This window comes from Neofelis nebulosa, chromosome 5, assembly GCF_028018385.1.
Source record: "Neofelis nebulosa isolate mNeoNeb1 chromosome 5, mNeoNeb1.pri, whole genome shotgun sequence".
Taxonomy (NCBI): Eukaryota; Metazoa; Chordata; class Mammalia; order Carnivora; family Felidae; genus Neofelis; species Neofelis nebulosa.
Window position 1 is genome coordinate 55359970 of NC_080786.1, and position 72089 is coordinate 55432058.

The 72089-nt window shown below is 40.3% G+C and overlaps 1 protein-coding gene across 1 annotated transcript; it reads right to left on the bottom strand.

The window, feature by feature from the left end:
- Positions 1–10764: 10764 nt before the first annotated feature.
- On the bottom strand, positions 10765–40286 carry SPTSSB (serine palmitoyltransferase small subunit B). Its single transcript, XM_058730405.1, has 3 exons — positions 39401–40286; positions 28821–28916; positions 10765–11757 (listed from the first exon to the last, which is right to left on the bottom strand). Exon 3 carries the CDS (start codon positions 11722–11724, stop codon positions 11494–11496), a length of 231 nt encoding a protein of 76 aa, XP_058586388.1. The 5' UTR covers positions 11725–11757; positions 28821–28916; positions 39401–40286; the 3' UTR covers positions 10765–11493.
- Positions 40287–72089: the final 31803 nt, after the last annotated feature.

Below are 72089 nucleotides of genomic sequence, written 5' to 3' on the forward strand. Positions count from 1 at the left end.
AAAAGAAACCTAAAAAATAGGGAGATAACCAGAAAGAGCACAAAGAGAGAGTGAAGTAAAAACTCCTCCGTTCATTCACTCCATTAAAAAAAAATGTTGATTTGGTTGCCAGGCACAGTGATGGGTGCTTCATATATATTTTCTCTTTTAGTCCTCACAACTTCTTGAGTGGGTAGTGTCTCTTCAGCAAACATTTATTGAGGGCTACTTGGTGCCAGTTAGTGTTTCCTGTGACAAGGATATAATAGTGGACAAAAATAGAGTTCCTGCCCCCTTGGCACTTACTGTCTAAGGGGGGAACTGACATTAAATAAATCATGTCACACGGTATGAAAACTTGAAAAAGAAACAAGGTGTACTTGCTATGGGACTTGTAATCAAACAGGGCTGTGTTCCAGTTCACCTTTGTACTGTGAACAAAAATTTTGCTAAACAAATTAATAAAGGAAAGGCCATGACACATCTTTATGAAAAATGCTCTAACTTGCAGAGAAGTGTGCAAATGAGCACACTGGGTTTGCTGTAACTCTGATTGTGGGCACTGATGTTAGGTGACTTCAAGTGGAAACTTGTTCTGCTGCCCTCCTGAATCTTCTGACTCATCTGAGGCAACGTATCAAAGTCAAGAATTATGCTCTGTGTGTGCTCTGAAAGAGTGGAGCTGGTGTTTAGCATTGAGCCTGGGAAGCGGGATCAGGTTGACCAAATGTCCCCTCCACCCCAGCCTCCCAGGGGCAGTGTGAAATTTAGAACCCCAGACATGCCTCACCAAGAGTGGAGACCATGGGGTTTCCAGACAGCATTCCCCCTCCAGCTTCTGGTGTTTCTCACTGGGTCTTGACACCCTATTTCTGTTCTCCTGGTTCCTGATTATTATTTGTTTTTGCCCAGATCTTGATCTTGGTTTTTCACTCTGGCCCAGTAGACTGAGGTCACCTCTGACTGATTTCTTGTCTTTTCTAAGTTGGTTTCTGTCTCTGGAAGAGTCAGGCTCCCACCACCCTGATAGATTGCATCCTTTTTTCTCCTGCTTCCCATCTGGGAATTTAGAGGATATATGACCATCTTTAAATCAACTTTTTAGCTCCGTTTGAGTGTCCCATTATGATAATTAACCCAGAGTCAACCCAGGCTTTGAAGAGGTGAGAAGCAACCATGTCCTCCTTGACATTTCTTCCCTGAGCTTCTTGATGCTTTCAGGTGCTACAGGTAAATGTATCTTATAAGGCTTGTATCTTTGTATGTCTGTGGAATAAAGTCACCGTCATGGTCAGGTTGAAAGTTATTCATTATTATAATTAATCTGAAAAATATGGCTGTTAAATAAAAGGCATGATCACTAAACCAGAAATAAGTAAAAACAGGATTCCAGTGAAGTCCCTTTTTATTCTCTCTGATCAGCGTGCTTTCCTATCGGCCCAACCATCTCTAAACTAGGGCTCAGAGTGTATACGTGGAACCAATCTTTATTTGTCTGAAACTCACCAAACTATAGCATCTTTTCCTTCACGTCTTCATGGAGTTACCGGCTCATTACCTTTGATTTATTGGAGATTCTGAAGCTCTTGGCTGTAAGCGGAACAATTTTCCTCACTTTCTGGTGCCCTGAAATATTTTCTCCTTTCTGAATCAAGAATTTTATTAAATCTTTCCCTCCCTCTCTACTCTAAGAACCCAGAACATCACCTGGAAATGACATTTTAAGCCTTTTGTGTGTAAAGCAAATTACCACAATTATGATAGGAATGCACTTTAGTCTTGCATGTAACTTAATGGTTTGGGTTTTCTTCTTTTTGAGTTTTGGGGAGGGGTGGTCACTCCATTTATAAAATAATGTATTTTGGGGTCCAAGCAATATAGCCAACTAGAGTGGAAGAATTTTTATATTAGAAAATAAGCTGATTTTAATTGCTGATTTTAATGTGGCCTGATTGCTATTTATTCTTTAATATGTAACTCAGATATGATCTCAGGTAGAAAGCCTCTGAATTTTCCCACCTCCACCCAAAGACATTGGCTGGACAAACCAGGATGTATGATTACCCTCTATAAAATTCTGTCTAAATCTCAAAGTGCTTACCACATTGATTGATCTCTGGTAATCACATGGAATCAATAAATAATAGAATGCAATATGGTGAATGGGGATGGTTGATACAGATGTTCAGAAGAAGACACCATTTCATCCAATGGTTAACCACATTTTCTCCGGTGCAGACTGCCTCAATTCAAATTCCAGCTCTCTCATTGACTGTGTAACCTTAAGCAAGTCACTTAAACAGCCTGTGCCCCAGTTTCATCCATCTGTAGAATGGGGATAATAATAATATCTACCTAAATGGATTGCTGGGAGGGGTAAGTGAATTAAGTGCCTGACACATAGTACATGCTACACAAAAGTTACCATTTATTATTATGGCATGCGGTTGACCTCTTCTAGTAGAAGAGATAGATTTGAACTGGAGCTGAAGGGTAAGTGTGACTGGGTAGAGACAACTATGTGCCAGTATGTGTGTACGCATTTTTATATGGCTATAAAGATTAGCAGTAAGGTGGTGTAAATAGCTGTTTTCATTTTATTTCCACTGGTTTCCATCCAGTGTATTTTTTTAATGTTTATTTATTTTTGACAGAGAAAGAGACAGAGTGTGAGTGGGAGAGGGGTAGAGAGAGACACACACACAGAATCTGAAGCAGGTGCCAGACTCTGAGCTGTCAGCACAGAGCCTGACGCGGGGCTTGAACTCAAGAACCGTGGGATCATGACCTGAGCTGAAGTCGAATGTTTAATCGACTGAGCCACCCAGGCGCCCCTCCATCCATTGTAGAGTTGGGAAAGTAATTCTCTTGTGTTTGGCCCAGTGGAACTTTAGCTTCATTTTCCTTCTTCTGACCTCGTGATAGACACTGATATGTTGATAATGGATTTCTTTCCAGTGAGCTGATACAGCCTCAGAATGCTTCTCAACGCCCTCTCTAGGAAGGCCTTGCCAGTGCCTGAAGAACCAAAAAAGACAAAAACATATATGCCATCCCCAGGTGAGTCCCTCATTTCACAGCAGAGAAACCTGGAGCATAGAGGAAAGTGACCTGCCTAAGGTGACACACAGCTACCAGAGCAAGGACTAGAACTTGGGCTTTTCTACTCTTTGGTTGGTATTTATCCTTTCACCATCCACGACTCGTATTTATTTTTCAATTACACATTTTCACTTGGTTAACTTAGTTTCTAATTAAAATGGCTTCTGTTACCACCCACACTGCTATAGCTTTAGGTGGCTTAAAAATGTGTGTGTGTATAATTGTCAAGAGCTCGTAAATAGCAGAAGTAAAACCAGGAATCACCTAAGTAGTAACCAGTAAAAGTTTATTGTGCACACACCAGAAAGACAGTCCTCAAACTGAGAACCCTCAAACCAAAATATGGAATGGGACTCAGACGTGTATCGTTATAAAGCAATTTATATCGTAGAAAGGCAGTGACTATTCTTCACAGTGATTGGTTTATAATATTATAATTTTCTTAAATGATAAGGAATTGGTTAGTGGTTACCTCATATCAACTTTGGGAAACTTGTTTATGATTTCCACAGGCATAAGCAAGAAATGACCTGGTCAAGTTAGTCTTGCCAAAAAAAAAGCTAAACTAAGCTTTGCTTACATTACTCAACTGGTTTTGTCTGCTCAGAATTTTCAAGGCTGGTCTCTGTTTGTTTTTGATGTTTAACAACATCTTATATTATGTGTATATTACATGAAAGACGGGTAACTACAAGTAATTGAAAACAAAAGGAAGCCAAGGTACCATCATTCATCTACATGATGCCTTGATGCCTTCCAATGTTCTGGTGAAATGTCTAAGCCTTGCTCCACCCTCTGCTGCAGTGTTGATGGCACTATCTATCTGGCTTAACCAAATTCTTGTGACATGATCTTGTACTCAGGTTGCAAATGAAAAAGCTCCACCAAGCCCATCAGCGGCAGATTGAGTGTACTTAGAGCTTCAAGCCTCTAAGCATAAATTGTGATCTTTTACTGCTTCTAAATTATGCATGATGAAATGATTGAAGACATCATTATGTGGAACCAAACCCGGTGGGGAGTGTGATGTTCTTAACTATTTCGCACTTCCAGCTCTAAAGGGAGTGTTAAGTACTTTTACAGAAAAACTGTAGGGAAGTAGTATTTGTTGCGATTCAAGCCGTATCTAGAGAAACAGTGGAGCCTTGACCGTATCACAGACATATTCAGGAACCCGGCAAGTGGGAGAGAGTAATGGAGAATCCGGCTCTAAATTGGATTTTAGTGACTTAATTAGCACTTCATGATGACCTGGTAAAGTGGTCCTTAGTCTGGGCTGAATATGAGAATCACCTGGGGAGCTTTTTAAACTACCAGGCTGGGGCTCCTTCCGGGGATTTTGATTTAATTTTGGGGGTGGGCCCAGACACCGGTGGTTTTTAGAGCTCCCAAATGATTCTAATGTATAGCCACAGATGAGAACCAATGGTGTAGTACTTGAGGAGGAAATTCATCAATTAACCTTTAAAAACCCTCTATCTTTTAGCAATGCGCATGCGGGGATTGCCACGAAAGGAAATGTAGGAGCAGAAGATGAGCAACAGGTAGGAGAATATAAGGAAGGGTCAGTAATTTCTCAAAATTTTCACCTCCTTATTCAGAGTTTAAAACTCTCCCTTATAGGGGCACCTGGGGTGGTTCAGTCGGTTGAGCATCCGACTCTTGATTTCTGCTGGGGACATGATCCCCCAGGTCATGGGATCTAGCTGGAGTCATGGGATCCAGCCCGGGATGGGGCCTGTCTGGGATTCTTTCTTTCTCTCCCTCTGCCCTTCTCTCCTGCTCAAGTGCACATGCATGTTTTCTCTCTCTCAAAAAAATTTTTTTTAAAAAAGAAACTCTCCTTATATGTGAATCACTCAATACAAACTCTAATGACAAATCATATCTGGAATATTACTCTATGCCTTTCAACCTGGAATTGTAAAAAGGACTTAATTTATTCATCAGTTCATTCAATGAGCTTTTACAAAATTACATGAGGAAAACCACAACAACAACAACAACAAAAACCAAACACACACGCAAAACACGTGGTCTGTGCTCTCCAGAAGCAACACCCACATACCTCTGTGGGAACTGACATAGGAGAGGCATGGAATATGCATGTGTGAGTAATGGACTTTCCTTTTTCCCCTCTCCTTTGGAGCCATTTACTTTCTCTGGCTCGAAGAAATACAATTCAGGGCTAGGAGGTTGGTAGTGCCTTTGCATAATAAGGTGCACAAGATAAGCTACCAGAGGTTACACTGACAGCTGATTTTTTGGACACTTTGTCTATTGGCTAGACCAATAGACACGAACCACTTCTCTCTTTTTGGATTCTCCTCAGAGCCGCCCTGCCTATCCCCAGTCCGTTGTGTTCATCCAGTGGTGAAAACGGAGGTTGCTGAGAATGACAGTAAACCTTCCTGGGGCTCCAAGTAGGTGTAGGCAGGAGGACCTTGAGAAGGTCTGGGAGGTGATGGGGAAGGTCTCTGCAGTAGGGGTGGCTACTGAAATGCAAGATGCAAGCTGAATCCCCCAGGAAGGCCTCTCCTATAAACCCACCATCCATTCAATGAACTAGATTTTCTCAATTGAATCTAAGGTAAAGGACTGACCGATTGCTCTTTGGGATTTTGTGTGTTTGTTTGCTTGTTTGTTTTTATGTATGGATTATATTACCTTTCTCCCACAACAATGATGGTCAGTGCTAAGGTTACAGAGACCATAGAATTTCAGAGAAATTCTGAATTTCCTATCAACAACCAGGGGATGGGGTGCCTGGGCGGCTCAGTCAGTTAAGTGTCCGACTTTGGCTCAGGCCGTGATCTCACAGTTTGTGGGTTCAAGCCCCACATTGGGCTCTGTGCTGACAACTTGGGGCATGGAGCCTGCTTTCGATTCTGTGTCTCTCCCTTTCTATGCCCCTCCCCTGCTTGTATTCTGTCTCTGTCTCTCTCAAAAAAAAATTTAAAAAATAACCAGGGGAAGCTTCAAGAAGCTGAAATATCGAGAGTCACTAGAATTTCATGGACTGTAGACTTTAATTTGAAGAATCCCTGGAGAGACCCAAGTCCATTGTCTAATTTTCTAAGGAGGTTATTGAACTTTGAAAAATAGTGACACAATAGGCCTGGGATAGGGTGAGGCAGAGTGAAACCTAGAAGCCAGGCGATAGAGGAGGGAAGACATAAGACCCACTGGAGGATGGAGAGAGGATCGATTGCCTGATTATTCAGAAGACTTATTTTAACTGAGGGAAAAGGAGAATTATTGTGACAAAAGAAACAAATATTAATATGGATAAGATGTAAAACATTTGGATATTGCTCATGTTAGGAAAAAATATGAGATCAGGGAAGTTCTTTGAGGAATGAGGACAGAGAAGGATTGCACTTTGCTTGGAAGTGAGACTTCCCCAGTATAAACTTAAAGAACAAAAGGATAAACCTTCTTCCCTCCCCTTCCCTCCCCCCAATCTCTCTCTCTGTCTCTCCTTCCTCTTTGTCCGTTTTGATCAGGTCGGTGCCATCCAGGGACTTTACTGGCTGCTCGGTGTGGGTGTGGCTTTGGCAGGTGGAGGCTGGGAGGGTGGAACCTGGGGTGCTCTCCTCTATTTTGCAATCTCCCCTCCCCCATAATCAGACATCTGGGTTAAATGCTGCCTCTTTTAGGAACAAAAGTACAATATTAAAAGCAGCAATTTGAATTTTGAATTCCATCTGGAAATGATGAGAGGTGTGAATATTGTTAATGGAATACATCATCATTTTGTTCACAAAAAAGCTACTGAAATAGGCTTTGCCATAATAGTAAAGGCAACTGTCACTTTATTTTGGAACTCCTTCTGTACCCTATTTCTTTATAATTTCCAACCAAATAGCTAAAATTAAAAATTGGTCAGCCCAGTATGATAAGACCGCCATTAAATCTTCTCAGTACTATTACTTTCACTGTTGTCAGCATAATAATTCAGGAATGAATCAAAGAGACCCCAAGCCCTGAAGTTTTCTTTCAAAGCCTTTTCAAGCTCTAGAATTAGTGTTGGGATAATTTAATCCCTTGGAAGAACCATGCTACTGATTTTTTGGTTTTAGTCTGATGATGCAAAGTACCTAGAGAATAACATTCTGTTTCATGGTGGAAAATAGGAGTCCTTTCTTCCAATCAGAAGTATAGACTCTTGGTGTGCCTGGGTCGCTCAGTTGGTTAAGCATCTGACTCTTGGCTTCGGCGGACGTCATGATCTCATGGCTTGTGTGATTGAGCCCCGTGTTGGGCTCCATGCCAACAGCGTGGAGCCTGCTTGAGATTCTCTGTGCCTCTCTCTGCCCCTCTCCCCCGTTCATGGTCTCTCTCTCTGTCTCAAAATAAACTTAAAAATAAAAAGGATAAGGATTCTTGATGAGATATAGTGAAACTTTAAAAGCTGGAAAAAATAGTAAAAATACATGAACTTGGTTTCCTTCAGTCTCTCTTAGGACAGTTTATCATTTCCGGAAATTACCAAAATGAGAAGGAAGTTTCTTTTGGGTAGGTTAGATGTTTAAAGAAAAAGGTCTTGAGGGGCACCTGGGTGGCTCAGGTTGGTTGAGCGTCCAACTTTGGCTCAGGTCATGATCTCACATTGGTGGGTTCAAGCCCTGTAAGGGGCTCTGTGCTGACAGCTCAGATCCTGGAGACTGCTTCGGATTCTGTGTCTCTGTATCTCTGCCCCTCCCCTGCTCATGCTCTGTCTCTGTCTCTCAAAAAATAAAATTAAACATTTAAAAAATTTCTAAAAAAAGGAAGAAAAAGGTCGTATTTCATGGAATTACTCCTTTGATCCAACCTATAATCAAGGCGTGTTGGCTTTTTAGCTACAAAATACATGTGAAATCAGACCATCTGTCTCTCTGCTTCTGATGCTTCCACCTTAGTCCAGCTCTCTCCTGCATGGGGTATCCCGGCTCTGACCCCTGCCCATCCCATCTTCCCTCACACAGCAGCCAGGTGTCCCCATCTTACAAGGTAAGATCACCTCTTTCCCACATCGTCCCCCTGCTTAACCTCCTACAGTAAGAGAAGTTTGGATTTAAGTCTCACTGGGTCCCCCAATTGCTCTACCTGCCTCGACCCTCTGTTTTCTTCCTCTCTAGCACTCTGCTGTTCCTTTCATAAGACCTTACCACAACTCGTAAATATTTTGTTTGCTTATTTTTTTCCTTTGTGTCATCTTGCCTACCAGATTGTATGATTCATGAGTTGGGGAATGTTACTGTTTCTGTCTCATTTATCTTTGTTTCCTAGTGGCAAGCTCAACAACTAGCACATGGTAGACTTGTCCTCCAATGTTTTCTCAATAAAAACTTTCAAACGTGCAGTAAAGTTGAGAGAATTTTACAACAAACATGTGAATACCTACCACCTAGTTTCTACGATGCTTTCTTCATAGAATATCTATCCATCTTGCCATTCCTCTATCAGTACATGGTTGGCTTTTCATACACTTGTTGAATGAAGAAATAAACGAATGAGTGTTACTCTTTTGGTTGATAGATGGAAATTTTCCATTCTGAGGTTGGCCCAATACAAATACTGAGTTTCCTTGTTTCTATGTGGATACAGGATATGGGAAACTATGTAATGTTCTCTAGGAGGTGTATCTGCTAAGCTCTGTATTACACACTGGGCATTCAGAAAGAATAAATTTCCTGCCTTCCAGGGGACACATGCTCTACTAGTGAGATAATCTAAATATGGTAATGATGGAAGAAGAAAAAAGTAGAAAATGTGAACTAGAGATTTTTTTTTTTGTACACACAACTTATTAACAAAGACTGACCAGTATTATCTTGCTGTTAAAACTGCCTGATTTCTTAGCATTTCATATTTTTTTTGTTGCTCAAGTAGGTAAAAGCAATTGTCGACTTGGCCAATATCAGTGCAGGAACATTTTATGATTCCAAGTTTAGTGAGTGACAAACATAAGCCCATTTTAACCATGAAGCTTTTGGCTATTTTTTTTTTTTTTTTTTTTACAGTTCTGTGACCACCATTGAAATATACATATAAAAGAAATAAAGAAAAAGCATATAAACAGTGCTTGTAAACTAGGTGAACTGTAGTCATGGTAAAGAGCATCTCTGCCTAGTCTAGAAAATTGACAAAGCAGACACGGCAGGTAGGGCTTTCTTGCCTTCTGCATGCAGATAGGTTTTTATCCAAACTGTTTGATTGTATTTGTTGGACTCTGTGTTTATCATTTTGATTGCTCAGAGGAAATGCTTACCTTCAAAGTGACATCCTGGGGCAGTGCTTTGCAATATCTTTTATTAAGCTTTGCTGTGTCTATTCACATTTGTTTTAACTCTTATTTTTAGAAGGAGGATTTTAAGAAGGTCAATGCAGTATCTTTGTAATTGAATTCCAAGAGTACTTAGTAGGGGTCCATGTATGTAAGGGTGTTAAATCATTGTGAACTGGGAATGTGTCCAAGTTCATGCTTAACTGAGAATCCTCTGTTAAATATTTAAAAGTGAAAGCAATCTTTCAAAATAGGCAGATGGGCCTGGACAGCATAGAGATGGGTGAACACAGCACTTGGGTAACAGCAAAGGTGGAAGCTGGGACTTGGGCCTGTTGTTCCTCTGACCTCAGCTGTCTCCTCATACCCTTGCCCCTTTAAATTGATGTGGTTTTGCTTTCTGACATGTTGGTGACCCTATCCCATCAACTTTCATTTGCTCACATTATCCTCCCATGGGCTTGCATGTGGCAAATATTTCAGGGCCCTGTGTGGTCCTGGATTTGCTTTCTTGCTTTGCCACTAGTAGATAAAGGATCTTAAACATGAATCTCATCTTTGCCAAGTTCTACTTTCCTTACCTGTAACTGGGAGACCTTAATACCTACTTCAACATGTAAAATGTGTTCACTATGGAGAAGGCCCTTGATAGATGTTAGTTTTATCCTACTGTTTTAAGATCAGTTGCCACAATGGATTAGTAAGAAACAGGAAGTCTGGGGACAAATGAGGACAGAAGCACCTGGATATTTAGTGTAATATGAGGAAAAAGCAAATCTGGAGGTGAATATTTTATTTACAAAATTAAACCTAATTTTATTTTGCAAAAATCAACAGTACATGTTCAGATCTGGTTTATCTTCAAAACACGTTTTTGTTTTTTAACAAACATGCATGTTAATTTGGCATGCCAAACATCTTTCTCTCTGGGCTTCCTGGGAATGTTTGCTTTTTTTTTTCCCCCATAATACAAACATAGGTGCAAATATTGTCCAAAAACTATTTCCATTTTTACCCTCCAGAATTACTAACCTTACTAGTTATTGGAAGGAAAGACAAACTATAAGGTTTGGTCTTTGGCATTCACATCTGATTCAGCAGTATACTTAAAAACTTGTATTTGTTTTTGAGATAAACACTTTGAAGGAAATTGAATAAATCTTGTTTTTGCTCTGCAAAGGAGTCACTATATCAAAGCATTTAACTGGAGCTGTCGAGTTCCTGCTGGTAGAATATTACTTCCAGTCTACTTATTAGCGTTTCTTCCTGTAGCCCAATACGTGCTTCCCCCCAACCCTCCACTGAGTGAAATCACAGAAAGAAAGCAGTTTCTTTTCCCTCCCCCTTCTCCCCCTGGCTCCCCAGCATCACGCAAGGCTCCCCAGCATCACGCAATGCTGTATTAGGCAGCATCGCAAGTCACAATATCTAAATTTACTTTGATTATGTTTTGTTCCTTACACTTAACATTTTTGTATCATAATACTTACTGGGTTATCTAAAATCAACATTGTTGATTTTAACCTGTTATAAATCCAGACTTTTAGAAGGCATTTGAAATAATTCATGAACCGTGTCTGAAAAGAGATAATTGCCTCCAGCCTATTCTTTTGCACTTGAACTAAAAGAATTTTAGGTATCAGCAGTTTACTAGAAAATAAGACTTTAGGGGGCCCATATAATTTATTCATATCTTTTCATATGTTGTAAACAAGGATAGGATACTTTTGACAGGAGCTTATGAACAGATTTTAAAAAATAGACCCTTTAGTACAGAACAAGTATCAAGGGAGCATTTTAAATATGATTCTGGTATGTCTCTTAGGAGCCAACTTCCCAGAAAAATTTTATATGAAATTTCTGATTAAAAAAAAAAAATCTGAAGTTGTAGATTTAAGTTGAGAGAATACGGCTGGTATGTGAGGTAAGGTCTTTGTGTTATCCATGGTCCGATGCACAATGCAGAATGTACAAAAGAACCTAAAGAGACACCTATCTCACATTTCAGGCAAGATACAAGAGTGCATAGAGAAGGGAGCTTTTCAGATCAGAGAGTGGAAGAAGACACAGTATTCATGTAAGTTGGTAAGTTGTAAGCAACATTTACAGAGGCAATGCCGATTCACAGAATGCAACTAAGATCAATTAGAAATTGTACTGTGATAGCCACACATTTTGGAGAAAAATTCCCAAGCCAGACGAATGTGGATTGGGATAAAAACATAGGCGGTGTATACCACCATAGCAAAAATGGTTAGTAAGATCGTATTGAACATGGATCGCTCCCAGGGTTCCAAGACAGCACAGCAGCTAATGATTTGGTACTGATAGTAGAGCCAGGAGAAATAGTCCTTCACACGTCTGAAATCCATGGTCGGCTCCTTTCAAGCTGCAGAAAGTCTGTCCTGTTAACAGATGAGAAGAGAAATAAAATAAGGAACCAAACACAGAAGCTCCTTAGGTTTTCATGGTCTCCGCACGTTAGCACCTTTAAAAACATGTTAATGATCACTGAATGGATTAATGTGAGTATTATATAGAAATAATACCCAATATGTTAATCATAGGAATTCATAATATTGCCATTATGAATAATAATTAGCACTAGGATTAATGGCAACAATATTAGCAATGATAATATTTATCTAAAAATGATAATTGCTAGTAATAGTCTAGTGAAAATATCTAAAAATTGAGGCTAACCACATTTTCTTTAGCCATGTGTACAAAGAGTGAGAAGTGTGAACTTTCTATTTCCTACAATATGTATTCTGGAAGAATATTTAAAGAATGGTGTGCAGAAAAGAGTTCATATAGCAAGCCTGAGGCTGCTATCTTTAGAAGGATCTGCTTGCAAGTTTGGCCCTGGGCTGGCATCTGGGAACTTGGCTTTTGGAATGTTCTCTCCATTCCCTAATGGATAAGGATGATTCACTACGCCTAAACTGTGCAAATGACATAATTCATGGTGAACACCTACTTTATTCTGGAAGTCTGGAGTTTTGGTAATTGTCAGGCAAAGATGTCCATGGAACAAGCCCCAGTGAAGACTTCAGTGCTGTGTCTCTGATGGGCTCCTCTGGGCAGAAATATTGCATGTGTATCACTGCACTTTTTGCTAGTGGAGAAAGAAGAGCACTTGGTCTATCCACTCATGGGAGAGAGAGAGCATCAGAAGCCTCTAAATGCATTTTTTGGGATACTACCTGTATCTTTATTCCTTGCTGATACTGTTATACATCTGTTCACTGTAATAATCCTTATCTGTGAGTATAAATATATATTGACTTCTGTGAGTCTTTCTGGTAGGTCACTGAACAGGTGGGTGGTCTTGGGGATCTCTAAAACAAACGGGAAGCCCAAAGTTGGATGGTCATTTGACTTTTGGGTAGAGAACTTATGAAAACCACATAAAAATGTTTTCTTGGTCTCACTGTGATTAGATGGATCACAGTTACAACTATATGCATCTAAAACCTCCTAGAAAGAAGGGCATCTATCATTTCTAAAAAAGATTCTTGGGAAGATTCTATAAAGTTTCATAGACATGATAGGTGTCTATGGTAATACAAGCTGACCTTTGTGCCTCTTCTGCTTACTCCTAAGAATATAACGGTGCCACATCATCTAATTCCACTTTGAGAACGCTTCCTATTCAAATCACAGTTAAATTTTTTAAAGATCATTTCTATTTTCTGACCTGAAAATGTCTCTTTTCTTTGATTCTTTTTCGTGAAAGTATGATGTTTTTGCTCCATAGGACTGTGGACTCCTCAGGCTATGGTCATAAGTAAATATGTGCTGAATGAGTGAGTAAATGAATGACAAGCAACCAACTTAAAGAAAAATAATAGTTATAGATCACTCAGAGTCCCAACCTAAGTAGGATATAGTTAGCTATTATTGACTTTCAACAGTTTGGCTTTGACAATAAGTAACTCTTTCTGATAAGTGTAATTTCTACAAAAAAAAAAAAACAAAAAAAAAACCCCTGAAAATGAAAAGTCTTTGTGTTACCAGGTTGCGATTATCTGTAATAATGGCCAGGGTAATTCAAATAAATGGATGATACAAACTGAAGTCATTGCACTTTCTTATGAAAAGTCAGCCTCTCATCTTTCCTAAAAGCCAAAGTAGGAACTAAGTAATTGGATTTAAATGCCTTGTCCTGGTAGGTGGACCTTGGTAAGAGCTGACTTCCAACATTATTTTTCATTCCTAGCTTTGGTTGCAGAGAAAGAGCAAAGGCCAATAGAATTAGGTCTTGGAGGAAATGAATGACCGAAGAAGTGGTAATTTCAGTGAGTGATATTATCCAAACAACCAACGTTTTTCACTGATAGGCTGAAATGGAGAAAATGAGGAGGTATCACCATTTGAGCTGTTAGGGTGTCCCACTAGACAACTGTATATATTATATTTAAAACTCTATTCATGACTACCCATTCTTGCTTCCTCTTCATTACCTAGATAGGATTCAGGGTGGCACCAGGTAACTGTTGGGGAGTGTGAGAATACCTTCATCAGGTATCATGTTCCAGGTTGTACTGGGAGAAGGTGGGAGAACAATGACTCAGACATAGGCATAGACCTATGGCATAGATCCCTTAGGAAACTTGGTCCGGTTGAGGAGACAGGTAGCAATCAAATAATATACACAAATATGTAATTTCCAACTACATTATGCCCTAAAGGAAAAGAGCAGTGTATAAGGGGCTGTGGGAAACCTGATCCAGTCTCAGCATGTCTTGGAGGAAGAGATATTTGAGATGAGATTCAAGGGATGACTATAAGTCATACAGATAAAATGGGTAGTCAGGTGGGAGAATGGCCAAGATAGGGATCAAGTTGTGTTTGTGCCAAAGTTAAAGGTGGGAAGAGGGTTGATGGATGTTTGTGGGAGGCAGGGAATGGAGCCATAGAGATCCGGGGATGGAGGGTGGGAGTAGGAGAAAACTGAAGAGAAGGGAATGGCCAGAGTTAGGTAACCACTGCAGGGCCTAGGTGGATAAGCTAAATATTTTGTCTTTATCCTATGAGTGAAGGGGTCTCTAAGGGTTAACAGGGGAATGCTGTGGTAGGTTTGAGAGAATGAGGAGTTAATTTCATATGGACACATGGCCTTCCCTGCATTCTAAAGCCAAGTTGAAGTGAATTTGAAGCCCAGTGATTTCAGAAAACCTGTCTCTGTTCTCCCATGGGCGTTACTCATTCAGGATCAACCTTGTACTAAAAATCTGGTTAAAATATTCTTAACACTCTTTTCACTTTTATAAATGAGATAAATTACTCATTTACAAATTATTTATAGAAATACCATTGACTTTTTCTCTCTACATTTTAGCTTTTAAAAATGCACACAAGCCATAGCTTTGTTTTCTAAAATTAAATTTCTTGCTTGAGCAGCCCCGACGGACACCTTGATTGCAGTCTTGTGAGAGACCCTGAGCCAGAATTGCTCAGCTAAGATGTGCTCAGATTCCAGAGCCACAGAAACTGTGAGACAGTCAATGTTTATTATTTTAAGCTGTAAAAAATCAATCAACCAGTCAATCAAACAATAGATCTAAAGCATACCAACATGCATTACACCAAAGGTGGATACCTGGTAGGACATTGATTACACATTGCTAACAATTTAGAGAATTAAGATTTTAGAAGTTTTTCTTGTCTTGCTAGTTTTTCCAGTCCTCCGTATAATTTTCTAACCCTCTCGGTAGCCATCTCTGACATGTAAAAAATGCCTTTATTGTCATATGTCACTTCGGTCTCCTGAAGTTCTAAAAGTTCTAAAAGGCATTGATTTCTCCCCCCACTTGGATTATTTTTTCCCCTTATTGATGAAAAGCAATTTTAAAGATTGTTTATTGTTTCTTAGGTAGAAAGATAACTATATAAATTAGTCACGGGGATGAAAAGTACAGCATAGGAAATATGGTCAATAATAATTGCAATAACTGTATGGTGACTACACTTATGTAGTGAAGTGCTGTTAGTGTGCTGAATCACCATGTTGTACATCTGAAATTAATACAACATTGTATGTCACCTATATGTTATTTTTTAAAATGTTTATTTATTTTGAGAGAGAGGGAGTTTGAGTGTGTGCAAGGGAAGGGTAGGGGGAGAGGAGAAAGAGAACCCCAAGCTTGTGTGCTGTCAGCACAGAGCCTGACACGGGGCTCGATCCCACGACTGTGAGATCATGACCTGAGCTTAAATCGAGAGTTGGATACTGAACCAACTGAGCAACCCAGGTACTTCAGTATGTCAACTGTAATTTTAAAAAATTACTAATGCAGTTGAAAAAAAATGGCATTATAGTATATTCTAGAATCTGTGTGCATTTTTACAGAATAAAATGGGATAAAATTGTGTAAAACATTTAAAAAAAGAAAAGGTGAGAAGAGAGAGTGGGTTATTATTGGTAAACCATCTGCTACAATCTATTGTTGGAATATCACTATATTTAGGTTCTAGATTTGCTTAAGTAATATATGTCTACTTCCTTTTGATTCCATTTTTAAATTTCCTATGGGACTGCATCCAAGATTTAAAAAACCCACTTTTTAAGATGAGTAATGTGGGTAGAAGAATTCACTCATTCATCAACAAATGCATTTTGAGTACTACTGTGTGATTTCTTCTGAATAGTAATGGCTTCAGAAGGAATCTTTCCCCAAAATGGACCTGCAGACAGGAGATGCTCTTACAGGCAGCACGCTGGACCATGCAACAAACACACAATGGCTGAGGGGCCAGGAATGAGTACCACATGGGGGAAAGGACATGGAAAGATGCTAAGAAGGAAGCTAGGAGAATAGGCTGAATTTGGGGAAATAAGATGGCAGAAATGCAATGAAATGAATTACCCATAGGTAACATAGAACTAGATGAGAGGAAACATCTTGAAGTCTTAATTTCTCACAATGAAGGGTGGAATTAGTTTGCTCACTTCCTTAACGACCTAGTGCCCTATCCCAGTAAAGCTAAACAAAGAACTTAAAATGGTAACTCTGCTCAAGCACACAGTGAATCTCCTTGTTTTTGGTTAAGCGCTTTTGAAAGATGATTTCCATATATGGAAAAGAGGGAGGCAGTAGTTTGTTACCTTTAAAATAATTTTTCCCTCGGGGCTCCTGGGTGGCTCAGTTGGTTAAGCATCTGACTTCGGCTTGGCTCGGGTCATGACTCCCTTAATTTGTGAGTTTGAGCCCTGCATCTGGCTGGCTGCTGTCAGCACAGAACCCACTTTGGATTTGCTGTCCCCCTCTCTCTCTCTGCCCCTCCCCCTCACTCTCTACCTCTTCCCCGTTTGCATTTTCTCTCTCTCTCTCTCTCTCTCTCCCTCTCTCTCTCTCTCTTTCAAAAATAAACATACATTAAAAAAATTTTGTTCCTCTAAACTTGATGATTTTAAAAACCTTCCTAGATCTTTAAGGAGGCTGTACTTTTAGGAGTAGCATTGCTTAAGCAGATAGTGATGTGGCTGCAGGGGCCTAGATGGGTGTGACTGACAGCTGAAGCTGAGTGATGATACCCTTGGGTGAATTGGGAGGGCTGGAAGCCCCTATGGAACACAAAGGAATTGAGGCTCCCTGTAAGAGGTAGGAGGTGAAGCAAAGGGCAGCAGTGTTACTTGGAGGAATGGATTGTGAAGCGTAAGGAAAGGCTTTCTCTGGGCCATTGTTTTAAAAACATGGGGACTAGTGTGGTACTACATTCTAAGGTGCCTAATGGATTTGATTTATCAGAGTTTCTCTAATAATAATAACAAAACAATTTGGATTATTTATAGTTTGGGAAATGCTTTTATTACATTTGCATAATGCAGAGTATGGATTTGGGAATAAAGATAGATGTTGGTTCAAGTCCTGACTCCTCCACATACTGGCTGTGTGACCTTGGCCCAGTACTTAACTGTTTTGGGCTTCAATGTCCTCAGTTGTAAACTGGAGATAATAATCCCTAGTGTTTAAGTTTGCTGTAAGGATTAGTAAAAATGAAACTGTAGCATCAATTCAAAGGATTTGTACATGGAGAAGCATATAGATAGGAAGTTAGAATCTAACTGGAAAAAGCCTTTCCTCTTTCCCTCCCTCCCTCCCTCCCTCCTTTTTATTTACTGAAAATAATTATTGACATGCTGGAAATTGCACTAGGAACTGGAGATTCCATGGTGACAGAGATAGTCACCATCATCTTTGAGGATTCTTTTTTTTTTTTTTTAATTTTTTTTTTACATTTATTTATTTTTGAGAAACAGAGTGAGACAAAGCGTGAATGGGGGAGGGGCAGAGAGAGAAGGAGACACAGAATCTGAAGCAGGCTCCAGGCTCTGAGCAAGCGGCCAGCACAGAGCCTGATGTGGGGCTCAAACCCACAAACTGTGAGATCGTGACCTGAGCCGAAGTCGGACGCTCAACCAACTGAGCCACCCAGGCGCCCTTGAGGATTCTAATTCAGTTGAGTATATTCCACCCATATACATTATGGACAATATTTGCCACATGTGTTAGGCAGCTAAAGTGAAATCTAGAATGTTAAAATGAAATCTAGAATGTTAATGGAACTGAGATCCCCTAGACCAAATCACTCAGTTTAAAGAAAAGGGCCAAGTCTATGGGGCTAACACCAAATTGATATTAAATTTGTTGATATTTATTTTTTTTTTTTAATTTTTTTTTTCAATGTTTTTTATTTATTTTTGGGACAGAGAGAGACAGAGCATGAACGGGGGAGGGGCAGAGAGAGAGGGAGACACAGAATCGGAAACAGGCTCCAGGCTCCGAGCCATCAGCCCAGAGCCTGACGCGGGGCTCGAACTCACGGACTGCGAGATCGTGACCTGGCTGAAGTCGGACGCTTAACCGACTGCGCCACCCAGGCGCCCCAAAATTTGTTGACATTTAAATTAGTTTGTCAAACTGAATGGAAGTGACTGGACCAGGCAGGGAACACCCTGTGTTTTGGGAATTAACATTGGATGAAAGAAGTGAAAAGTCCAGTGAAGGTTTTCTGTGGTCTTAGAAGACTCAGACTTGAGCAAGGACAATGGATCCAGGTATGTAGGATATCTGGAAGACTTCAGCCCTACCCTGTTTCCCCTGTCTCTACTCTTCTTGCCCTACTCAGGACTCTTTCCTGAATCCCACAGTTCATATGCTCCTCTAACCAAATGAGGATCCTGATGCCTATTTAATGCAAATGTTACCTGGAACTGGCAAAAATTAAGGTTCTTGTTAGTGATGTACATCTTAGTATGGTTAAAAGACCCAAAGCAGAGTTTTACCAAGTTCAGGGGAGGAAGAGGGAGAAGGATTATTAGAGTCCTGGGAACCACAGGAAGAGACTGAATCCTACAGAGAATCCAGCAAATGAACAGGGACCCTGGGGCAGTGGAAAACAGTAAGGGCTTGGAAGTCCCCTAAGAAGTTATCCTACAATTGATTGGAGAGTAAGTGACTATATTTTATTTCTGAATGTCACTGCCCTTTTTTTATCAACAGATGATGATTTTTTTCTCTCACTAGATTTGTGTCCAGTGAGGAAGGAGATAAAGTTTCACCTCTTTTCCCAGAATGAACAGGGAGGACCTGGGACTTATGACACACATTACTCAGGAGCAGGACTTTGTTCCGGCCTGAATGGACAAGAAAGGATAAATAGAGCAACATCAACAATGAAAAACAAACAACAACATGTGTTCCCATGAACCCATGTTTGAGTCATGAAATGAGAATACTATAAAGGGAACGTGCAGGGATGTAACAAATGTGGAGGTGGGGCTTGCTCAGAGTTCCGTGTTGTTTTCTGTCCATGGGAATAGGAGTGGCAGAAAGTTAGGCAACTGCAGTGAGAGGTAAGTAGCAGGTGGTTTGGCAGGGTGGAATTTACCTTGCTAATATCACAGAACACGTGATCCTGCACCTAAAGAAGGTACTCCAAATTCCTGGGTTTTCTCAGTATGAGATCTCCCTTTCTAAACATTAGCTAAAAATGAATCTTCTCTCTTGGGGGATTAAAAAAAACACCTTCCAACACATTTTGGGTTAAATTTACTTCTAAAACATCAGAATCCGGGGCTGAGGAGAAAAGTCAGAAGGATTTGCAATTGATTTTGGGTTAATTCCTTTCTGACTTACTTTGGAACTCTATGTCAGTCACTCAGCTTTTGTGTGTGTGCTTCATATTAGGAACCTGAAAATCTGAGATGTGAAAAAATTATTCTGCTTGCTACAGAGAGAGACACTGAATCTAAAAAGAGACTGTGTCTGTCCTCAGAAGTAGGTTTCCTTTTGGAAGGAACTCAATATGATTTACTCCAAGTTCAAGCCTCCCTTTAATTAAGTAATTCATTTTTAAAAGGAGCAGAGTGATTTCCTTCCAAAGAGTACTATTTGAAAAGGGAGATAAAAAAGTAAATTTACAGTGGAGAAGACTGATTAGCACTACCTCAGCCAGTGGATCAAGGCCAACATCAATAGTGATAAATGATGTTAATGGTAGGTATCTATGATATCATGGCATGAAAATGGCACTTTACCTCTGTGTTTTTATCCCAAATAACTGACAACCTCAGTCTAATCATGAGAAAAAACACCAGACAAAATTCCAACAGAGTAGCATGCTGTAGAATATGTACCCCTTAAACTCTCAAGGTCATCAGAAACAAGCTAAGTGTGAAAAACTGTCATAGCTCAAAGGAGCCTATGGAAACACAACGACTAGATGCAATGTGTTATTCCGGGTGGAATCCTGGAAAGGAAAAAAGGACACTAGGTAAAAGCCAAGGAAATATGAGTAACATACTGGCTTTACTGAATAGCATATCAACATTGGCTCATTAATTGTAACACATGTGTCATACTAATGTAAGATATCAGTAGGGGAAACTGGGTACAGGGCATGTGGAGACTCTGTACTATCTTCTCAACTTTTCTGTAAGTCTAAAACTGTTCTAAATAATAAAGTCTATTAATTTTTGGAAGGCAAAATAGTAATTAAGAAAGTCTTGAAAGGTCCAGAGTTATCCCTATTCCCTATTCTAAACTCCAATGAACTTAAACTCTGCACTTCTGGAAACGTTTTCCTAATAACTCTGAACATAGTTAAATCATACCCTTTCATAAAGGCATGGCTTTCAAACATTTTTACACAGAATGGAGAGGGAAAGTACATTTACATTGTGATCCAGGGTACACACACACACACACACACACAAACCCAGCTACATAACCGAAACAAACATCTCTCAACAATATTATTCTGCAGTGCATGCTTTTTTTTTTTATTCTATTCTCTTTGATTAGCTCTACTGTATTCCATGTTATTCTCTTTGGTGATTGAAAAATATCCCAATTGTGAGCTACACCAATTGGAAAAACCCTCCTTTAAGGCTTAACTCAAGTGCTAGCTTGTCTGAGATGCCTCTGCACTGTCCAATATGGCAGCTACTAGTCACATGTGGCAATTTAAATGTTTAGTGCTCAGTAGCCACATGTGGCTCATGGCTACCATATGGGACAGCATGGATGTAGAACATTTTCATCATTGCAGCAAATTTTATTGGGCAGTGCTATGGATTCTCTCCATCTCTTGCTTGAACTAATGAAATAGCCTACCAACTTATCTCCTTTTCACCTTAAAATCTTCCATCCTGCTGCTGGAATTAACTTTCTAAAATCACAGATTAATTTCTCTGCTTGAAACCCTTCAGTGGCTCTCCATTTCCTATGATATGAAACATTTCTCTGAGGCCCTTCAGAGTTTGATTTCTCTACCTCTCCAGTAGTATCTCTGAACTCTCCTGCTAAATTCCATTTACTCTTAAGCTTCTATGCTTTTGTTCATCTTTTTTTTTTTTTCTGGAAATGCTCTTGTGCCCTTTCTCTTCTAGACATAATCCTGATTACTTTCATAATCCTAGCTCCTATATTCTCCCTTCTATGAAACATTCCCAAGAGACTACCCTTCCCAAGGGAAATATATTGCTTTCTTTTATGTGTTACTACTAGAGCAGTGTTTTAGCACTTACACCATATTATAATTAGCCATGTACAGTCTGTTTCTCCCCTAGACTATGAGGTCTTTGAGAACTGTGAATATGCCCCAGTCAGCTCTTTATCTCCACTGTCTGCAATGTGGGATACTTGTATGCTGGCTGATGAGCTGGATGGCTGGATGGATGGCTGACTGGATTGTAAGTGGGGTGAGGGCAGGGATCACACCTGTACTTATTTAATATTTCCACAGCACAATGTGGGGTACATAAAAGGTAGTGATGAATTCTCATTGTCTGCTTTCAGGCAATGCGGTTTAGGCAGATTGTTTTTTATAAATTCAGTACAATCTGTCTTTTTGTAGGAAGGAAAGAAGAAGCTGGTACTAAATTTTTTTCAGTGTAACAAATGCTTTTTTTTTTCTTTCCTTCTCATACTGTTAAAAGTTCACAGACTCTGTGGGGAACAAAAAACTACTTGTGAAGTGGTTTTAAAGCCCATTAAAATGGCTTTTACAAGTGCTTACTCTAGGTGAGTAATAATTTAAGATTGGTAGGTAGAAAAATTGTTCTAATAGAAAAAAATCACAGGATGAGAGAACATCTGAAGACCTGAATTCTGTTTCAGCTTTACTGTTTTGTCATCATTCATTCATTAATTCATTCATTTTACTTTGTGTCCTTGAACAAGTTCCAAAATCTTCTGGGTCACAGCTTCTCTGTGTAAAATAAAGATAATTCATAATTGTCTCTAAGTCTGTCTCACTGATGTAAAGAATGTAGGGATAGGTTGTGAGCTCTTTAGAAGTCATAGTCATAGTAGTATTTGTTGTTGTGTCTTATGAATTGGTACTGCTTTAAACTATTTGCAAGATTTTCTTGTTATAAACTCAAAGAGTCTTTGTGAAATAACGGTTGTCTATAACGGAGTGCTTTGTATATTTTATAGGGAAAAGAAAACCTCAACCCTTATTTGTGTTTGCTAGTTGGATTGCCTAGTAATGTTTTTGAAAAAATAAAAAATAAAACAACACACATATATAGTGATGACCACAAACCACTGCTTGAAAGGCACCGCAATCTCCAAGCACATTTTCAAATATCTTGGGCAGGGTTACCACATACCACTGTGTGGGCTGTGCCCTGCCCAACCTTAAGTAATAGTTTTTGTCTTGGGGATCTAATCAACAGCTGCTTCTTTATATGAACATGATTTGATTCACAAAGACACAAAGTTCCTATGATTAATGGCAAAACCTCCTATCATGTCTATGTAAGAATCAGGCATAATAGCAGTTTATTGGCTTCTCACTTTTCCAGATATCTTGCTCTAAGTTTTCTGTGGATGACGCCAATGTTTTCTGCACCTCATAGAAAGTTCCATCCTTGCTTAACATTTTCATGTGAATTTCCCTTCCATCTTAGAATACGCTCCAGCCGTCCTTTGGCAACCAATTCTTCATGCTGATACCAGGGTTAATATTGGAAGTCAGACCAGAAGTGATGGATTTGAACAATTCTCTAGATTCCTCAGAGAGGAAGGAACAAACAATTATAAGTCAAAGGATGTTACCGCTTTGGGCAAAAGTTACTCTAAGTCTTCTACTCTCGTTCTTAGAAGTGAGTTACTGAAATAGTACTAAAAGGAAAAAGTCTCACTAGCAGTTTAGCCAAGTTGTTGTTGGTACAGTGTTGGTTTGAATCATACACGAAAGCAGAGTGTTTTTGTGGCTATCTGGACCAACTTTATTACCTCCAAATTTAACTGACACTAAATAAAAGCAGAACAATAGAAAACACGTGTTTCCAGTCCAACTCTCAACTGAGACCTGAGACCACTGGGCAGCATGGCATGTATTGAGTAACTGTAATTTCAAAGTAATCCTTGTTGTTTGGCATTTGCTGACAGATTCCAGAGGGATTTGTGAATTAAGGACATCTGCCTGGGAAAGAAAATTTGGAATTTGACTTTAACAGAAAATTTCAAAATAATTTAAGAAATAAAATTCATACTAAACCAGTCTCTATGTTGGGTAGCTATCAAAAAGAAGATAAATATTTCAAAACTAAAAAAGAGCAGGAAGTACATTAATGTTGAGTAGATCAATAAGAAGAGAAATTTGCACTAGGGGAGATGATATATCTTGTCTTATTCCTGTTGTCCTTTCATTTACTCATATAGAAAAAGAGCAAGTGGGGCACCCGGGTGGGTTAATCGGTTAAATGTCTGACTCTTGGTTTTGGCTCAGGTCATGATCTCATGGTTCATGGGATCGAGCCCCACGTTGGGCTCTGCACTGACAGCATGGAGCCTGTCTGGGATTCTCTTTCTCTCCCTCTCTCTCTCCCTCCCCTCCCCTCTCAAAAATAAATAAACATTAAAAAATAAATAATAACAAAAAGAAAAAGAGCAAGTATGCCTATTTATTTCTGCCAATACTGGAGTGGAGAGTAGGGCTTCTAAGCCAAGCTTTTAACTATAATGTCATTTCTTAAGATGAACCTCTGTATTACTATTTTATTAAAGAAGAAACCCTGTTATCCTATAAAGAAGGAAAGAGGAAAGACTATAGCTTCTGGGTGGCCCTTTCCTTCTGAAGATACTATTCCCAAGGTCTGCCAAGTTGTTTTCAGAGGTAAAAAGTAAACAGAGTTGCCACACAAACAGTGGCCTTAAAGTCATTAAAAATAATTAAGTCATTAAATGTACACCCATATTATTTGCAAGAGCCAAAAGGTAGAAGCAACTCAAATGTCCACTGGCAGATTAATGGATGAATACAATGCAGTATATACGTATAATGGAATATTATTCATCCCTAAAAAGTAAGGAAATTCTGGCACATGCTACCACGTGGATGAAACTTGAGGACATTATGCCAAGTGAAATAAGCCAGTCACAGCACGACAAATGTTGTATAATTTCTCTTATAGGAGATATCTAAGGTAGTCAAACTCGTAGAAACAAAGTAGAATGGTGGTCTTACCAGGGGCTAGAGGAAGGGGGAAACTGAGAGTTGTTCAATGGGTATGGTTATGTTCAGTTTTGCAAGATGAAAACATTTCAGAAACTGGTTGCACAGCAATGCAAATATACCTAACACTACTGAGCTGTACATTTAAAAATAGTTAAGATAGTAAATTTTTATGTTACGTGTAGTGTATCTTATTGCAATTAATTTTAAATGTCAGGGGCACCTGGATGGCTCATTCTGTTGAGTTTCTGACTCTTGGTTTTGGCTCAGGTCATGATCTCATGGTTCATGAGCTTGAGCCCTGTGTCAGGGTCTGTACTGACAGTGTGGAGCGTGCTTAGGATTCTTTCTCTCCCTCTCTCTCTCTGTCTCTCCCCCACCAAAAATAAACTTAAAAAAATTTTTAAATGTCAATGAATAACTCTAAACATTATGGAGAACTAAAATTTAAAAATACACTTGGAAACAGTCTGAACAATATATGTTTTTTGTCATTAAAAGTCATTGAGGTTCTCAATTCATAGTGGGGCATGACTAGTTGAGCAAAATCACATAGATGTACTATCCAAAGCTGAGTAAATGAATAACCCCGATGTCTTCAAATAATAATTGCAAGGTCCCAACGGGGTTCCCTTTTTCTTGACTTGCAGGGTATAAGAGGAAAATTGGGAACTGCCAAACTACAAAGAAGCTTCTGAAAGGAGGATTGACATATTTAGGTGTATTCTTGGCATCAGTGAAATTTGGCATACAATATACAGAATATAGTACTTGTAGGAACTGTAATTATGATATGCTGATTCGTTTTTGACAATGAGCACTTACAAAGGAGTAAGAGTGGAAAAGTGGTTAAATTGTTTGATTGAAACTTTTCTACTATCATTATAAACCCCTTTCTAGGCAACTGTGTTCCATGCGCATCATAACAGTTCTGCCTTTCTCTTTTCTTCCCCAGCTCTTAGCCATAAAACCCACAATTTGGTAAAGGAACTACTTGCTTACTGTTTGTTTCAAAGGACCCTGTTTTCTTAGGAGCTAGAAGTCTGACCATGAAGCCTTTATCCATCCCCACCTATCCTCATTATAATTGATGTGTCATCAGAAACAGAAAGCTTATTTCCAAGGAACAATTTGAGGCCGAAGAAGGTGAGTTACTGCAACACTGATGTGTCAAAATCATACCTGCTGAGCACTTGTTCCCAGAGTTCTGTCAAAGGAAATCTGTTTGCATAGGCAGCTGGGCAACCAAGATACTTCGACAGTGTTTCCTAACTGTAGTTTTCTTTGCAAATTTATTTATTTTTTTTGATAATACTGAATATTTGCTCATAAAACTTTGTTTTTGTTTATTTTTCTGTTCTTCCTCCTCTGCTCCCTCCCCCTTCTCATTCTTCTGGCTTATTTTTTTACTTCTTATCATACTGTCTGGAATGCTCCTGGTGATGAGTTCGGTATTTTTCTTATTTTGGTGACCACTAACACTGAATTCCCAAAGGTGTAATTTTTGTGACAGTAGTAATATGGTCTGCTGCCTTTTCACTGCCCTCAACTGAGCTACTTCCGTGTCTCAGTTATCACTGCTTTTAGGCAAATGAGTGGAAAGCCAGGCTGACTCCAAGCGTCATGGAGATTGACATAGCATTGTTGAGGTATCTTCTCTGCCAACCCCCAGATCCAGGGGCATTTCCCTACTGAGTTGGTTGGGATTCTAGGTCAGCTAGTTTCTGGGATAGGAATTGGAGGGGTAAAATGAGAAGGGGAGAAAGGAAAGGCAGGTGTTTATAGAGTTATGTCAGAAAATGTTGTTGCTTTTAGTAAATTAAATTACTCTAATTAGATCTTATGATCTTGTACTTAGAATTGAGTTATTTAAATGACATACTAAAAGAAAAAATTCTTGTTGACAATTGAGCCAAGTGGATTTCTCATTCTCCTAGTATGTGGACATATTATTGCTGGCTTTATTCTCCAGGTGCACGGATGCCTTGTGTGATTCTAGTGAAAAGTGGAGAAGCGCTGAGCTCCACGCTTGTTCTTTTAAATGGGTAACGCTTATTCGTTTCCTAAGAACTTTGCTGATGTTCAAGTAAATGTGAGAAGGTTAGCGGCAAGTGGGTACATTAAGAAAAATATTTTCAACTGGCAGATTTTATAACCAATTTAACTATACACCTAAACTGGGTGAGATGAAATATTCTTTTCCCTCTTTGTATAAATGAGGGCTTGTTGGTCAAGAATACCAGAGGGAATCCCCTAAGAGTGGTGGATCCCCAAAAAGATATGTCCACATCTTGGAACTTGTGAATGTGACCTTATTTGGGAAAAGGGTCTTTGTAGCTAAAATTCTAGCAAGGGAGGTACAGAGGAAAAATGTTCCCTAAAGCCGTTGGAGGGAGTGTGGCTCTGCTGACACATTGATTTCAGACTCCTAGCCTCCAGAGCTATCAGAGAATATATTTCTCTTATTTTAAGCCACCAACGTTGTAGTACTTTGTTACCACAGCCCTGGGAAACAAATTAAGAGCTCTTTAAAAACCCTAGAATTTTATAATGTGGAACTCTCTTCAGGGAACAGAAACATTTATTAGGTACCACTGCAGCAGGCACTGGCTAGATGCTTAACTTAAGTGATGAAGGATGAAGAAACTGAGGGCAAAAGTCTCACGGTGACCACACGAGGAGCTGGGTGAGAATCTCACTGAGAGGCAGTGTGGTGAGTATGGAGCTCTGGCTCTGGATCATGTCTGGCTTTGATCCTGGCTAAGTTACCCACTCCAACTCAGTTTCCTCAACTGGAAATTAGAAATCATAATAGAACATCATAAAATTTCTGGCAAGATGAAAACGTGTAAGGTATTAGAATAATACATAAGAAGGGCTAAATGAACATTAACTGTTATGATTACTACACACTAGACTACACACTATATTCTACACACTATACACTATACTAATCCTACTAATCATAGCCTTAGCTATGGACACCAGGCATAGATTAAAAGAGAATGAGCTCATCTGTAAGACAAATCATCTGAACTTTATCAGTTATCACATTAGAGGCCACTTTTAGAGAGATTCTTCTCTAGTACATTTATTCAGTTCTGGTGTGGCTGTCAAAAGGAGATAAAAAATACATCACCTCATTTTAAAGATACAAAAACTGAGGGGTGCCTGGGTGGCTCAGGTTAAGCAACTGACTTCGGGTCAGGTCATGATGTCACGGTTCATGGGTTTGAGCCCTGCGTCAGGCTCTGTACTGACAGCTCAGAGCCTGGAGCCTGCTTCAGATTCTGTGTCTCCCTCTCTCTCTGATCCTCCCGTGCTTGTTCTCTGTCTCTCTCTGTCTCTCAAAAATAAATAAACGTTAAAAAAAAAAAAGAAAAAAAAAGAAAACTGAAGTTCGTTATCTTTTTGTACCTTGCTCATTGTCTAAAGCCAAGGAGGAAATGACAGTGGGATTCAGTCCTAGGATTCTCTCACTCCAAAGTGGTCTTTCTGTCACACTGCACTTGCTTCCTGTGACAATGCTCTGTACATGCTAATGTCCAAGGAGTGTTTTTTGAATTTGAAAATCAGGCCTCATTATCAATAACTTTAAGGTAATATTGGAACTTCCCAAATTATTTTGAAATGAAGAAATTGTGGCCAACCATTTCAGGATCATCAATCTCTGAAAACATTATGGCAAAGGGAAGGATTAAGAAACAATCAATTTAGAAGATAAATCTATTTCTTTTTGTCCCCACCCCTACTCTTTTTCCCGTTTACCATAGATTTCATAAAAGTAGCCAGGCAACTAGTCGAAATCTAGGTTTATTTTTCTTTTCTTTTCTTACTTTCTTAAAAATTAAAGAAACAGAAGGGAAATGAATGTCCCATTATAAGCATGGATCATCCTCACTTTCACAGTTAACATTTTGGAAAGAAAATGTTTTCATTTTATATTTCTCAATTTGTCCCATCTAGTTAATTAGATACTAAGACATTTACTCCTCTCTTGTATCAAAGGTCTTCAGGATAGGATGCGGCTCCATTTAAATAAAAGATGAAGGATACTGAAACAGAAGCAGCCTTTAACCAGCAGACCCATAAATAAGAAAGTAGTTGGAGCTATACAGTCCTGACCCTGGCACTTGTACTGAGCTGGCGAGAGGTTCCTCACCTGGAGGTTAAGCACTCGGTGGTGGGGTGCATCTATAAACCCCTTAAAATGTTTGCAAATTTTGCATAAACATTTTCTACCTACACTTCAAAGGGGCCTTGATGTCTGTAAACTGAGAACGGCTGCTTCAAGGCCTCATTACTAAAGCTAATTGCCACATTTTATTCCTTTATATTATCTTAAATGCCATTGTAATATCAAGTGTATAATAAATGTTTGTTGGTTGCTTATGTGAGAACCAGAAGCTCCATGTTATTAAAGATGTCATATTGTTTCAAAAGGGTCAGATTTCTAAAAGAGCGATTCCATGCTCTAATTGGAAGAATTTACCTGCCAGGGAGGGTCCAGATTGGGTTCTTGCCCTTGTGCCTCTAAGGAATGATCCTGTGTGGGTTACTTCTCTTCTCTGGGTTGCTGTTTCTTCATCTGTGAAATAAAGATGGGAATTAACCCAAAGTTGCCTTCAAACTTTAAAACAATTCTGTTCCATGTTGGTGTGCCTGGGTGGCTCAGTTAGTTGTGTGTCCAACTCTTAATTTTGGCTCAGTTCATGATCCCAGGGTCACGGGGTCAAGCCATGCGAAAGGCTCTGCGCTGAGCATGGAGCCTGCTTGAGATTTTCTCTCTCCCTCTCTCTGCCCCTCTCCTCCACATGCGCATGCTCTCTCTCTCTTTAAAATAAATTTTTTTTCCAACGTTTTTTTTTTTTTTTATTTTTATTTATTTTTATTTTTTATTTTTGGGACAGAGAGAGACAGAGCATGAACGGGGGAGGGGCAGAGAGAGAGGGAGACACAGAATCGGAAACAGGCTCCAGGCTCCGAGCCATCAGCCCAGAGCCCGACGCGGGGCTCGAACTCATAGACCGCGAGATCGTGACCTGGCTGAAGTCGGACGCTTAACTGACTGCGCCACCCAGGCACCCCCAAAATAAATTTAAAAAAATGAATAAAATCTAAAAATAAATAAATAAGACAATTCTGTTCCATGTCAAAACAATTCTGTTCCATCCTGCTAAATGATTTCCCACAAAATTCTAGATTGTATTATAAAAATAAGGCATGAAAAGTTAGCCATACTTTAAAAATTATTCTTAGAGAAGGTTACAGTTTGAGAACATGCCATTGGCTAGTGACATCTGAATGTACTTGGAGGACTATAAGGTGCCACATTACCATCCATAGCAGGGTTTAGGGGAGGTCCCAACTGGGACAGAGTTAGAGGCTAAGAGGCTTATACCTCTCTTCTAGCAGAGCAACCAGCTTGTAATCTGCTTTACGTAGTGGGTTTCTGAGCGAGATTTTGTTTGTAGAGGATGTTTTTTGATTTTAATTAGTCTCTGTTGATATCCATGTGGGGGGCAGGGAGGTTGTAGAAAAAGGAAAGAGGTGATGTTAATTATTGTATTTAAAATCAGGTTTTGAAAAGTCACTGGAAACAGAGTCAGAAGGCCTAAGGCTTGTTTCTTAATTTCTTATTTATTAGCTGTGTCACATTTGGCAAGTCAGACAGTCTTTCTGAATCTTTGTCCTCACATATAGAATGACAAAAGTATCTCATTTACAGGGTAGTTGTAAGAATCATATGAAATGTTTGTGAAAGAGCTTCATAATTGGTAAAGTAACATAAATTTGGGATTCAAGCCCTGTGTTGGGCTCTATGCTGACAGCTTAGAGCTTGGAGCCTGCTTGGGATTCTGTCTCTCTCTCTCTCTCTCTCTCTCTCTCTCTCTCTCCCTCCCCCACTCACGCTCTGTCTGTCTCCCAAAAATAAATAGACATGAAAGCAAGAAAGCAAAAGAAAGAAAGAGAGAGAAAGAAAGGAAGAAAAAGACAATTTGCAGATAAGTCCAAGTTATGGGGTGGAGTTGTAAAATACAGCAGATTACAGAGTTCCAAGTATGGTCAAACTTTGGGGGAAATATAAAGTCGTGTTCTTCAGTTCAAAAAGTCAGTTGGGGGTACCTGGGTGGCTCAGTCAGTTAAGCGTCTGATTCTTGCTTTCAGCTCAGATCATGATCTCACAGATCGTGGGATCAAGCCCCATGTCAGTCTCCATGCTGACAGTTCAGAGCCTGCTGGGGATTCTCTCTCTCTTCTCTCTCTGCCCCCTCCCCCTACTCATGTACAGGAGTTCTTGCTCTCAAAATAAATAAATAAACTTAAAAAAAAAAACCCTGAAAAAATAGTTAATTGTCCAAGGGTAAGATGGAGGGAAATGTGGCCTATGATCAGTTCAAGTAAAAAACACTAAAGAATTTAAATTGACTTCAAGTTCATTATGAGCCATTAGTGTTGTGGAAAGGTTGGCAAATAAAAGTGATCTAATTGTCTCAGCCCATTTGGGCTTTTATAGAATGCCACAATCTGGGTAGCTTATAAACAATAGTGATTTATTTCTTATAGTTCTGGAGACTAAGTCCAAGATCAAGGTGCCAGCATCACTGTCTTTCTGGTGAAGGCCCTCTTCCCGGTTCATAGCTGGCACTTTCTAACATGTCCTTACATGGTGGAAGGGGCAAGAGATCTCTCTGGAGCCTCTTTTATATGATCACTAATCCCATTCATGAGGGGGCTCCATTCTTATGACCTAAGCACCTCTGAAGGGCCCCTACCTCCTAATCACTTTGGGGGTTCCGATTCAACATGGATTTTGGGGGGATACATTCAGACTGCAGTGCCAATATTCTTCTGTATCTACAGAAGTACTGTGCCGTGGATGACAAGAGGGGGCTGCAACTCTTTGCTTTGATCAGCATCTTTTTTCCAGCTGGTATGAGCGGTTACTGCGGCAGGTTGAGCACAGCCAAAGAAAGTTAGATAGAGAATGTCTGGAAGGTTTTCAAAGGCAACATTGAGAGAAGATTTGGAGAGAGAGAAACTTGTGTTTTAAATGTGTTACAGGCTATCATGGAGGTGAAGGTTTGGAATTGCTTTATTGTTTTCAGAGGTGAATCTCAGGAAAAACTTTAAACAATAAGAGCTATCTAAAGGGGAAACGATTGCCTGGTTGAAGGAGTGAGATTTCCATTAGGGAAACTGTTCAAGCAGAGACTGAACCACACCTTCTGAGGGTTGTTACCAATCAGCAGGAAGGTTTTAAGAAGAAATTACTAAGATTTCATCAAATCTAAGATCTTATTTCTACAACAGAATTCAATATCCCACTAGAGAATGATTTGCTTCATTAAATTGTTTTTTTGCCATAACAAAAGTGTGGGTTTTGAAATTGGCAAACTGGAGTTTGCTATTGTGCGATATTCAGAATGTTGTTTAACCTCTGGGAACATCGGTTAGGTTGTCAGTAGCACAAAAATGATTATCTCTGCGTTGCTGTGAAGGTGATACAGCAAACACAACATTGGTAAAGGATGCTTCAGGGAGCTCAGAGAGTAAGGGCTCAGAGAGAATAACTTTAATCACATTTATTACCTGTTCCTCTTATTTTCTACATGCATCTTATTTCCAATCCAAAGAGATTCCTTTCAAGTGACTCTACTGGACCCTTCAGAGACATATGAGCTAAGTGGGTCAAATGGTGACTCCCATGAGTCTAGGAGAAAGACTTCACTCCGGAAGTTCACAGGGGTACCATATCACCTCTTTTGTGTTTGCATCAATGTTTGTTTTCTCCTAAATGGAGGAAACCTGTGGAACAACTCCTTTGTCCTAAATTATAACCTGATTTTCCTGCCCTTCGAAACCAGAACTAGGGCAACCTGATTGATTTATTTTCTTTGTTTAAAATTTTAGTCAATAAAATATCTTATTAAAAATTGAAGGACCAAGATCTCCCTTGTGGAGTAAAGTATCTGCAACCTCGAGGAATAAAGAGTTGGTAACTGAAGTATTTGGGTCAGTTATGTATTCTTTCTATGCCTATTTTTTCCCATCAGTAAAGCAATTCTAAGCTGATTTTACTTAAAAACGACTCCCCAGTTGATGGGTTAGTAAGGGGCAAGCAGTTTACTATTCTTAACAGAAGATGAAAAACATGACATTCCTCCATGGTTAGGAAAGAGACAGTGTGAATTCTCTCTGACAGAAGTAGAAGGAGGCAGTAAAGACGCTGGGTTTCCATAGGTTGGTCATAGGCCGGCCTTTGGCCTCAGTTAGAAGGTAAGAGGGAACTGTCTATGAGGAGATACTATGATAATTCTGACTAAAGATCTCACACAAAAAACGGATTATTCGATTTTCAAAAGAAATGAAAAAGATACTATAACACTCTTTAGGTTTATTTATTTATTTTTTAAAAGTTATTCATTTATTATTTCTGATAGAGAGCATGAGTGAGCACAAGCTGGGGAGGGGCAGAGAGAGAGAGAGAGATGCAGAATCAGAAGCAGGCTCCACGCTCTGAGCTATCAGCACAGAGCCTGATGCGGGGCTTGAACCCACGAACTGTGAGATCATGATCTAAGCAGAAGACAGATGCTTAACCAGTTGAGCCACCCAGGTACCCCACACTCTCTAGGTTTAGATAAGACTCAACTTCAAATTTTGTTTTCACTTTTCTTTCTTCTGCTGAGCAAACATTTATTGATGCCTGTGGGGCATGACATTCTATGAGGCACAAGCATGTTGCAGAACAGGGATGAGCTGGCACTTTGGTCACCTAAAGAAGAGGTCTGGGTGTGAGGACAGTAGAGTTATTATTGCTCCAGAAAAATTGCCATGGAAGTAACATTTTAAGCTTGTTTCCTTCTTTCTTTTGCTAGTCCTTTTAATTTATTTGTTCAATATTCTACTTCTATTAATTCCCAAATTCACTTTTGAATCTTTTCAGAGATCTTGAACTCAAAATGATCACATTAGCTTGGAATTCCTACTTGACAACCTTTGCTCTTCTAATGGAGCTGAAAAGGTAGGGATGCAATGTTTAAATAGCAAACTGTCACCCAGGAAACTACCATTCTATTTTGGTAACAATCACAGGGAGTATTTATTGAACAACTTACGTCCCAGAACTTTGCTAACCACTTTATATGTATTGCCTTATGTAGTTCGCCTAATAACACTATAATGGAGGCACTATTTCTATAACTGTTTCACAAATGAGGAAACTGAGACACTGGGAAATTTAAAAGCTGGTGCAAAGTCTCACAACTAATGTAGAGTACACAACTCTTAACCACTCTTGCTATACTGTCTCTTTGTGCAAACACCTTTGATCTTAACCTGGCAGATCATTAATCTACATATCCATCCATCCATCCAATCAACTATTCACCAAGAGTATGCTGGAGATATAAACTGTGAATAAGACTGACACGGTCACTCTCCTCTGGCCACTTTCTACAGAGAGAGAGCATGCAAGTGAGGAAGAGGGGCAGAGGGAGAGGGAATTAAGCAGGCTCCATGGTCAGCAAGGAGCCCGACTCGGGGCTTGAGACCCGGGGATCATGACCTGAGCTGAAATCAAGAGTTGGCCATTCAACCAACTGAACCACCCATGCGCCCCAACAGGGAGGGATTCTTTTGACTTATTTCTAACTTGACTCTGAACATGCTTAAATTCTTCTCCTCTAAGCCTGAAATAAATGCTCTTTTTTTGACTTAAAAAAATCAAGTCCCTGCTCTCTTTTAAGCCATTTTCTAAAAGCTCTATTCCAGGAAAGCTGCCACACCCATTGTATTTTACTGAACAATGTGTCCTCAGGTATCTTTTAAAACAGGTGACTTGAGTAGAGATTCTGGGACAGTCCAGCTAAGTGGACACTCTAGTTGCTTTCCCCCACCTTTTATCAAGTGATCTGTGGGATTCCATGCTCTGTTCTCTAATTTTGAAAGATCTGTTCTCCTTTCACCTCTCCAAGTTGGCCTGAAAATTTTCTTCCCCTCAACCTCTCCCCTACCCTCTCACTCTTCAAAAAGATGTTAACTTCGGGAGAGCAGTTCTTAATTATTTACCACACAGTCCTCTGGCAGACTACAAGAATCCAGGGCAAAGCAAAAGAGAAAGGCAAAAGAAAACCGAAAGCCCAGGCTAATGATTTCCTTCAATGAGAATTTTTGTTATCATAAGGTGGTGTTTTATTTAGGTTATAGTTCTTTAGAGCTGGTATTAGCTATGTCTTCCTTGTACTTGCTTGGAATTTGTTGAGGCTAATATTTTCCTTATTGAAACAGCAGCAAATCTAAGGTAGCAAAATAATGCTGATGGGAAGGGGAAACCAAGACTCCCAGGGGGAATCTTCATGGTCTATCTCAGAGACATGTGGCCAAGTTTGTATACAATCTTTACGTTATCTAATTATATAATTTTACTTCCTAGCTTGATGCCACAGTTTAAAACTGCACCTCATTTCATTCCCTTCCCTGGTTAATTTTTCTCCAGAGCCCTTTTCTCTGCTCATATGCTATAAAATTCACTTATTATAATAATTATTATTTTAAAATAATTCTTTAAATGGCTGATGTCCCCTCTAGAATTTAAGCTCCTCAAGGGAGCTTAGTTTATTACTCATTCAGGGCCTAGAGTTGTTCTGGCACAGGATAGGTGCACGATAAATATCTGTTGGATAAATGAATTATTAATCCTGATCAAAGTAATATTAATAAATAATAACTGTGATCAAGGGTTTTTTTTTTACATATATTTAATTTATAGACAACTGGTTGGACATTTACAGTTACAATTATTTTATATAAATCTTCTAATTGGCAGGGTGCCTGGGTGGCTCAGTCAGTTAAGCATCTGACTTCGGCTCAGGTCATGATCTCATGGTTCGTGAGTTTGAGCCCTGTGTTGGGGTCTGTGCTGACAGCTCAGAGCCTGGAGCCTGCTTTGGATTCTGTGTCTCCCTCTCTCTCTCTCCTCCTCCCCTGCGCATGCTCTGTCTCTCTCTGTTTCTCAGAAGCAAATAAACATTAAAAAAATTTTTTTTAAAAATTCTAATTGGCTAAAATATGACAAAAGGACCTCTACAAAACTTTGATGGTCAAAAGTCACATAGAACCCATTTTTATCAGCATGATATGCTCTTCTAAACATACATGGCATGGGGCGCCTGGATGGCTCATGTGGTTAAGCGTCTGACTTTTGATTTCAGCTCAGGTCATGATCTCATGTTTCATGAGATCGAGCCCTGTGTCAGGCTGTGCACTGACAGGGCGAAGCCTACTTGGGATTCTCTGTTTCCTTCTCTCTCTGACAGTCTTCTGTGCATGTGCATGCGCACTCTCCCTCTCTCTCAAATAAATAAACACTTAAGAAAGTTAAAAAAAATAAACATACATGGAAGGATCAGTCTGTGCTGATAAGAATGGAAAATCTTGAGTTTTCCTGAAGCAGGCAGACTTACTTGAGTCCCTACAGCTAAGGGTAGGGGCGTGGTTTGTCTGAGTGTACTTATAACTGTTTCTAGCAGCAAGTTGAGGTGCTGCTTACCAGCCAAACGAAACTCAGACTCACCAATTTTATATTCTTATTTCTGGACAAAACGCTGTCATCCAATTCCATGGTTCTTAGGACCAGATCAGGCAGTCCATTAATTATTTGAGAGCTTCTCCTGTATTTGAGACTGTCACAATCACAGGAGATGCTTCCCAGCAGTGACATGTCAGTGTGCTTTGAGGACCCTAGTGGCTGCCCCAGCTCGTCCTTTCCTCCCAAGACTCCTACTTCCGGGCCCAATCCAGTGTAAGCGAGACTGGGCTAATCTGAGTAACAAAGTTCACTTTTGGCTGAGATTTAGTAACCTCCTCTCACTTAGTGTGGCCTCTTTCAATAAGTGGCCTGAAGAACTGATAAAGGATTAGATTTATCTAGAAGTGGGAGGAACAACTGGCTTCATTGGGCTTAAATTAATAGAGTAGGTTGGTGAGTCCAAAAAGGTAGGGGATTTGCAAGCCAATTCTCTCTAGGCCTGCCTTAATGACACTTGACTTATTTCTAAACAGAAGAAAGCTTGGTGGGTTTGCAAACATACGCAAATCACATAGCCCTGTAACACCTGTGCCACTCTTAATTATGTCATATATTTCAGTGTGGTCCTTGGGAGAAAGCCTCATATAAACTATACATCTACTGGTACGTGGGGATTCATGAAGTCCAAATTCTAAATCCATCTGTTCTTTTAATATCTTGGCTAATTTATTTTTTAAAAAAGTCTTATTAACATGTAATTCACCCATTTAAAGTATATAATTCAATGGTTTTTAGTATGCTCACAGTTATATAAACATCACCAGTCAATTTTAGACCATTTTCATCACCCCAACAAGATACCTGTATCCTTTAGCAGTTGTCCCCTATTCTTTAAAAAAATTTTTTTTAATGTTTATTTATTTTTGAGAGAGACAGAGACAGAGTGTAAGCGGAGGAGGGGCAGAGAGAAAGGGAGACAGAATCCAGAGCAGCATCCAGGCTCTGAGAAAGCTGTCAGCACAGAGCCTGACGCGGGGCTTGAACTCACAAACTGCGAGATCATGACCTGAGCCGAAGTCGGACACTTAACCAATTGAGCCACCCAGGTGCCCCAGTTGTCCTCTATTCTTCTACAATTCCACCCTTCCTTTCTGGCTACAGGATTGCCTATTGTGGATATGGAACACAGATGGAATCATACAATATATGGTCTTCTTCCACTTAGCGTAATCTTTTCGATGTTCACCCATGCTGTAACAAGTATCAGTACTTCATTCCTTTTTATTGCTGGATAATATTCCGTTGTTCCATTCTGTATCATACTTTATCCATTTTTCAGTCAATGAACACTTAGATTGTTTTCATTTTTGGCTATGTTGAGTCATGGTGCTGCAAACATTTGTGTATACGTTCTTACGTGGACACACATTCTAATTCTCTTGGATATACAGCTAAAAGTGGAATGGGGCTGGATTATACGGTTACTCTATATTGAACTTTTTGAGGAGCTACCAAACTAGCTGCCATAGCAGCTCACCATTTTACATTCCCACCAGCAGTGTATGATGATTCCAATTTCTCTACCTCCTCTCCAATAACTGTTATCTGGGTTTTTTTTGTTTGTTTCTTATTATGGCACTTTGGTCGGTGTGAAATGGTGTCTTATGCTTTTGATCTTCATTTCCCTAATGACTACTGATAGTAAGCACTTTTTCGTGTGTTGATTGGCTGTTTGTACGTCTTCTTTGGAGAAATGTCTATTCAATTCCCTTGCCCGTTTTCAAATGGCTTATTTGTCTTTTAGATGTTGAGTTTTTCCTCACAGGCCTTAAGAATCGGGGATAGTTGGAGGAAGAGCCTCAGACCTCTCGCCTGCTCCAGTCTAGAAAAGGACTTTTGCGACACAAAGCTGGGGTGGTAAGATGCCGGCAGCCTGCTTTTCTCAGGGATATACCATAGCCCTAGACTAGGATCCAAGTTGAGAGGGAGTCCTGTGTTCTCAGCGGCACCCATCCAGAGTGGAACATGGTCCCATAGCTGGAGGTGGGCCGGGACTGGGTTGCGGCTCAAATGCCTCACACTCTTGCTGCTCTTACTGAATTTTAGTAGACTGTCTTGAATAAAGTTTTCTTCATCCGTTATATTTCCTCAGGACAATTTCTAAAGACTAACTAGTTGCTGATGTATACTCTTTACCAATTGATGTTTTGCTAAGGAGTAGGTTCATGGAGCTCCTTACACACCATTCTGGAAGTTGAGTTCCATTTGGATAATTTTTTAGAGAAAGTGTTTCACCTTGTATACTTGGTGGCAAAATAGTTTATGCTGACATAGTAGATACAGAATTATGAAGGGCAGTTTTTATATAAGTATTTGCAAGTTTATAAACAGTGGATTAAGAAAACTGATTGAAGTTGAGGACTGGTTGACTTTCAACTTTGTATCCAAATGTATTTGGTCTGACAAACCATTTTTAATTTATTGCTATTAAATAGTTGAATGGAAATATTTGAACAATGAGGGTGATAGTGCATTTCAGATGAGAGCTTATTGCTGCTCTAGTAATCTGTGTAGAAGGCCATCACCGCCATTGAAATTTATCAAAATGATGCCTGTTTTTAAAAGCATAGGAATAGTTACAATGTGCAAATCAAGTTATGAAAACCTCATTAGTTCTATGCATTAATCTGAAAAGTTCATAGGCAAAAATGACCATACATTTCTTCATTAATTCAAAAGAACTACCACACCACTATATGTCTTTTCGAAAAACAACTTTCCCCATTTCCCTGATGAATTTATTTGTAGTTTTAGGGCTAAGATTTACATTTAACAATTCTTCAAATTCTTTATAGAATCAAGGGCTGAACTCCTATATATTAATCGCCAACCAGTTGAATATCACTTTTAGTTGAGACTCTGCTCATATCTAAAACCCTTTTCTTCCTATTCCTCACACCCCCACCTCCATGGTGAAGTTGACTATTCCTTTCTCTTGGGGTTTAAAGTCTGGTTAGTTATAAATAATCACATCATCATCTTTGAGAGAATACGTATTGCTTAATAATCGTGAGAAAACGTTAAAATGTATTCCTTATTGGAAATTCGTCACTTTTTGGCCAGTTGGCTTGTGTGTATTACTGCCTAAAGTAGCTTTATGGGTAAAAAAAGTATTGTATAAGAACATAAAACTAGAATATTTAAGAATGAAACCAAGCATCTCCCAATGATATTTCCCTTAAAAGTTACTGAACTACACAAAGATAAATCCTGAAAGTAATTAACGAAGTAATTTTCTCTTCTTTTGGCTGGGAAAGTTTCAGTAATAAAGTTTGGCTTCTGTTGAGTTGAAACCTCTTAGTTTCTAACAGTTCAAGGCAAATGGAAAAACCCATTCAATCCTTAATTTTTTAATGCAGTTAAATAATAAACTGATAAATTGCATTAAAGCTAGGATTAATTTTCCCCCTGCAAAGGCAGGAATTCTATCTTACTAAATCTGCTTTAGCGTTCAAGCATATATTTTGGAAGATGCTTACCTCCCGGTTGGGTGTATCTCCCTGCGGCTTAGGTGAGCACCCAGGCTTTGGCTCCTCCCCAGCTGCTGCCAGCTTCCCACTGCGCCGGGTGGCTCTGAGCGTCCTGGAGTTAGGTGTTCGGCCCCGCCCTCTGCACTATTGCTAAAACTCCAATTCTGCCAGACTGATTCCGGTGATTAATTATTGACAAAAGGAAAACACTCCCACGCAAACTTGTGTCCAACAGCACTGCTCCCAGCGATTCCTTCCAGAAGAGAATGCCGGCTGCACCACTCCCCTCCCCCCTTGCTCTACGGTCCCAACTTCCCACACGCTGCCACTCTCAGTCCTGGGCGATCAGGCTCGTCCTCGGAGGAATGCAGCCCAGCGACTTCTACAGTTTTAAATTTGGTTTTCTGCAGCTCGTTAGCACTTCTCCGGGGACCAGCCTCTCTGGAGGGGGCGCTTTCCGGATGCAGGGGAAGCCGGGGCTCTGAGAGCAACGGAGGAGGCTAAGGCGTCGCTGTCACCTCCGGCTGCTGCAGTAAAACCCCGAGCCGCCGCGCGGATGGGGAGGAGGGGATAGGGAGGTGTCCTCCCCCTCGCTTGGGCTGGGAGCCCCGACACACTACCAAAGGGGCACGTCCTTTGGTAGTGGTGGTGGGGGCGGGCTGATAAACCGGAGGCCCAACGTGGGAGCTTTGGGGCTTTAGCCTAAGCCGGCGTTAACCCGACCAGGGGAAGGAAGCCTGCCCAGCATCCATCCATCTGCAGACCTGGGCAAGGGGGCGAAGCTCGGCGGATGCCGCGCAGGACTGCGGAGCGAAACTCGGCAGCAGGCTGAGGAGTGAGCCCAGGGCTCGGGGCCGGGGCGGCAGTCGGCCGAGCAGGCATCCCACTGCATTTGTTTGTCAAAAACCGAGGAAAGTAAACCCGTTTAGCGTCGGCAGCTAATTTTGGTGCCTTTGAACGTGCAAAACGCCTCTCCCCGCCCCACTCCCTCCATCCCGCCACCTTCCCTCCGCCCCTTGGCTGGGAGGTTAATCGTTGAAAAACTGGACTCCCCCGGGGAAACAGATGGAAGGATCGTGCCCGGGGAACTTGTGTGTGCTCACTCACAAGTGAAGAGAATTAATGTGGGCCCGGACTGCGGCAGGAAAGCAAACTGGGGAAAGAGGGCTTGGGAGGCGGCTCGCCGGTGCAGACACGCGCGGCGCGGGCTCCCGCGGATCCGGGGCCCGCGTGCCCAGCGCTCGCGCTCCGCTCTCAATTATCTTCCCGAGGAGGCGCGGGACCGGCGAAATGCATCTTCCCTGGGAGCCAGCATCCAGAACACCATCGATCCCTTCTCTACCGAGAGCAAGGTGCTTAGATTTAACGTGGCGGCTGCTTTGCCGAGAGCGCCGAGGCCCTAGAGGCTCCCAGCCCTGATAACTCCGCACCTGAGACGATCTGCCCAAGACCCAGGGGCGTCCGGGGCCCAGAGCCTCCTTTGACTGATGAGCATTTGGGCAACATCTGCCAGTCAGCCCCCAGGGCTTGAGGAGGCACTGCACATGCTCGGCCCGGGCTGGTTGTGCTGGAGCGCGAATTTCAGCTGCTGGCAGGTTTCTGCTCAGCTCACAACACACTTCCAGCAGGTTCCAAGCTGCGGGTGCCGCGAAGAGGGAGACTTAACGTTATCTGGCGGGATTTTCTCCACGCAGGAGGGAGTGTGTCCCCAAAGGAAGCTGGAGGTGGCTGGGACCTGGGGAAGGAAACCACTAGGAGGAACTGAGCACTTTGGAGCCTGTATTGGCCGTTTTTACATGTTACCTTGTCCTTCTCCTGTACGGCATCTAAATATTTGCACCCGTTGCTAGTATTTTTTATTTCATCATCACTGTGTGTTGTTCGCATTCCTAACCTCCCTGCTTCTCCTGACAAACCTCGTAATTTGGGCAGAGCAAGTAAGACTCCACCATTGGGGTAATGAGGAAAGAGAAAACCTGAAAAGTGACTTGTCCAGGGTCACCAAGCCTGTTGTATAGTACAGCCAATACTATTTACACTAGTTTTTAGGTCTCATTATTCATTATCTAGTTTTCTTACTAGATCTTGACTCACCCCCCCCCCCCGCCCCCCATGTGATTATACCTTTGTGGAAGCATAGAAACAGGTCTCACTTCTCCCTGCCAAAGGTTTGTGAAATGGATACGAGACCTTGTGATTACTTCAACTGCAGTTGGGGAGAAACTGGTACAGTTGGCAGAAGCGTCCAGACCATTAAAAATAATCTTGGGGCGCCTGGGTGGCTCAGTCAGTTAAGCGGCCCACTTCGGCTCAGGTCACGATCTCCCGGTCCGTGAGTTCGAGCCCCGCGTGGGGCTCTGGGCTGATGGCTCAGAGCCTGGAGCCTGTTTCGGATTCTGTGTCTCCCTCTCTCTCTGCCCCTCCCCCATTCATGCTCTGTCTCTCTCTGTCTCAAAAATAAATAAACGTTAAAAAAAATTTAAAAATAATCTTAAATGACATGTGTGTAATATAACCACACCCAGATAAACCTTTATGTGTATCTTTTCACTTTCAAGTGGAAAAAAAGATATTTTTTTCTATCTAAACATAGAACATTCTCAAAACTTAACTAGGTTGTAAGATAAAAATCAATACATTTTAGGGGCGCCTGGGTGGCTCAGTCAGTTAAGCGTCGGACTTCGGCTCAGGTGATGATCTCACAGTCCGTGAGGTCATGATCTCACAGTCCGTGAGTTCAAGCCCCGCTTCGGGCTCTGTGCTGACAGCTCAGAGCCTGGAGTCTGCTTCACATCCTGTGTCTCCCTCTCTCTCTGCCCCTTCCCTGCTCATGCTCTGTCTCTGTCTCAAAAATAAATAAACATTAAAAAAAATTAAAAAAAAGAAAAATCAATACATTTTATATTATTTAATATTTATTTATTTTTGAGAGAGAGAGAGAGAGAGAGAGAGAGAGAGACAGCAGGAGCAGGGAAGGGGCAGAGAGAGAGGGAGTCACAAAATCAAAGCAGGTTCCAGGCTCTGAGCTGTCAGCACAGAGCCAGATGCAGGGTTCAAACCCACAAACTGTGAGCTCATGACCCAAGTCAAAGTCACAGGCTTCACCGTCTGAGCCACCCAGGTGCCCTCAAAATCAACACATTTTAAAAGGCAGAAATCATACAGATCACATCATCTATCAAAGCACAATGAGGATAAAATTAACAAGAAAAATTCCCCCTCATTGATATACAACTAGACATTTAAAAATACTTTAAATATAGATTAAAGAGAACAAATGAGATTACAAAATCTTTTTTTAAAGTTTATTTATTTTGAGAGAGAGAGAGAGAGAGCTGCACATGCCCAAGCAGGGGAGGGGCAGAGAGAAAGAAAGAGAGAATTATAAGCAGGCTCCGTGCTGTCAGTGCACAGCTCACCCAGGGCTCAATCCCACGAATTGTGAGATTATGTCCTGAGCTGAAATCAAGAGTAGGACGCTTAACCGACTAAGCCATCCAGGCTCCCACAAAATCTTTAAAAACAGAAGAAGAAAAAATCATACGTAACAAACTCATGAGAGTATAGATAAGCAGAAATCATGAACCTTAAGTGTATTTTTTGCAAAACAATGTACAAACCAAGAAATTTAGGAAAAAATTACAAAAGAATTATGTTAACTAGTAAAGATTAGAGCAGAAATTAATGAAATAGAAAACTAAAAATCCAGGAGAATTGATCAATAAAAGAAAAACTTATTCACTGAGAAAATCAAGAAACAAAGACACAAGTAACATTAGGAAGGGAAGATGAAATATAGCCACAGATAAGGAGGATATTAAAAAAAAATTCTCAAATGATGTTCTTTCCCCACGAAGAGGATTCTCCCTTTATGCTGATAATACAAATTGTGAGATAAGAAATGGTTAAGACACCCCACAGCTTACGGAAAGGGGAATAAAATTTAAAGAACCAGAAAGAATTGTTAGAATATAATAGTAGAAGAATCTGAAGTAATGATAATTGTATCAATTGAACATTTTGAACCAGGCCTTTTGTCATCATTATCATAAAGCAACTGTTGCATAACTGAAGAGCCCATGTTTGCTGAGGTAGAAATCTTTTAGAGGCAATAAAAGTTAAAAGTAATAAAAGAGTATATTCCCTTTGGTAACCTGGGAGGTTTGGGGACAAATATTACAGGGAAGGGAATGGGATCACTTGGTAAAAGCTGTACTGATTGATCCAGAAAGGTTGTTTGGAATATATCTGGAGTTCAGCATACCAGGGAGGAGAGAGGACCTGATGTGAGATTTTACTTAAAACAGCCAGCTGTCAGGTGAGAGATCTGGTGTGCATCTGCTGAGGATGGTCTTACTTCTGGGGGAGCAAAATTAACAGTTTGAAATGTGAGTTTTCTCAGGCTTCCAAACTTAACCACCGTGGCATGGTGGAAAGGGTTATGGACTTTGGGACCAAATACTCCTGGGTTCAAATCCCAGCTTTTCTACCAACAGACTATATTCTGAGACAAATGATCTAGTATCTCTATATTTTAGTTTTCTCATCTGTGACGTGGGAATAGTACTAGCTTCATAGGGTTCTTCTGAAGAATAAAATGAACCACCATTTACAAAGTACTCATATAGTTCTCCATCTCTCCCTCCCCCCCTTCTCCTCTTGGCTTCCTTCCTCCATTCTGCCTTCTCTAAATACTCATCTTTCAGAACTTCTCTTATGTGCTATGACATTTCTCCTATTTTGTTAGTGGGACTGTATGTTCCTTCCCTTCCTTTCAGTGACTCAGCCACCTCCTTCATGACTCTTTAGCATTCAGAAATCCAAGCATCATGACTGAGAACCTTTGGAATACTTTAGAAAGAGCCCCCCGAATTAAAAACTAAACCAGCCGCTCTCTTATAAGGTGCATGTCAAAAGCAGGATTGCCTCCATGCCTGCCTTTCCTCCCTCCCCTCCTTCCTTCCTTTACTTTCTTCTTAATTTAATGCATTTTCTGAGTACCTATGGAGCTATGTTCTAGCAGCATGAGCGACGCTGCTCCAGCTTACTGATTCCAAGTTTACAGATATGTATATGCTTAAGCTGAAGTCTTTCATTGTCAGAAGATCCTAACCCTTAAACATTCTCAATTTTAATATTAGAATAAAAGTCATATTAATAATGAGAGTCAGTAGTTTGTTCTAAAAACTGGAAAAGGAGTATTTCATTAAGGAATGAATGTGGCTGTCCCATTAATTGTCACAAACATATGAAATGTATCATAATAGGCTTCTTCTTAAAAGGATACTTCTTAGCAATAAAGAGACCCCAGAAGAACAATACATAAACCCCCAGAGCTGCTGTAAGACCAGCTTAACAAAAGATTTCCTACAGGATCTATTCTAAAGCAGTTTCAAACACTGTCTTTACATAACACTATCCAATGTGTATCTACAACCATGTGGACAAGACAAAGAGGACAACGGAAAGCCAATGAAATTAAGACAAAAAAAAAAAATAAAGTTCCAGCTAATTACATCAGCAACATCTCCCTTTAACTATTAACCCCTATTCTCTTATATTCATCTTATTATCAGGAGGAGAATAAGTAGGAAACTCAGTAACAGATGTGGGTATTTAAAAGCAAAAAATGGGTGCACATGGGTGGCTCAGTCACTTAAGTGTCTGACTCTTGATTTTGGTTCAGGTCATGATCTCATGGTTGTGAGATTGAGCCCCACATAGGGCTCTGCACTGGGATTCCGTCTCCTGTCTCTCTGTCCCTCCCCTGTGTGCACTCTTTCTTTCTGTGTCTCAAAAATAAATAAGAATAAACAAATAAATAAATGCAAAAACAGAAATTTGAGGCAAATTTTATTGACTTCTTTCTGGTTTGCTTTCACAGTGTGCAGGTTAACCCTTACTTTTTAAAAACAGTGTTAGATTAGCATCACTTATTTTTATGATGACATAAAATGCTCTTACTGTCCCAGAGTAGAACTCTTTGTAACACTTAGTAGAATTCTAAAGGTTTGTGAAGCTTGCATAGAGTCACCAACTAGCTTTGTACCGACTCTGCACTTTTGGCTAAGCCAGCTACTGTTTCCAGAACCATATCATGGTTAAACCCAGGTGCTTGGATAAATTACTGGAATATATTAATCAATTAAAGGAACAATCTCAGTTTCCGTCTGCTTAGTATAAGGAACGTCATTAGTGATTGTATAGTTATCCTTGTGTTCTCAGAACAAGTGGGTAATTCTGTTTTTCTGTTAAATGAAAACATTTTTTCCCGTCCTGGCTATGTGATTATAAAGATGTACCTGCTATCCTCCATTACTATCAATTCTTGTGTTTCCCTCTATCTACATAGAATTTTATTTTCTTCATTAATTAGAACTTTCAGGTTAAAAACCAACCAACCAACAACCAACCAACCAACCAGGAAAGTTGTATGGCTTGGGTCTTTGAGCTCTCTGTCAAGCTTCAAAAGAATAATAATAATGATAAAGATAATAATAATGATGATAATGACTATAATTTATTGAACTATGATCACCAAGGTTTCCATAAATCATCTTTGTCTTGCCACAAGTCTGCAGGATAGGAGGTTTTGTTTCCTTTTCATAGATGGTAAAGCAAGAATCAGAGAGGTTGTGCCTCTTCTAAAGTGACAGAACTTTAAGAGTTGGATTTCAAAACCTGTCTTTTGCCCTATACTCTGTTGGCTCAGTGTAAACAATCTTCCCATGACTTTGTATATATCACTTTTCTCAGAGAAGGTGGCCATGTTGTGCTGGTTAGGAGAACAGATATTGGAGCCAGACCTCCATATTTAAATCCCAACATGACCACGTAACTTGTGAATGAAAACAGCTTACTTAACCCTCAAAGCCTCAATTTCCTCATCTGCCAAAAGGATAATAAACATATTAAATTACTTAAGTTAATACTCAGAAAGCACTCAAAATTGTGCCTGGCCCCGAGTAAATGTCTCATAAGTGTTCCCTACCATTATTTTGAGAGCTTAATGAGATTATAATACATATATAAAGCAGTTAGCTAAGTATCTGGACCTTAGAAAATGCTTAATACATCTATTTTACTTATTAGAATCTTTTCTTTTATAACACATACAGCTTGAACCTAGTCTTTTAGGAATATGATTGGTTTCTCCTTCTCCTCTCCTTCCCTCCATCCCTCCTTTTCTCTCCTACCTCCCTATCTTCTTCCCTTCCTCTCCTTTTGTGCCAACTATGACTTACTCAACTGTGTTTTCTATGAACCACTTTTTCAGGGAAACTCATTGCTTACCTTAATGTAACAGACCAACATAAGACATATTTTAATTCAGTATCACATATCCAAACACAGAGCACTTCACTTCCTCATCTGTTCAAAAGACTTTTAGTAAAACAGTAGTTAATTTAAAAAAAATTAAATAATTCAGATTTCAAAAGTAGAAATTAACTTAAAGAGAACAATTTCCTGTTTTATGAGAGAGATTGATTCATCAGTTAAGGATAGTAATGATGGAACTCTCAATGTCTGAAATACATGTTGGTCTAAAGTGACTGTATTAAGGTTCTCTAGGGAAACACAACCAATTATAGAGAGAGTGAGAACAGAAGAGAGAGAGTGGGGTGGGAGAGGAGGAGAGAGGGAGAAAGTTTATAAGGATTTGGCTCACTTTCATATGGAGGTTGACAAGTCTCAAGCTCTGCGGTTGGAAACCTGGAGACCCAGGAGAGCAAATGATGTAAATTCCAGTCCAAAATCTGACAGTCTCCAGACTCAAGAAGAGTTGACCTCTTGATTTGAATCTAAGGCAGGAAAAGACCAACCTGCTCAAGCAGTCAGACAGCAGGAGTTACCTCACCTTTTTGTTCTATGTGGGTATTCAACTGATTTCATGAGGCCCACTCACATTGGGGAGGGCAATCTTGTTTATTCAGTCTACAGATTCTAATGATAATTTCCTATGGAAACACTCTCACAGACACATTCATAATAATGTTTGCATGAACTTCTGGGCACCCCATGGCCCAGTCAAGTTGACCATTAATCAGCACAGTGGCCAAAATGTTTGAATGATCCAACTATTTTACTTTGGGTTTTGATGTGTAACTGCAACTCTGCCCAGAGCAAACTTACTTTGCCTGTCTTTTGCTAAGAGATTCATTGCCTTCTTTTTCTTTTTTTTTTTTTTTAAGGCTTTTGATTTAGCATCAATCTTCTCAGACTTATCCTTAATTAGTTGGAGTAAGACTCTTCAGCTGTAATTAATAGCTGTGTAATGAGAAAAGGAGAACTCCAACCCCATGACTGCCCCATTCCCCACTGAGTGAATTGTCACCCTTCTTCAACAAAACATCTTTCTCTGACTTTTATGTACTATGAAAATTCATAGCTGCTCTAGGGTTGTGAGATTTTTCTGTGGCAAATTTGGCATTCATTGTAAAGATATTATTTTAGTTACCATCAAATTTAATTTTGGGGTCAGGGTTGCTGTTAGGTGTAAAAAGAACAAACCCAGAGTGAAAATAAGAAACAAGAAACTAAAGCAATAAGAAAATTCAGGTGTCAAGAGTAAACAACAATAGGCAAAGAAGCTCATGCAAACATAATGGCAACTGAAAATGAAGCCAAGGTCCTTTTGTGGGCAGTTTGTCCCACTCTTCAGTATTTGGTCTAGTGACCTAGTGACCTGTATTTTAAATTTATATGACAGCTTTATGGGAGGCATTGGGGGAATTTGGTGAAGCATCTCACAAACCATGTAATAATCACCTAAGAAATTCTTCCCAGCAAGACTAGACTTTTTAAAATCAGGCAGGTCACAACATGCTATTGGCTGTGTAAATTAAAACAGAATCTTACCATAAATAGGAACCAAAAGTTTATATTGATGTCCATCATTTTATTTTTTAAATGGCTGTCCTACTCTTCTATCTTTTGTTTTTAAAAAACAGCATTATTGAGATATAATTCACATACCGTACAACTCACTCATTTATAAGGTACACGTCAGTGGTTTTTAGTATGTTCACAGAGTTGTGCAACCATCATCGCGATCTAATTCTGGAATATTTTCATGACCCCCAAAATAAATCTCATATTCATTAGCACTTTTTTTAAAGTTCATTTTATTTTTTGAGAGAGAGAGAGAGAGAGAGAGAGAATGAGCAGGGGAGGGGCAGAGAGAGAGGGAGACACAGAATCCAAAGCAGGCTCCAAGCTCCAAGCGGTCAGCACAGAGCCTGATGTAGGACTTGAACCCATCAACTGTGAGATCATGACCTGAGCCAATGTCGGTGGCTTAACTGACTGAGCCATCCAGGCGCCCCTAACAGTCACTTTCTATTCTCTTACACCCACCTCCTCCCTAGCCAACCACTAACTAGCACTCTATCTCTATGGATTTGCCTATTCTGGAAATTTCATATAAATGAAATCATACAATATGAGGTCTTTTATGATTGGTTTCTTTTATTTAGCATAGCTTTTTCAATGTTCATTCATGTTGTAGTATGTGTCAGTTATCCATTCATTTTTATTGTTGAATAATATTCTATTGTGAGGCCATACCACATTTTATTCGTTCATCATTTGATGGGCATTTCAGTTGCTTCCCCTTTTGAATTTTTATGTATAATGCTGCTATAAACATTTGTGTACATTCTTTGTATCAACATGTGTTTTCATTTCTCTTGGGTACATACCTAGAGTGGAATGGCTGGGTCATATACCAATTCTGTGTTTAACTTTTGAGGTACTGCCTCAGTCACGGTACTGCCAGAATCACAAAGTGATTTCTGAGGTAGTTGCACCATTTTGCATTCTGACCAGGAATATATGAGGGTTCCGATTTCTTCACATCCTGGCCAATACTTGTTATTGTTTGTCTTTGTGATTTTAGCCATTCTGGGAGGTGTCAAGTGGTATCTCATTTTGGTTTTGATTTGCATTTCTTTAATGGATCATGATGTTGCACCTCTTTTCATGTATTTACTGGTTATTGGTACATCTTTGGAGAAATGTCTAGTCAATTTCTTTGCCCATTTTTATTTTTTTTTAATTAGGTATTTGTATTGTTGAGTTGTAAGAGCTCTTTATGTATTCTGTACACAAGCCCCTTATCAGATACATGATTTGCAAACATTTTCTTCCATCCTGTGGGTTGTCTTTTCACTTTCTTGATGGTGTTCTTTGAAGCACAAAAGTTTGTGTTTTTTAAATATTTATTTATTTATTTTGAGAGAGACAGACAGACAGAGAGCATGAAGGGAGGAGGTGCAGAGAGACAGGGAGAGAGAGAATCTTAAGCAGGCTCTGTGGTGTCAGCACAGAGCCTGATTCAGGGCTCCGTCCCACAAACCATGAGATCACGACCTGAGCCAAAATCAAGAGTTGGACACTTAACCGACTGAACCACCTAGGTGCCCCTGAAGCATAACAGTTTTAAACAAATTTTTATGAAGTCTCATTTATCTTTTTTCTTTGATCTTGTACTTTTGGTGTGTAAGTAAGAAACCATTGCTAATCCAAGGTCATGCAGATTTATTCATATTTTCTTCTAGGAGTTTTAGATTTTACATTTAGGTGTATGATCTGTTTTATGTTAATTTTTGTGTGTGGTGTGATGTAGGTATCCACATTCTTTCATTTGCATGTGGATATCAAGCTGGTCCAGCACCATTTGTTGAACAGAGTATTTTTTGCCCATTGAATTTTCATAGCACTCTTGTCAAAATCAATTGACCATTGTTATGGACTTAATATTTGTGTCCCCCCATCCCCACCAAATTCATATGTTGAAATCTAATCCCCAATAGTGGTATTTGGAGTTGAGGTCTTTGGAAAGTAATTGGGTCAAGAGGGTGGAGCCCCCATGGATAGGATTAGTTCTTTTATAAGCAGAGGCCAGAGAGCTAGGTATCTCTCTTTCCACCCTTTGAGAACACAAAAAGTCATCAGTCTATAACCTGAAAGAGGACTCTTACTAAAACTCCACCATACTGGCACCCTGATCTTGGACTTACAGCCATTGCAATTGTGAGAAATAAATTGCTGTCAATTATATGCCATCTAGTTTATGATATTTGTTATAGCAGCCCAAGTTGACAACCATAAATGTAAGGGATTATTTCTAGACACTCAATTCTATTTCATTAATCAATATATTGAGCCTTATGCCATACCATACTCTTTTGATTACTATAGCTTTACTATACTAAGTTTTGAAAATTTGAAATGTTTTTCCAATTTTGTTCTTCTCTTTTAAGATTGTTTTGACTATTCTGTATCCCTCGCATTTTTATATTCATGTAATTTAATTTTTTAATTTTTATTTTTTTAGAGAGAGAGAGCATGTGAGTGGAAGAGGGGCAGAGGAGAGAGAGAGAAAGAGAGATGGGGTAGAGAGAGAGAGAGAGAGAGAGAGAACCCCAAGCAGGCTCCATGCCCAGAGTGTAGTGGATTGACCATGGAGCTCAATCCCATAACTCTGGGATCATGACCTGAGCTGAAATCAAGAGTTGGATGCTCAACTGACTGAGCCACCCAGGTTCCCCTTTCAGATGAATTTTAGAATCAGCTTGCCAACATCTTGAAAACAGCAACTGCAATTTTGACAGGGATTTCTATCCCTTTCTACAGATTGAATCTGTAGATCAGTTTGGAGATTATGCCGTCCTAACAATATTAAGTCTTCCGATCCATGAACATGGGACGTCTTTCCATTTATTTAGATCTTTGTTAATTTTTTTCAACAGTGTTTTGTAGTTTTCATTGTAGGAGTATTGTACTTTTGTTGTTGTTGTTAAACTCTTGATATTAAACCCCAAGTATGAATGATGTTTAACAATGTTTGGGAACTATGTCTTGGTCAACGCTGCTCTGTATCCCTCCTTCCTGGCTTAGTGTCTTGCATTGTGGTTGGCAATCCCTGTGCTTATTGAAGTGAATTGAGAAAATATATTTCATATTTTTAGAAACTTTACGAATATAGGTTCTTTTTTATTATAGCATCTCATTTAAAAAAAAAAGAATAAGTATTAACCCTATTTAACAAGAAAGTTAACTAATAGATAATATATGAAGGCCAAGAAGATTAATTGGCATGGCCAAACATACTTGGACCATGTCAAATATAAAATTAGAGCAACATTCAACATTTCCCCCCACTATTGTATTAATACTGAAAGCTTTTTTTTTATTAAAACAATTTTTTTAATGTTTACTTATTTTTGAGAGCGATAGAGTCAGAGCACAAGCAGGAGAGGGGCAGAGAGAAAGACACAGAATCCAAAGCAGGCTCCAGGCTCTGAGCTGTCAGCACAGAGCCTGACGCGAGGCTCAAACTCACGAACCATGAGATCGTGACCTGAGCCGAAGCCCGATACTTAACCAAATGAGCCGCCCAGGTACCCCTGAAAGCTTTTAAACCAGGAAGCACATGGAAAAGATCAGGGGGAAAAAGAGGATGGCAGTGTGTGACTTTTACTGAATTACATAAAAAATGTATATTGTCATATCATCCAGATCCTTTAGGGCTAAAAGAAGGGTTGCATTCAGAAGATGTATTTCTTTTTTGAGCTTTTCAATTAGCGAAGTGGAGAAAAGGCTTACAGTTATCACCACGTCACATTTCAGTGACTCATTGATGTGAAGATATAAGTCTCTTGACTTAATTAAAGTCTGACTACCAGAGATGGAGTTAAACATACAGCAAACCTAGACGCTCTTTTCTACTTGTGTTTCAGAGTGGAGGGATCTCTATTACCAGTTGACATCTCCTAGAATGTTGTGTCTCTTCATTAGACTTGTGCATCCAGTTAAGCGTTTGGTTGAGCATCCAATAGAGAAGTGCATGAGATAAAACAGGTATTAAATTATTATGACTAAATGAGTGATGGGTATATTAAGGAGGGCACTTGTGATGAGTGCTGAGTGTTATATAAGTGATGAATCACTGAATTCTACTTCAGAAACTAACTTTACACTATATGTTAACCAAATTAGACTTTAAATAAAAACTTGAAACAAAAGTAAAATAATAACAAAAGGATAAAAATAAATTACAGTGACTGAAAGGAGAGCAGGGTATCTAGCATTTATAGACCAGGAAGACATTGTCAAGGCGAGGAAACCAAATGGACAAAAAGTAAAGTGTTAGACCTGGCTAGATATTACTGATCATTACACTTAGAGTTTCCGACGCTGGAAACAGGAGGTGAATTAAGAGAAATGCCTGTCATCAAGGATATCAGACATTGTGGCATAGGGAGGAACTGCCATCATTGACTGATGCCTTTCAGGTCTAAACTTGATGAACGATGATAGCTGCCTGGACCCAAGATGAAGAAATTTTCAATTGTAAGTGGTTCAAAAAGAAATGACCTCAGGAAGTATTCCCAAAGGAATACTTCCCCAAGGAAGTAATACCTCAGGAAGTATTCCCCAAGGAAGCCACATTAAAACCTGTGATATTTCTTCTTTGTAGAAAAATGTAAGTAGATTTTCAGATTTTTCCCCAAAAAAGAATTTGCAGATAAAGAAGTAAGTTGAACTGCTGTTGGCCACATATTTATTATCTTATTGATTGTTTGAGAGTCTAACCAACGAAATAAAGAAGTAAACGTTTTAATGAAGGCTACAGAATAGACCCTGGGCATAACATGTGGGTGCAACATTTTTTTAATTTCACGATATTTAAATCATTTTAGAGGTCTTTAAAACTTGTGCTTTTGCTGAGCCACAAGCTTGAATTCTGAATTTGAGGTTGGAATGAGAGAGCAAGTTCCTTAGTTGGGAAGTGACCTAACTAGTGAGTAAGAGGTAGTCTTTAAAAAGTTGTTTTGTTTTATTGTGTTTTTGTTTTTAATTTGCAATCAGCTCTGGTAAAAACAGGTGGGAGGTAGGGGCACCTGGGTGGCTCAGTCGGTTGAGCGGCCAGCTTCGGCTCAGGTCATGATCTCGCAGTCCGTGAGTTCAAGCCCCATGTCGGGCTCTGTGCTGACAGCTTGGAGCCTGCAGCCTGTTTCAGATTCTGTGTCTCCCTCTCTCTGGCCCTCCCCCGTTCATGCTATGTCTCTCTCTGTCTCAAAAATAAACATTAAAAAAAAATAAAAAAAAAACAGGTGGGAGGTAACATGAATATTTACGGTAAAATATTTGAATTACTGGAGTCTTATTTTGCAATATCCCTATCTTCTATTAGCATAGATAATAGAGTTTATTTAGAGGAGATAGGGCAGTCCCGCATTTCTATTAAAAAATTTCTGGGGCTCCTAGGTGACTAAGTTAAGCGTCCAACTTCAGCTCACGTAATGATCTCAAGGTTCATGACTTCAAGCCCCCCATTGGGCTCTGTGATGACAGCTGGGAGCCTGGAGCCTGCTTTGGATTCTGTGTCTCCCTCTCTCTCTCTCTCTCTCCTTTCCTGCTCTCTCTCTCTCTCTCAAAAATAAATAAACATTAAAAAATTAAAAAAAAGAAAATTCTTAGACATGGCAAATAGTAGGAAGATGAAGCTTTCATCATGAAGCTACATTTCTATGGTAAGTATCCAAATTTAAGTGAGGAGAATATTAAATAAAAACTGCAAGAGTTTATTTTTTCATCTTAATTTCAAGGAGGCTTATAGTTTTTTAAAAAGAAAAGATTCATATTGCCGTTATTGCTAAGGAAAGTTGAGATACAGTTTTGAGTAAGAGGTTACCTAGGCATTCTCCTCAAACTGTTGTGTGAATAATACACCATCAATTCCAGGTTATAAGGGTAAAGTTATTTTTACTGCGGTCGTTGTTTAGATGCAACACAGTTTTGTGGAGGGCTTACTCAGAAGTCTCTTTGACAGGTCTTTGGAAAATACGAACTCAAACTTAAGCCCTTCTAAGGACTAAGGATCTTTCAAGTCCCAGGAGAAGGGAGCCAGACTTGGGTTCATTGGACTTAGCAACAAAAGACCTGCTTTTGAGGAAGAAATAACAGAGCTGTGAATTTGGACCCATGGTAGGACCTGACAGTAACTCTGAAGCTGCAAGGAGTCTTGGAGCACAGATTTTTGTTCTTTGTTTTTTATAAGCTAGACAAGTTTCAGTCAACAATACATCAACCTTTGTGTCCTCCTTTTTGAGACATTGGGCTCCGAGGCGGGGTCTCTTAAGTTCAGAAGCTGCTGGGCAGGGAGATACTATCCCTTCTGTCAGCAGCTTTTCTCCCCACAGGCATTTGAGGGATAAACAAATGAATATATAGGCTAAGCCTTCCTTCTGATTTTGAAATCAATAACAGCAAAGGAAGGAGCAATTAAGTGGTAGATCAATAGCTGAAACAAAATGAGCGCCAGGAATTTCCCTCTATTTGAGAAAATTGTCTTATATTAAGATAAACTGGCTTTTTCTTTTAAAATCATTTTTTTTTTCTGTTTCAGGTTTTCATTTTTTTTTTTTTTTTTTTTTAATTTTTTTTTCAACGTTTTTTATTTATTTTTGGGACAGAGAGAGACAGAGCATGAACGGGGGAGGGGCAGAGAGAGAGGGAGACACAGACTCGGAAACAGGCTCCAGGCTCCGAGCCATCAGCCCAGAGCCTGACGCGGGGCTCGAACTCACAGACCGCGAGATCGTGACCTGGCTGAAGTCGGACGCTTAACCGACTGCGCCACCCAGGCGCCCCCAGGTTTTCATTCTTTACACGGAAACAGTGTAATAGTTTGAGTCAATATACCTCAGAGATGGTACATTTTATTTGCCTCAAGCCTTTTATACTAGAATTTTTTTTATGATGACTTTTATTTTTGTTTTTAAGTCAATGGTTGGCTTTATAAGAGGTCGAGCACTCATAGATACATACCCTCCTGCAGTGTGTATGTATTCCTTCTCCGGATCTGCAGAAATGCTGCTTTTCCTGAATTCATCTTAAAATTATCTTTCATGGAGGCGTAGAACAAGGTTTTCTGGATTTAGCAGATTTCAAGACAATTTTAGTAATTATAAACCTTGAAGTTTTAAATAAGACTGGAGCTCATTTAAAAAAAGCTGAGCCATTCTTAAGGGAGAACTATAAAAATTTCCAATCAAGGGCTATAAAATTGAAGACTTCAATTCTATACCACGGCCACTAGGGGAGAGACGGAGGGAAGACGATGAGGATGGGGTGTCACCAAGATGGGGAGAGACACACACAGACGGTTCTTCCCCCAAATGACAAGAGAATGAAAAGTGGCTCAGCTAGAGAGATTGACAGATAGAGAATTAGAGACAGGAGGGGATATTTACTGCAGATGCTCTGAGAAGACACTCTGCTTTCTCACCATCTTAGTAAATAATCCACTTTTGAGCCCTCCTTTGCTTAGGGGAGGTTTTTGACCTCCTATACCTCTTACGAAGGACGGGATGATGATCTTTGCCCTCCCTGTATCCTTTTAAAAATATCATTTGGAGCCCTTTTGGCTGACTTTATTTCTTTGTTCACGAGGAAATAATCAATGTCCCTTGAAATGCCTGTCCTTTCCAGTGATATCAAATAGTATTCCTGACTTAATCGGGAAATACCTTCCCTACTCTTGTTTACTAAAGCTAATGTTTCTTCTCTCCAAGTCTAGTTAGTCATTTAATGCATGGGTAAGGCGTTAGAAATTTACTTTTCAACTTAGCTGTTGGATCATTTAATTTAAATTTGACACAAAAGTTGCCAGATTGGCTTACTGTTGGTTTCAGTGGATATCTAGATATCTACATTACCTGGCTATGTGAAGGTTAGTACCTACTGATGTGGTGAATAAAATGATATTAAAAAAAATTTTTTTTAATTTATTCATTTTTGAGGAGGGGAGGAGGGGCAGAGAGAGAGGGAGACACAGAATCTGAAGCACACTCCAGGCTCCAAGCCATCAGCACAGAGCCTGACACAGGGCTTGAACTCATGAACCGTGAGATCATGACCTGAACCAAAGTTGGACGCTTAGTAGGCTGAGCCACCCAGGTGCCCCAATAAGATGATATTTGTGAAAACTGAAAACAAACTGAGCGTTGATGGGGGGTGTCAGGGAGGGGAGGGTGGGTGATGGGTATTGAGTAGGGCACCTGTTGGGATGAGCACTGGGTGTTGTATGGAAACCAACTTGACAATAAATTTCATATTAAAAAAAAAAGAGTTTCCCATTGCCTTGCACATAGCAGGTACTCCTTGGTTATTAGTTTTCTTACTTCCTTAATAGTGAAGTTTATGAAAGATTTTTTTTTTAAGTAGCAAAATTATGATTTAGGATTAAATGGGTTAATAAAAGCTTTAATTTCCTTTTTTGAGTAGGTTTCATGTTCATATATACAGAAAGCCTTGCTAGGATCAAACTAAAATTAAAATTTTTTTAAATTTCACAACACTAATATTTAATTTAATGTTTCATATCTGCATTTATGGCTTAACACACTACATTTCCTCTATTTTAACATGTCTCTTTGGCATCACTAACTAGGATTTTAGATATAAAACACAGTTCCTTCTTCTATGAAGCTAAAACTTGTGTCTTTGCAGTCTTGTAGGAACCTTAGCAATAGAACAAGTTATTTAGGGTTATTCTGGAAAGTTACAAAGTATTGTTACAGCTATGGGTGCCTATGATGGTTTCATTCATTCATTACTTTATCCAATGAACACTGATTGAGCACCCAGGTCCAGCTGTGCCCATTCTAGCCTACAGTGGTGACAAACACAGGGTGACTTCCTCCTTTCATGGAGCTTTTCATTGTTGTGATTGTAAATTAGCTGAGCAGTCTGGAGGTTTTGGTTTTGGAGGATTTATTTTAAACAACAATCATATCATGTGAATAGGTCAGGGATGAGGTAAAGTTACTCTGAAAGTTACTCGTGTAGATCTCAGTCTTCCTCTTTAAAAAAAAAAAATGTTTTTGAGAGGAGGGGAGGGGCAGAGAGAGGGGGGCAGAGGATCCAAAGAGGGCTCTGCACTGATAGCAGTGAGCCCAACGTGTGGCTCAGACCCACAAACCATGAGATTATGACCTGAGCTGAAGTCAGACTCTCAATGGCCTGAGCCACCCAGGCACTCTCTGTCTTCTTCATCTTTTTGGAGACTGTCATATTTGCATCTCCTAAGAATCTTGTAGGAAATTTTCTTGCAATATAGGCTGATGGGAAGTTAAGCCAAAAGATTTATTTATTTAAAAATTTTTTTTAGTGTTTATTTTTGAGAGAGAGAGAGAGAGCGAGCACGTGTGCACACGTGAATGGGGGAAGTGCAAAGAGCAAGAGAGAGACACACAGAATCTGAAGTAGGCTCCAGGCTCCACTGAGCTACCTGGGCGTCCCCTAAGCCAAAAGATTTCTAAGGTCCCTTTCCTACCTAGGATTTGGTGAATTGATAAACCAAGGGGAGGGGATCTCTCCAAAGTGACCCCAGAAAAACACAGAAACCCCCTTAAAAAGTGCTATTTGACTCAATGTAACTGTAGTGAGCTCTAATGAGTCTGCAGGGATGGGTTATGTCTATTGCACTATTGACCCTTGCTCATCTTTTATCATTTCGTGCAAAGAAAGTCTGGAGACTAACGGACAAGCATCATGGAGCTTTATTGATCTCTGCTTCTGACTGTGGACTGGAGCTAGAGACTTGCTAAGCTCAATGAGCTCAACTGAGACTCGGGCTGCCCGTGTTTATGCAGAAGCTGCACCTTAGCTTCTGTGTCTGCAGAGGTTTCATATGTAAACAGTTTTGAGGTGGGCTTTTTGGTGTTTGTAAAACAAAAAAAGAAGAAGTGTGCCCTCTTAGTCTTTGGTGAAATATGGAAATTTCTGTTGTTTTTACTTCGGAAGTGTATGTGTTTAGAATTTGCTACTACAAAATGCTTTTCAATTTAACATTTTGCAAAGTAAATAAAATTCTAACTTCCTGAAGCTTTGCTGAGTGGGCAGTGTTAATTTCACTTCAGTGTCCATTGTGGTTGGAGATATTTAAACAGAGGATCCATAGCAATGAATATTATAGGGCAGTGGTTATCGATGGTTATTATAGGGCAGTGGTTATCAGAGTGTGGTCTTTGGCCCAGTGGCATTAGCCTCACCTGGGGACTTGTTAGAACTTTCCCTTGCTCCGGGTGGTTCTGATGCATGCTAACATTTGGCAGCCCTGTGATAGGAATAGAAGACTTAGGTCAGTAATTCTCAAGGAGGAGAAAGAGGAAGGAGAGTATCAGAAACACTTGGGTTTCTTCTTAAGCTCACAGTCTCCCTTCCGTTTCTCATACTCTTCCTTCTATCTTCCATTACTGCACAGTGAGCCATTACTCTGAGAATCTGAACACAACTTTGGGAGGTGTTGGGGTGAACCATTAGACTGGATAAATGTAATTTTCCAAGAGATGGTCAATCCTGGTGAGCTTTTTACAATACTTGTTCATAAAGATTTATAAAGTTCTGTTGTCATTGCATCTGCTATAGAAATACTGATAGCCCCCACTACTCTTAGGAGTTAGGAGTAGGAGGAGATGTGCAATTGTTTTACAGTCTAGGACTAGCACCTGGTTGCAGATCTTTCATACCAAACTTGAAAAATTTGTTACTCTTTTCCAAAATAAGTTTTTTTTTTAATTTTTTTTTTCAACGGTTTTTATTTATTTTTGGGACAGAGAGAGACAGAGCATGAACGGGGAAGGGGCAGAGAGAGAGGGAGACACACAGAATTGGAAACAGGCTCCAAGCTCCGAGCCATCAGCCTAAAGCCTGACGCGGGGCTCGAACTCACAGACCGCGAGATCGTGACCTGGCTGAAGTCGGACGCTTAACCGACTGCGCCACCCAGGCGCCCCCCAAAATAAAAGTTTTAATCCTACTGTATTATGCCTTGCACTTTGGGTTTCTCAGAGGTAAGCCACCCTTTAACTGGCATTGAGAAAAGATAATGCAATGGCCGGAATATGCATGAGCCCTTTCCCAGGCTGTCTGGCCACAGTGCAAGGCTGTTGTGAGCAGAAACAGTAACACTCTAAAGGAGGCTGGTGGTATACTCAATACAAATGGTTATTATTCTTTTTATTGCTGCTTGCTATCTTGACTAAATTTTGAACAGCGACTTCCCTTTCCTATGGAAATCTAGGAGTCTGATTTAGAGGAAATGTGTATATGCTGTGGAATGGCCCATATGCCACCACGTTGCTATTAGAATGTGACTCATTATTTCTAAACTTAGTGTTCCTTTATTTGTATGCTATTTGCTTTTCTCAGAAATCCCTGTGTTCTGATCCAATCATGAACTTTGGGTATTAAAAGAAAGCAACCTCAATTAAATGCGTTTTTGTTGGGAGCAACCACAAGTCACTCAGATGTGGTTGTTTGACCAAGAAGTGATGTAAAGAGGACTGTGGCATTTTATATTTGTACACAGCTTTTCTATTTATAGAATTTTAAATGCTATTATCCTTTTTATTGAGCCACAATTTACATATGGTGAAATGCATGGGTCTTAAGTGTGCATTCTATCAGTCTTAACAAACGCATATACTCTGTTAAGGGACAGAACATTTCCATCACCCCAGAAAGTTTCCTCATGTCCCTTCTCAGTCAATTCCCCCCACCCAGCCCCATGCAACCACTGTCCTGATTTTTGTCATCACTTGTTAGCTTTTCTTGCTAGAAAACTTCATATAAATTGGGTCATTCAGGCTTTTGTGTCTGGCTCCCCACCCCCCCCCCCACCCCCCCGCTTAGTGTAATGCTTTTGACAGTCATCTGTGTTGTTGCAGGTATCAGTAATTTGTTCCTTTCTGTTAATGAGTAATATTCTATTGTGTGGATACACCACAGTTTTTTTTTTCTTTTATCCTTTTTCTTATTGGGGGACACCTGGGCTATTTCCATTACTTTTTTTGATTCTCAGTGTAATAATGTGGGATAGGCAGAGGTTTTACTGTCTCCATTTTCCAGATGAGGAAACTTGGACTCAGAGCAGTGGGGCAATATGTTTTCACTGCCAGCAAATGATGATTCCAGGCAGAAAACTTGGCCTTCAGCTTCCAGGACCTCTGTTTCCCTCCCATTAAAAAAAAAATGTTTATTTAATCTTTTTTGAGAGAGAGAGAGAGAGAGAGAGAGAGAGAGAGAGAGATTGAGCAGGGGAGGGGCAGAGAGAGAGGGAGACAGAGGATCCAAAGCAGACTCTGTGCTGACAGCAGAGAGCCCGGTGTGGGGCTCTAACTCATGAATGTGAGATCATGACCTGAGTTGAAGTCAGACGCTTAACTGACTGAGCCACCCAGGTGCCCCTGCCTTCCATTTTCGAAGACCAGTTTGCTTTGACTTGACCCTGACTCATATTTGATTGAGAAAGACTCAAAACATCAAAATTTGGGAATTCAGCCTAATCTGGGGTAGCCCTTGGCAAAGCCTTAGTGTCTCAGAAGGAGAAAATGGATTTCCGAGGCTGGCCCAAGGGTTGGACCAGAACAGGGGATCTGGGTGGGTTAGATTATAGATCTCCAGATGTCCCTCCCAAAGATGCTCCAGGAGAGCAGCCTTGTCTTCTATGGTGCAGAGGGGAAGGGGGATGGGTGTGGAATAGGACCGGCCTCCGTTACACTTCAGCTCTGCCACGAGCTGGCTGTGAGCGCTCAGGCAAGTCAACCTCCCCGAGTCTGTTCCCTTCTATAAGAGAGGTAGTCTGGTGCTTTTCTCCCAGGTCCTGATGAAGAAGTTTCTGACACATGACCTGCCCTTTCTATGCTCTATCAAGGGTGGGCTTAAGGGAGCATTACAATGTGCTGTTGACCTTGCTGTGGACTAATCCTTCCTTTTATCTCTGAAGACAGTAATTCATTATTTATAGACTCTGAACAGAGACAAGAAAGTTTACTTGTCAGTAAGGTCTTCACCAAAATAAATCAAAGGAGGGGCACAGAGGGACTCATTTGCTTTAAGAGGGCTGGGAAAGTGAATAAAGCTAAATGTAGCCTTTGGAGACACTTTGTCGTCCCCTCTCAAGAAAAATGCGAACATCTTCAGGAGGCTGCCCCTTGTTTAGGGTGCTGACTAGGCATATGGTTAAAGAAGGCCTGTAGGAAAAACAAAAGGAGAAAGCGTTTTATTTTGGCTTCCATCATCCCATTCCTGCCCTGTTATGGATTTAGTAATGTCTCTGGGTTTCAGTTTCTCTCCTGTAACCCTTAAATAGCACTCTTTATCACTCATCAGGATTTAATGTGAAATTTGAGGAGTTCAATTTGCCAATAATTTACATGCCTGCAAAGATTTTGGTAAAGAAAAAATAGTACTCATGTGCCTACTATATAATTTAAGGTTAAGTGTGCTTCCAAGAAAACCTTACAACCTATAAGACTGAGATGTGGATGACTTAAGTATGGGATACATTAAACTCTAGCAAAAATTGGAACAAGGCATAGAGGAAACTACGGTTGAATAATTAGCTTGGTTGGTAAGAGCGTCTAAAGGAATTTTCAAACAGCTCATGACATTACTGAGCTTTTTTCAACCAGGATTGAAAATAGCTCATCTCAAGTGACTGAACACATACCACTGCTCTGTAGAACAACCCTGTTTCACAGCATTTACCTGTAATGTCTCTCTCAGTGTTCCCAAGGAAAGGACACACTTCTAAAGACTCAGTGCCTGTGGTTGGGGAGCAAGAACAATCCTAATATGTGGAAACTGGAGTGCCTGCAAAGTACTTATGCAGGAAGTGAAATGATATGGTTCATTTATGGTTCTCCATAATTGCTGTTTGAACACCATCACTCTGTTTCCTCAGGTTTTTAACGTAACAGATCCCTCGCGTGTAGGAGGAAGAAAGAAAGAACGTGCCTCTCAATATGGGCTGCCTTTTTATTTTATTTTATTTTTTATAACGTTTATTTATTTATTTTTGAGACAGAGAGAGACAGAGCATGAACGGGGGAGGGTCAGAGAGAGGGAGACACAGAATCTGAAACAGGCTCCAGGCTCTGAGCTGTCAGCACAGAGCCCCACACGGGGCTCAAACTCCCTGACCGCGAGATCATGACCTGAGCTGAAGTCGGACGCTTAACCGACTGAGCCACCCAGGTGCCCCTGGCCTGCCTTTTTAAATGGAAAACACTTGAGAGGGAAGAGATGGCCAGAAGACAAAGATGAATAAGTTAAAGGGAAAAGCATAGAGAAAAAGGTGTCCTATGCGGTGGATGTTTATGTAGCAATTGTTTGGTTTAGGCTTTTTGTTGGAGGATGTTTTCTTTCAGAACTTATACTCAGTTAGGTATTACTTTCAAGTGGATTACATAATTTCCATATTTCTTTATATGTCTGTCTCCCTTCGAGGCATAAAGAGAAGGACACTTTGAATCTCAGGAGACAACAGGACATATATGCTTTTAGTTACTTTTTAAAAAGGTATCCTTTACTGAGTGCCTTTCATGTGCCAGACACTGGAAAAATCACTTTTATTTGTAGTATTTTATTTGGTTCACGTAATGATCATATGAAAAAAGTATAATTATTATTTTTATTATTATTATGCTACAGATGAGGAAAACCCAAGGCAAGAAGTTGCCAAGTTTAGACAACTGGTAAGTAGCAATGGCTATATACTATATTGAGTTTCTCGATGGTGGAGATTCTTGTCTCATCCCTCTTGGATCTTCAGCACTCAGCTCCGTGTCTAAAATATAATATTTGTTGAATGATTTACAGAACCTAAATATTTTTGTTTATTTAAAAAATGTTTGTAATGTTTATTTATTTTTGAGAGAGAGAGAGACAGAGAGAGAGACAGAGTGTGAGTGGGGGAGGGGTAGAGAGAGAGGGAGACAGAATCCCAAGCAGGCTCCAGGCTCTGAGCTGTCAGCACAGAGCCTGACGCAGGGCTTGAACTCACGAACCTCGAGATCATGGCCTGAGCCGAAGGTGGGTGTTTAACTGGCTGAGCCACCCAGGTGCCCCAAACCTGATTATTTTTATAGTGACTTTTGCAAAACAACTGGTGTCCTTAGATCTTTTTCCCCTCTATGCTCATAATCAAGAGGTGGGGCTTAGGTAAAATTTGGAGTCTCTTTTGGAAATGTTAGCTTTGAGATGCCAATTAGACACCCAAATGTGGAGTGGATGTTATTTAAATAATTGTATTTGTGGAAAGGAACAAAGAAAAAAAGAGACAAACAAAGACCCCAGACTCTTAAATACAGAGAACTAGTGGTTGTATGGTGGGGGGGGGGGGGTGGGGGGTGGCGGTGGTCAGGGAATGGGTGAAATAGGTAAAAAGGATTAAGAGCACGCTTATTTGTGATGAGCACTGAGAAATGTATAGAATTGTTGAATCACTATATTGTACACCTGAAACTTATATAACACTATGTTAATTATACTTGAATTTAAAAAGATGTATATATGGGATCAGAGCTTAAGGAGGGGAGAAGTCAGGACTGGAGATAAAAATAAGGTTGTCATTAGTGAATAGATAACATTTAAAATCATGGGCCTAGAAAAGATCCATGGTGGGGTTGGGGTTGGGGGTTGGGGTGGGGGGCTGGTGGGAGCAGAAAGGCTGGAAGAGAAGAAGGCTGAAGACTTAGGCCTGGGATCTACGATTAGCAGCTGGGTATAGAAGAAGGAAAAGGAGGTTGGAATAGGGAAAGAGTGAAGAGCTTCAGGTCCTAAGAGAAAAAAGCTTATCAGGAAGAGGAATGTGGACAACGACATCAAAATGCAGTGAGAGGTCAGTTCGGATGAAGACAAAGACCCAGTCTTTGGGTTGAGTGTGACTGAAAGTCCTTGACAAGACTTGTTTCTTGGGAGTGGTGGGGATGAAAGATGATTAGAGGGGTTGGCCAGGGAGTGGAGAGAGAGAGAGAGGACTTTAGAATTTTGCTCTAAAGAAAGCCAAAGAATGTGGCAGAGGCTGAATGGGGTCCTAGGGTCAAGGGAGCATTGGGTTCTTTAAATAGATGTTATCATTTGTATTTTATCCAGTAGTGAGGGAGAAACAGAAGACGCTGAGGAGAGAAGGGAAAATCATGGAGTCATGTCCTTGAGGAGACAAAGAGGAGAGGGAAGCCGAGCTGCAGTGGAGGGACGCTTCTCCCATGTTCCAGGAGGGGAGGCAGGGTGTGGGGGGTTAATGATAAATACTCCTCCTTTACATTCGTTCTTTACGCTCCCAAGAGCTGATGAATTTTGCATATGCCAACCGACAAAGTTTATTCTTATGGATAAGTATACGCAGAAAATATTCAGTCAGAAGCTGGTGTAAGAATAAGGCAAAATGTGATGGTCAAAGACAATTTCATTATCAGATCAACATTTAATATTGAACTTTAAACTGCTTGCTGTTTTCTATAGCTGCTATCTCAGACTAAAAGGAAGAGTTAGTCATACATATAAATGCAACAAAAACCTTAATAAAATGGTGAACTGTGGAAGTTTTAAAACCAAGAATTCTGTCTTCTGTTTCAAAGAATTTAAATCTTCGCAGAAATGATAAAAGCAACAGTGTCTATAATCAATTGTAAACTCTGTGTGCTAAGAACCTATCACATTCCTGGTACTTTTCAAACATTCTTGCTGATCTTCACAACAAAGCAAACAAAGTGGTTTTATTACCGGTTGATAAGTGAGAACACTGCCAGGGAGGTTCTGCAAGGTTTAATGATTTGCTCAAGGTCGCCCAGCTGGTAAGGTGAGATTTAAATTAAAGCTCATTCTGGATTCAGAGTTGCTTTCTCTCATACACTGTCTTGATACAGCAAATGTTTTGATATAGGTAATGCCTCCATTTAACAGGTGGAAAGCATTTGACGCGAAAGATTAAGTTCCTCAAATATCAAAAGACGTTGCATTTATTCGCACAAAGTGCTCCTATTTTACTTTTAGTCTCATGTATAGACATGGCTGGAGGAAAGGAAGGAAGGAGGGAGGGAAGAAGGGAAACCTACGTACAACTAGAGACAGTCGTATCAGGAACTGTCATATCTCATGATCCAGTCTCAACAGGGGTCAATTTCTGGCCAATCTGAGTTCATCTCTATCCCCCCTTCCTCTCCCTGCCACTAGATTATTTGAAATCCCAGATGTCATATCATGTCATCCATTCATATTTCAATATATATTTCTAAAAGATAATTTTTAAAATGTCACCTTGATATTACCACATATTTTAAAAGTTAACAATAATACCTTAGATTTGTCAAATATCAAGTCAGTATTAAAATCACCTTGAGCCGCTCATGAATGACTGTAACAGTCAGCTCCCTCCGTTTCTGAAGGGCTGCACAGGGTAGCTGGTTGAATAGTTTCTCAAGTCTCTTTTAATCTATAGTTTCTGTGGCCTTTTTTCCCCCTCCCTCTTGCAATTTGTTTGTTATTTGTCCTGTAGAGTTTCCATTTTTTGGATTTTTGCTGCTTGCATCACTGAGCTTTGGTTTAACATGTTTCCCTGACTTGGTGTTTCTTAGAAATTGATTACTGATCAGATTCAGCAGCATGAAAGCAGGCTGCATAGCATATATCTCAATATTTTAAAGTTATAAACTAAGCCGTGTCCACAGTCAGCCTGCCATTCCCACCCATGGTCCTTCTTTTTCGGGAGCAGAAGGAGATTTGCACTCCTAGAGACCAGCCTTGCTGGAATGACTGCCAGGATCCCCCAGGGCAGGACAGGGTGGAGTCAGGGACTAGACCTGAAACTTCTGAGATTGGATCTCCCTGCACCCATGTGGGGACCTACGAGAGCAAGCTCCCCAGGGAGCCAAGGGATCAGGTTATACTGCCCCACACCTTACTTTTCCAACTCAAGATTTCCAGGGAGTTAAAGCACCTTCTAAAATTTGGCCTTCTAGTAGAGGGATAGGAAGGAGTGCAGACGTCTGGGAAAACCAGTCTTCTGAGACCCTTACTTTTGCCAGTGCTCGTGCTCGTTTCTCTTCCTGTTCATTGTGGGCACTGAAGGCTGTTGCTCGCTTCTCTACCCTGCAAATGTTTCTAAATGGAGGATTAAGGCTTGCTCTGCTCTAAACCTCACTAGGGGGGTCCTTTCTCACCTGTGTGATGTTTTAGCTGTTGCCTGCTGAAGACACCCAGGGTGCTGCATCCAAGCCACAAAAAATCTCAGCCATCAGTCACAAGAGCTGACAAACTCTGGGAAAATCATACGTCCACTTGTCCACTTTATTTAGATGCCACAGAGGACAGACTTAAATAATTTTGTTTTGTCTTTTGAATTCATCATCTTTAGAATCAAAAGTCAGGCAGTTTGAACCAAATTTTCTCATTTCTGTCTAAGGGATCAAAGCCACTCTGATGTCTAGATTTATCTAGGGTTACTATGGAGATGGCTCCCTTGTGTCAAGATCTACATAGACAACCTAGAAGGGCAAGGAATTTGGGCTCCTGAGTTCTTTAAAGGCCTTGCAAGGTGGGGGGAGACCAAAAGCAGACAGAATGTACAAACCTTGAATTTGACATTTTGACTGGTACACGCCAGTGAACCATCACTGGTTGGGGGAGGGGGGTTGGCTATGGTCTGCAGACAATGGTGTCCATATTCACAATTGTTTTCACCCCCCATACACCAGTATCAGCTCTGACGCTGTCATTGGTTCACAGCTTGCTCCTTCGTTTCGGTTACTGAGTTTGTGACTTCTAGCCTATATAGCCTCAGAATTATAAAGCACATGCAAGTTCTACTGAAAGTGAAAATAGGGGAAAAGGAAGGAAATTTTAGTAATGTACTGATGCCTAGGAAGACTGAGTGGTCATTGAGTGGTCCTGAATTGTTTTGTTTTTTTTTCATCCTAGGGCACATAAGCCAGGATTCCCAAGTTTACCCTGGACTGTATCCAAGAGTCAATTTATTTACCTTCCTCTCCCTTCCCCTAGGTCTCTTTCACATGCTCCCAACAGCCCAACATTAAATTTATTTTTATTTTTTAAAAAAATATTTACTTTTGGGGCGCCTGGGTGGCGCAGTCAGTTAAGCGTCCGACTTCAGCCAGGTCACAATCTCGCGGTCTGTGAGTTCGAGCCCCGCGTCAGGCTCTGGGCTGATGGTTCGGAGCCTGGAGCCTGTTTCCGATTCTGTGTCTCCCTCTCTCTCTGCCCCTCCCCCGTTCATGCTATGTCTCTTTCTGTCCCAAAAATAAATAAAAAACGTTGAAAAAAAAATTTACTTTTGAGGGGGTGGGGTAGGAAACATGAGTGGGAAGGGGCAGAGAGAGGGAGAGAGAGAGACTCCCAAGCAGGCTTCGCACTGTCAGCGCAGAGCCTGATGGGGGACTCGATGTTACGAGCCTTAAGATCATGACCTGGGGTGAAACCAAGAGTTGGATGCTTAGGCGCCCCAACCACCAGGTGCCCCAGCATTAAATTTATTTTAAGTCTCTCCTGTTTACAATGAAAAATTTGTGCAAAATTTATATTGAATTGCATAGTGCTTTTGGTGTTTCAATATAAGCTACTTCCAGTCAATAAAATTGCCCCAAATCTTCAAGTAAGATAGATGTTCCAGAATAATGTGCCCTGTTACCCGTAGCTCCAAGTACAGCCTAGTGTACTGCCCATGCTCCTGCTGGAGCACAAAATTCCATTTGAGAAAGAGCAGAGAAGGATACTTTTTGCTAAAAGCTGTGAAGGACCATTGCCTCTGGTCCTCTGTGATGTTTGAAATTCCATTTGAAATGGTGTTCTTTAAGCTCTGTGTTCTCCTCGACAATGCAACTAGAAAGGGGAGCATGATAAATTATTCACATCTTAGCAGTGGCTAGTGATACCTCCAAGAGAGCATGCATTTAAATCATGATAGCTGCATAATAATTGGTTATGGGGGGAATCATGAATGAAAATTGAGTGGCAGTTCTATATTTGAGAGATGAGGAAACCAAAATAATTACTTGTAAGTCATGGAACTGGTTGATGAATTCCTAGGAGGTCTGGACCTCATTTAATTATGTCTGATTAAAAAAAATTTTTTTAATGTTTATTTTTTGAGAGAGAGAAAGAGAGAGAGAGAGACAGAACAGGACCAGGGGTGGGGCAGAGTGAGAGGGAGACACAGAATCTGAAGCAGGTTCCAGGCTTCGAACTATCAGCACAGAGCCTGACATGGGGCTCGTACTCATGGAGGTGAGATCATGACCTGAACTGAAGTTGGACGCTTAACTGACTGAGCCACTCAGGTGCCCCTATTTCTGACTTTTTAATGCCTAGCACATAAGAAGTACTAAATCAATGATTGTTGAATGAACAGCTGGGGAAAATAGGGTTCACATCTCTGGCCACTATGATTTCTGTTTGGGAAAACCAGAGGGTCTCAGTCACTTGGGAACAAATTTATGTAACTCAAAAAGGATTTCTGCTCCTGGTACCACTCCTCTCCCTGGAACCAGGGGTTGAAGTCTTGTTTTTACTGCATTTAACCATTCTGTGTCCTGTTCCAGGGGCTTCTTCCTTTGCAAGTTCTTTTTTATTTTTAATCTCCTCTGCTCTTCTCTGGCTTAGGCCTTGGTGTTTTCCCTGCTGGAGGATTATACTAGGCTTCCAGCTGTTTTTTCTGCCTTTAGACACTTGCCCTCCAGATATTCTGGTAGTATTAGAACTCACACATCATTTGTGTTTGCTCCCTGCTCCAAAACCTTTATCGATGGCCTGTGACCCATCACATCCAATTGAACTTCTTTCCTTGGCTTTGAAAACCTTCCTGCTCTCACCTAACCTAACTTTGGGGGCTTATCTACAAAGCTACCAACATAAAACCTACATTCTTGACAATCTAGTTGTTTTATAACATTTCCTCACGCTGGAAAACATTTTGTTGAATTGTGAGGTTACCATTGACACTTGATGGTAATCAATTTGAGGATGGGGTATATCCTGTACCTCTTTGAGTTCATTTTCTGACACAGCAAATCCCCTTGTGATGATGTCCATCAGAGATGCCAATTTCAGCTTCTCCGTGGGGTCCTACAGCAGGACTAGGGTGCAGAGGGGTTGTCCCTGGTGCTGGGGCACAGGTGACGGTACATGAAAGAGTGAGTGAAGAACTGAAAGTGGTGGGTGAGATTGGGGAGCTGGTGCTGAAGGCACATTTTATCTTTTTAAACTTCCTGGAAGGGTTAGATCATTGTGGGCAATCCTGACATTTTCTGGTGTGGTGAAATCGACTTTCAGCCTGGCATGTGATGAGAAAAAAACGTACCGAGAAAGGGTTCACACTAATGTCAGGGAGAGGGCTCAGGTGGTTGGAAACCCCAATGGAAACTAGCACACAGGTCACTAAATGGGGATCTGGGAGGCATGAACCAAGTTGATGACCAGGTTTCCCAGATTGAGGACAAGTATGCCTTTTTTTGGGAAAGACTGGCTTAGCAGGGATTGTAGGCAGCTAAGCCCTATCTACATGCAAAAACTGTCCTGAAAATTTTGGTATGCATTAAATTCAGATGCCCCAGTGTTTGAGGGAAGTTGGCCGTTTGTATGTGTGTGTGTGTGTGTGTGTGTGTGTGTGTAGCCTAAGCAAAGGAGGCTGTACATGACACAAGGACTTCCTGTAACCATAAACCCAAGAGCCTTGTGAAAAGGTCTGTAAACTCTTGGGTTAACAGAACCTGGGTCTAGGACACCTCTGATTTCATACGTTGTATTAACTCTTCCCAAAATAGCATTCATATTTATCATACTCCATGCCTTTATTTCTGGTGTCCAAACACAGCTCTTTTCTATCCCAACACCACTGTCATGGAATTTTCTTTGACTACAAGTAGAACCTTTCCCTTCGCCTTCTCTTACTTTCCCTCTTCCACTTTGCTTTCTTCCACTGCTTCTTGAGAACTTTCTTTTGCACTTTGCAAGAGGGTCAGCTTTCAGAATTCTACAGTCTACAGTGAAGCTTTGTGGAGGTGTGTGGGACCCAGAGACATGAGAATTCTTTTGTTTCTAGCTATGTGTTTTCAGCATAATAGTAAAAATACTTAAAGTTGTAAAAATTAAAATTTCTCTTGAGACATCTTCATGTATGGTAGAACAAAAGTCAGGAGATGTCAAATGGTTGTCACTAAGAGTAAACTATTTTCTGGCTCCAAAAATTCTCTTCAAAACAAAGATGTGTATACCTGCAAGTGATCCCTGCAAGTTTTGAATGTGCAAATGTTGACTCCGTAGATGGATGAACCCAGGTTGAACAGGCTCTGTTTTTTTTCAACGGTTGGCTCTATTATGACTCCAACAAAAGGTTATGTTTTTCCTCCCCACCTGATGAATTTTTTAGAATAGGATCATTTCCTGCCTAGAATATATAACATCTATGGAAAATACTAAACAGATTTTTATCACCCCGTGTCTTCCTTTGAAAATTCATTTAATGGTTTAGGTTAGATACCTGGTCTCACCTAATCACTTCTCCCCCTCCCCTCCCCCTCCTCCTCCTCCCCTTCCTCCTCCTCCTCCTAATATAATTTATTGTCAAGTTGGCTAATATACAATGTATACAGTGTGCTCTTGGTTTTGGGGGTAGATTCCTGTGATTAATCGCTTCCATACAACACCCAGTGCTCATACCAACAAGTGCCCTCCTCAATGCCCCTCACCCATTTTCCCCCCTCTTCCCCCACCCCCATCAACCCTCAGTTTGTTCTCTGTATTTAAGAGTCTTTTATGGTTTGTCTCCTCTGTTTGAAACTATTTTTTCCCCTTCCCTTCCCCCATGGTCTTCTGTTAAGTTTCTCAAGTTCCACATATTAGAGAAAACATATGATATGTGTCTTTCTCTGACTTATTTCACTTAGCATAATACCCTCCAGTTCCATCCACGTTGTTGCAAATCACTTCTTTAGTGACCTCTGCTGGTGACCTACATCAGGTCACTAGAGAATTTGGTGGGGATTGCTGAGTTGTTTTATTCATTCTCTTTTAACTGCTTTTAATCAAATCTTACATGTGCAGGCATAAAGTTTCATTGGAAATTAGCATCTGCCCTCTGTAGTAAGCAGTGTAGGTGATTTTAGCCCTACTTAACAAATATTGGACTTGAAGACCTAAAGCAGGCAAAGAACTTACCCAAGGTCCAACTTCAGTTCTTATCGTCCTAAACTCTATTTCCCTCCCACTTCCATTGGGAAGGTTTCACAGAATTTTCAATTCCTGGCAATAATTTTTAAAATCAATTCCTAGAATATTATTTTTGGAGTAAGCTTGGGCTCTGGAAATGTTTGAGGTTAAAAAGAAGAATCAGATTTTCTTGGTGAAATAATGTCTTAGTTATGTGATGGCCCTATGTTGCCCCCTAATGGAACTTCCAATATTTGCAAAACTCTTTACTGATTTAGTCTTTCACTAAACTGAGACAAATAAAAGAAGAAGCTTTAGCTTCTCTTAGGATAACATGTTATCTTACCATTTTCATATATTAAATCAATTGCTACTGAAATCTTGCCATATTTACGGAGAATGTGATCGGGGTAAGTCTACAGAGAACTTTGTACAAATTTCTAACTATATATCATAGACCCCTTTACCTGCATCCTCAAAACTGATCATTTTGCACACATCTCTCTCTTTTTTTTAATGTAAAGGTTTTCAATTTTTAAAAAGTTTATTGTTTGTTTTGAGGGAGAGAGCAGGGGAGACATAGAGAGAGAGGGAGAGAGAGAATCCCAAGCAGGCTCTTCACTGACAGTGCAGAGCCCCACATAGGGATTCATCTCATGAACTGTGATATCATGACCTAAGC

Bases quoted from the DNA above. Each gene is read 5' to 3' on its own strand.
- SPTSSB (XM_058730405.1), bottom strand. From the start codon at position 11,724: ATGGATTTCAGACGTGTGAAGGACTATTTCTCCTGGCTCTACTATCAG.